This window comes from Aquarana catesbeiana, linkage group LG04 (assembly GCF_042186555.1).
Source record: "Aquarana catesbeiana isolate 2022-GZ linkage group LG04, ASM4218655v1, whole genome shotgun sequence".
NCBI lineage: Eukaryota > Metazoa > Chordata > Amphibia > Anura > Ranidae > Aquarana > Aquarana catesbeiana.
The window spans coordinates 641922403-641994491 of NC_133327.1; the positions used below are offsets into that span (position 1 = coordinate 641922403).

Here is a 72089-nt window from a genome sequence, read left to right on the forward strand (position 1 = left end):
GTAAGTATTTCGGAGAATGTATGATAATAACCGGTAGTTAGGCCGTCAGGTCCAGGGCTTTTACCTTTTTTCATTTGTTTGAGGGCATTGTCCACTTCCGTACGTGTAAGTGGGGCGTTTAGATCATGTGCTATGGATTCCGATATGGGGGTTGGGCTATATCTTTTTAAGAAATCAGATATTAGTTGGGATCGAGTGGTGCCATCCGTGGGTGGAGGGGGGGTGCCTAAGTTGTATAGTTTACTATAATATTGTACAAATTGTTGTGCAATGTCGGGAGTTTTGTTAAGTTTGTGTCCTGATGCGTCGGTGATGTAGTGTATGGTATTATTGGATTTGGAAGCTTGTAGTGCTCTGGCCAACATTTTGCTTGCTTTGTTACCAAATTCATAGTATTTCTTTTTGGAGAGTATGTATTTGCGTTGTATCTGTTTATCTAATAGGTCTAAGAGATCTGTCCTAGCCTGAATTAAATCTTTCAGGGCAGTAAGTGCTTGGGATTGTTTGTGTAATCCTTCAAGATGACGAATTTTTTCGATCAATTCTGAGTATGTCTTTCTTTTTTCTTTATTTCTTTTGGCCGCTGCTGCTAGGAAGGTGCCCCTTATTACGCTTTTATGAGCTTCCCAATTGTTAATTGGGGAGGTGTCATCTGGGTTATTTTCTAGGAAGAAGTGTTTTATAGTGGCTTCTGCGTCGGCTGCTATAGAGGGGTCAGTGAGTAAGGAGGGATCTAACCTCCAAATTCTTGAGCGTGATGTGGTATCAGGAAGTTGTATTGATATGGAGATAGGATTGTGGTCTGAGATAGTCATGGGTTCGATAGAGGCTTTATGTAGTAGAGGTAGATCAGTTTGGGTTAAGAAAAGATAGTCTATTCTAGAAAATCTAAGGTGTGGCGCTGAATAAAAGGTGTAATCTCTAGTGTCGGGATTTAGGGTGCGCCATGTGTCATGAAGTAGTAAATTTTTTAGTAGGGTTTTTATATTCTTCAAGGCTTTGTAAGGGATTGTTGTAGTTCCTGTGGATGTGTCTTGAATGGGGTTTAGGGGAACATTAAAGTCCCCGCCCAGGATAAGAGTTCCTTTTTGGAATGATGTTAGCTTAGTGTGGACTGATCTGAAAAATGTTACTTGATTCTTGTTTGGAGCGTATATGTTCGCCAGTGTCATAGTTTTATTTTGAATCGTGCCTTTTAGGAAGAGGTATCTACCATCTGGATCGATGAGAGAGTCAGAGATGTTGAAGGGACAGTGTTTTGCAATGAGGATCGATACCCCTTTTGTTTTATGTAGGGGGTTGGTAGCATGGATTGCGGTTGGGAAGTGGGCGTTGAAAAGTTTAGGGGTGTTATCAGAGCGAAAATGTGTTTCCTGTAGCATTATGATGCTGGCGTTAAGTCTGTGCATGGTGAGTAGAAGCTTAGACCTCTTTTCTGGGGTGTTGAGACCCTTCACGTTGAGGGATACAATTTTGAGTAAGGGTTTCTGTTTGTTGCTAGCTTTAGGAACCATGGTTAATTTGGAGGTATTTGTGTAGTGGTGTGATTTGGGCTGTGGCAGGTCGTGGGGTAGGGTGTAAAGGGGGTGTCAAGTTGGGTTAGTGGAGTGGGGGGGGGGGTGTCTAGAGGGGAACGGAAGGGTTAGAAGGACCGGCTCTATGTGGTAGTCCGATCACCTACTTCGGTGTTCGGTACCACAGAAAATATATGTGCCGGAAAAATTTAGTGGTGGTAGTTTGGTGTTGGAGTGTATGGATCAGATAAATAAAGGGTAACCACTATGTGGGGGTTGGTACTGTACTTGAGAGAGAATAGAGTATGTGTGGTAAGGGTAAGAGATATGAATGACCAATAAGGTCTGTCTCACCAACAGCCTTCGAAAGGGATGTTGGGGGTATTGATGTGGTAGCATGTTGAAGGGTTTAAGTGTGAGCGGGGTGGATTGGGAGGTTTTCATAAGGTATCAGAGTCAGTATTGAAGTATTGGCAACGGCTTGATTGTCCCGTTTGGCCAGGTTCACAGGATTCGTTTGTTTTGGGGAGGTGTGGTGTATAGATTGACTGATAGTCTGATTATCTGTGAGAGCTATTGAAGAGCATCTCGGGAAGTTTATACCTAAAGAGGACTCCGTACTATATCTGTCTATAAGGATTATATAAGTAGTTACATTCAAGGAAATGGTATAGCAGTAACACCGTAGCTGCTTCTCTTATGTTCTGTGAAAGGTCTTATGATGCAAACTTTCTACAACAACTTGAACAATAAAGAAAGGGGTGTTAACCAGAACAAAATAATAACAGTTGTAACTAAGCGTCATATACACTGTGGGGTACGTTAGCGGTTGTGCTCCAAGGTCTTGTTAGGGAGTATAGATGTATTCCACGTGAGTGTTCCGGGGGACGACTATATTGGCAACTTTCGTTTCCATCGTGCGATTTGGTAATGTAGTCCGTGTACGGTTGGATGTGTTAGGGTCGTCGTGTTTGTCAGCTCTTGTGTTGTGGGTAGATGTGATGTGATCAGGGTATGGATGCATCATAGCCTATGTTTTACTGTGCTCGACCCCTCATTGGGGGAGTAGTGTTGCGGGCATTGTGCGGGTGTAATAGAGCGTGTACTTCGTATGTCTCAATAGCTCATAAAGGTATTCCTGGTGTGGTATGTGGGTGTGCGTTGGAGAGCCCCCGTGATTTGTTCCCCGCGTATCTGGGGAGGCGTAACGAGGTGAACAATGGGGTTATGTATGATAGCAACTATGCCTGTGTCCTCGATTGTTGGAGAAAGTCTATGTGGTGAGTATACGGACAGACCATCACGTGATCACTGCTGTTTATTTCTAGATAACCTATGTGTGGTGATGTGGTGTGAGTCCTGCGGGGGCAGAGTAGTGTGATGCATGTGTTATCACTAAAGTGTGGTGGAAGTACACATGCTGCTAGAAGTTTCGGGTAATTTGGTTCTAATTGTTAACACAATGGTAAAACCAATATCTGTGAGTACTGAATAAGTTGTTGGGTTGTGTTTGGTGTCCGGACTTGGGTGAGTAACAGCGTGCGTTGCATTGTATAACATAGAGTAAACATATAGCATAAATATTACCAATAGCATCGGGGTGTATCAAGGACACATGAGAATGACATCGGCGTTGATCAGGGGAAGTCGTCTTCTTCGGTGCCTCGTTTAGGGAGGTTTAGTGATGAGTTGCGAGAGCCTCTGGTCGGCGGTGTAGGAAAGTCGATCAACCGCGCAGTAGTGGGGTAAACTTTGCAGGGCAGAGTATATCTGGACCGTCTCATGGTGTCGTTCCAGGATCTGTGAAGAGAGAAGGCACGTTGGGAAAGACAGAGCGATCCGGGAGTCAGTTGGTGTGGTCGTGGCTACTGGTGAAGTCCATCAAAAGAGCAGAATGTCCCGTGTTGTCTTCGGAGTGTTGCAGAAGGGGGGTCAGTAGGGAGAGATGAAGTTCGTCTGAAGTGGAGGGCACATGCAGGTGAGATCTGAGTAAGAAAGCCGCTGCGGTGTCCCCGTGATTACTGATAAACGTAGTTGTCAGCGGTCACGTCGTGCTCTGCGGGGAAGGGGAGCTGAGACGGGGCTGGATGGTTGACGCTGAGTTCCAGGAGGAGGGCCGGACCTGTTGAATGACGGTGAGCGTCTCCTGCGGAAGCTGGAGTTTTGCGCGTCCATCGGTTCTTCCATTGGATGGCTGCCAGTGGGGGATTGTATGGCGAATTCAGCATACCAGTTCGGGACTGGTGTATATGGTATGTCCAGCGTGCGGCAGAAGTTGTGTAGGTCCTCCGGAACCCTTAGAAGGGCTGAGTGGCCCTGAGAAGAGGCGGAGAGGCCGAAGGGAAACTTCCAACGGTACCTGATTCCCCTTGTTCTCAAGACATCCAGCAGGGGGCGCAGGTCTTTGCGGTTACGTAGCGTGATAGCTGAGAGGTCCTGATAGATATGGACGGGGCCGCCATTATATTCCAGGGTAGAGTTTTCGCGGGCTTTGTGAAGGATCTCCTCCTTAATGGAGAAGTCGTTCACGAAGCAAATAATGTCCCGAGGGGGGTCAGTATCCCTGCCTTTGGGGCGAAGCGCTCTGTGGATACGATCCATGGTGATCGGTGCTTGTTCCGCTCGGTTTAATAAGTGATTAAAGAGGCCTGTTACTACCTGGGAGATGTCTGCTTGTTCTACGGATTCGGGTATCCCCCTTATCCTCAGGTTGTGTCTGCGACCGCGATTGTCGAGATCTTCAACGTGGCGCTGAAGATCTCTCAACTGCAGGGTGTGGATGTCGGTTTTGTACTGGACCTTCGTCACTGCCGTCTGTTGCCGTGCTGCGTTGTCCTCCACGCGCTGTATGCGGCCTGTGATGGCCTGTAATTCGTGTCGTAGCTCAGTAATAGCAGAGAATAGCGCGTCTTTAATGTCCGTCGCCACCGCTTGAAGGTCTTGCAGGCTAGGTTGGCGTTGAGATGGCAGGATAGGTGACTGTGGGCTGCTGTTGGTGTCGGTGGGGGTAAGGATGATCTCAGCTTGAGATTGTGAGGAGGAAGATGCCGGCCGGGAGGTCGCCATTGTAGGACGCTGTGTCCGGAAGATCTCCGGTATCGTGTGGCTCACACGGTTGGCGAATTCTCTCGGGGAGCGGGATCTGCTGTGTGATGATCCACGGGATGAAGTTCCCATTATCGGGGGGTGGATGGAAGCTGTAAACCCCAGTAGTGGTAGATTTTAGGCTGTGGTGAGAGGGAGCCAAGTGATCAAGCTGCCATCTTCTCTCAAGGCAAGCCACGCCCCCCTTTTTTGAGTTTAGGTTTTTTATTTTAAATCATAGATTTTAGACACAATGTTTTAAATTAACAAGGGACAACAATCTCATTGATTTTGCAAAAACACAACAAAAATAGATTAAAATAATGTTAATAATGTTCAAGTGGTAAGTATTTAAAAAAAAAAAGATACATAACCAAAAACTGTTCTTTGGGTTAACTTTATATAAAAAAAATAACAAATTACTATAAAAACAAAAATTATAAAGGGTTCTTTGTGGTAACTTTACAAACATTAAAAAAAATTAAAAAAATATATATAAAAATGGGTTCCCTGTGGTAACTTTACAAAAAAATTTAGAGATAAACAGAAAAAAAGTTCCACAACAATCATAAAATAAATATCTGGATAAAAATTACAAGAAAAGATGACTCCACCAAAAAAAAAAAAAAGTTTAAAAAGTATTATTAGTATGGAAACATTGTTTTGAAAAAGCATACCATGTCATTCATGAGATCAAAGAGAAAAAGAATCCAGAAATCTGTTTGGGAGAACTCTGTTTGAATATGAACAGCAAAACATCTTCGTTCTTTATAGCATTCGTAAAGAAGACAATAAATGCGCAGCATTCAACGATCACAGATTTTGCAGCGTGAGGAATGTGCTACCTACAATACGAACACTAGTTTTACTAGACCGAGTGCTTCCGTTTAGTTTTTGCTTATGAGCATGCGTCGTTTTTTTGTCCGTCGGACTAGCATACAAACGAGCGGACTTCGGGGTCCGTCGTAGTTACGACGTAAAGATTTGAAGCATGTTTCAAATCTAAAGTCCGTCGGATTTGAGGCTAAAAAAGTCCGTTGAAAGTCCGGAGAAGCCCACACACGATCGGATTACCAGCCAGCTTTAGTTCGTCAGCGTCTGTTGGACTTTTGTAGACGAAAAGTCCGACCGTGTGTACGCGGCATTAGGAGTACTACCGCGTGGTCCTCCGACCGGGAGGCCCACGTTGCTGCAGCGTGTGGGTGAGCCCAGAAGCCTGTCTGGGGCCTACCACAGCGGCGGGGGAATGGTCCTGGGCTGTCTGTCCTACAGGAAGAAGCTAGACAACTGAGAAGATCCCAGGGGAGGACCCGTCATGGAAGGATCATGCAGAGTGCTGGTCTGGAGAGGGGCCTGGTGACTCAGTTGGAGGACATATCCTAGAGTCAACCTACCACATAGTACTGCCGGGTCGGCTTAAAGGTTCTAGTGCTGTGTTTTTTCTATCCATCGTAAACCATTACATCCTGTGGCAGAGGATGGTACGGGTTTCTATTCCATTCAAGTCTGTGGCAGAGACTTTTCTTCGTGCTGCGTACCGGCTGCTAGGTTAGTGAGAGAAACCTATCCGGGCGGGTTAGGAGGTAAAGATTCAACTCTAAAAGGAAAGTACATTAATCTACAAGATTCCAATTCCTAATACTACATCAAGAAAAGGTTTTTGAACTTCCCTGCAACTCTCCTTCTACCTCTTTCCTGCTACTTCCTTCAGTTACTCTTTATTAAAGCATTGGAAAAGATACTCAAGTGTCCGGTGCCTACACTGTCTGGTATTAAACTCAACAGGACCCTAGACCCGGTTCTGGTGAAATTGAGGTAACAAAAGTGACGGTAACAGCCCGCTTTAAACCAGCAGCTCCACCGTGAGTTATTGCTACATATAATATAATGCATAGTTATTATGGTAGCTGCAGAGGCAGCAGCCAGGGGTGTTCACACTCTGCAGCTTTGCGGTCATGGCAGGAATTCTACCCCCTCTCGCTTTTAAGTAAATGGGGCTGCTCTGCAAGTGTCCCTGCTACTGCATGCAATGCACTCGGTTGCAGAATGCTGGTGCAGCAGTCAGGGGTATAAAGCAGGTGGTGAGGAGTTGATACAATGCTCTACACTGCCTGTCAAATGTTCTCTGAAGAGCGATTCAAACAAGGATCACTCTTCAAAGATCAAATTTAGTGCAAATGAGCCCTTATAGTCACAGATGGAGATTAATGGAGTGAATTTGGCTAAATTACCAATTTCGCTATCAGGGAAATTTGTCAGGGAAATTTTACCAAAGTGGGAACTTTTAAAGCGATAATAAACCCAAAACCAAAATTATAATATATTGCAACTTAGCAATCATTAGATTTGGTGGCTGCATTAGTTTTCTTTTTTGGGCTTTTTTCCCCTCTGTTTTCACCTGGTGATCTGGCCAGTAACACGCCTCCTGTATTAGAGTGCCCCCACTCTGGATGAAGGAGTACAGGGGGCACCTTTTGGACAGCAGCATTGTCAGTCTGGGGGGGAGGGGAGTGTTAGATGGACTAGCAGACTTATATACACTAACAAATTGTAGCTTTTTCCCTTTACATAAAAAAAGCTTATTACTGTAAGCATCCCTGTCAGTGTTAAATGGTTTGTCTCATTTCTGTAACTGATACATTTTGCTGGAGAGCATGTGCTTTTTGAAAAACAAAAAAACTTACTGGCTGGATCTCCAGGTGAAAATATAAAAAAAGAAAACAAATGCAGCCATCACATCTAAGAATTGGTAAGCTGCAATATAATAAATGTTGTCACACCGTAGTACCAAGGTGCAAGTGTCACTCAATTCATAATAAATGTTGGCTTCTGCATTAAATACCACTTCACCTTCACTCCCAGAGCTGTGTAGGTGAAATATACTTTAAAAAAGAAAAGTTGTTTTTTTTTTCCCTTGATTTGAAGGGCGTGGGGTTTTGGGGTGTATTTAGGGTAATTTATTGTGTTCTTTATATTTGTGTATTTTCCTTTTTTTGGTGGGTTCAGGTCAACAGATCTTTTGGCCAAACACTGCATTTTTAATTTGTATGCCTACAGCTGCATATAAAATAGAAAACGAAGCATTTGCCAGGAAAAGGTTGATTGGTTGATTTTGACCCATTTTGATTGCAGTTCAAATGCATCTTTTGAGCTCAATCACACTCACTTTGTTCTGTGAAGAGCGATCCGAATTCGGAGGGGCGCTTTTAGAGCGGCCCCATTCACTTAAAAGCAACAGTGGGTATAATTCCTGCCGCGGACACGAAACAGGCTGTGGCATATATACACCCCTGGCTGCTGCCTCTGCAGCAAAAGGGGGAGCGGTTGGGGGTGGTAAAAATGCCACTTAACCATGGGGTTTTACCGCCTCCCCAACCACTAGTGTGAATGAGCCCTAGGACTACTTTCCCACTGAGGCAGTTTTCAGGCATTTTAGCGCTAAAAATGGCACCTGTAAAGCACATGAAAACTGCCTCCCATGCTACCACAGTGTGAATGTCCGAGTGCTTTCACACTGGGGCGTGCGCTTGCAGGACGGGAAAAAAAGTCCTGCAAGCAGCCTCTTTGGGGCAGTGGAACAAATGGGTACCTGAAAAGCGCTTCGGAAGCGCCACAACACGGGTGGTTTTAACCCTTTCTTTGGCCGCTAGCGGGGTTTAAAATTGCCCTGCTAGCGCCCGAAAAGCGCCGCTAAAACAAGCCGCACTTTACCACCAGCATGGTGCGGCTGCAGTGTGAAAGCAGCCTAATAGAGCATGCTGCATCCAAAGAAGCGCAGCGCAAAGCAAATTGGGTCAAGTGCAGCCTCTGAACTGCCATGTGTACTGCTCAATTGAAGTCAATGGGATTTTGTTAACCTGTGTGCGAGGTGCGTTCTAAATGCATATCAAGCAACCCCATCGAGCTATTATGCTTCTTGCACATGGGCATCAGACTCTCAGATTTAGGAGTGTTCAGAAGGAAATACTATAGAATAAAAAATGATTTCGCGCTTAAAATCTATCTCCTCCAAGTAAAGTGCATAAGATGATACCAAATATATAAACGTGCAATATCTAAAGGTGCTCCATAGTGCAACAATACATCAAAGTGCTATGTGCATAAAATTAATAAACATTAATCATAATTGATGACAAGTTCATATTGTGAATCAATATTAAAAGTCTATGTAGTGCTGTTCCACTGGGGTCATATGATAAGGGTGAAAAAGTGAAAGATGATCTTAGATTTTATGATCCGGTGACACCGGGCTCTCTGGACTCTCACCTTAAATAAAATTGATAAGGGCATCAAAACCAGGTTCTCTGTTCTTGGTAATACAATGATGTAAAAATGGGACTTCTCTGGTGTTGTAGCAGTCTCTCTGCTTAGCAATACCTGTGAGATGTAGGGATAGAAGGGGGGTTGCCCACCTGGGCTCCACCAGTCCGGTGGTGTGAACAGGAAGGGGAGAGAGAAAAGATGCCTCCAATGGTGTAGTAGGTTTAAACAAGTGACTATTTATTAAAAGATAAAGTGGTCTCTTACATATAAACAAGTTAAAAATAGCTTTAGAAGTAAAAGAATTGAGGAACGGCGTTTGGGACGCCTCCTTACCGGTTTCCGGTTTCGTCTGTGCTCGGCCACGCCCTACGCGTTACGTCACCGCTCGTGACTTCAACAGTCCCCAGTTGAAGTCACGAGCGGTGACGTAACGCGTAGGGCGTGGCCGAGCACAGACGAAACCGGAAACCAGTAAGGAGGCGTCCCAAACGCCGTTCCTCAATTCTTTTACTTCTAAAGCTATTTTTAACTTGTTTATATGTAAGAGACCACTTTATCTTTTAATAAATAGTCACTTGTTTAAACCTACTACACCATTGGAGACATCTTTTCTCTCTCCCCTTCCTGTTCACACCACCGGACTGGTGGAGCCCAGGTGGGCAACCCCCCTTCTATCCCTACATCTCACAGGTATTGCTAAGCAGAGAGACCGCTACAACACCAGAGAAGTCCCATTTTTACATCATTGTATTACCAAGAACAGAGAACCTGGTTTTGATGCCCTTATCAATTTTATTTAAGGTGAGAGTCCAGAGAGCCCGGTGTCACCGGATCATAAAATCTAAGATCATCTTTCACTTTTTCACCCTTATCATATGACCCCAGTGGAACAGCACTACATAGACTTTTAATATTGATTCACAATATGAACTTGTCATCAATTATGATTAATGTTTATTAATTTTATGCACATAGCACTTTGATGTATTGTTGCACTATGGAGCACCTTTAGATATTGCACGTTTATATATTTGGTATCATCTTATGCACTTTACTTGGAGGAGATAGATTTTAAGTGCGAAATCATTTTTTATTCTATTTCGTTGAGTGAAAGTGAACACTTTAGATTTTGCTGCTATCTATTAAGATATCATCACCCCTCATTTACACCAATTTGCACATATATTAGTTTAGTTCGCCACTGTTACATCTACACCACCTATTTACTCGATTTAGCGCGAGGAACTACACCATACTTTATTTTCAGAAGGAAATACTGCCATCTTCTTCAATGCCTGTTTTTTTAACCCAAGAGGGAGTTTACATTGCAATCCCTAAATAGCTGCATTTATGGTATGGTCTCAATGACTTTAATTGGCACGTTTGGCAGACGTAACGCCTACCAAACATAATGTGTCAAGTTAAACCTAGTGCACCACCTGGCAAATGTGCTAATCTGATCTGTTCTTATGGCAGTAAGGTAAACAAAAGATGTGGGTTTCATAACCGCAGCACAAAATCCTGCTTTTACCTATGTCCCCCGCCCGTGTGAATGAGGCCTTATGCCGCGTACACACGATAGGATTTTCTGACAACAAAATCCATGTTTTTTTCCGACGGATGTTGGCTCAAACTTGTATTGCATACACACGGTCACACAAAGTTGGTTGGAGATTCTGAACATCAAGAACGGGGTGACGTACAACACGTACGACAAGCCGAGAAAATGAAGTTCAATAGCCAGTGCGGCTCTTCTGCTTGATTCCGAGCATGCGTGGAACTTTGTGCGTCGGAATTGTGTACACACAATCAGAATTTCCGAAAACAGATTTTCTTGTCGGAAAATTTGAGAACTAGCTCTCAAATTTTGTGTGACGGAAATTCCGATGGAAAATGCCCGATGGAGCCTACTCACGGTCAGAATTTCCGACAACAAGCTCCCATAGAACATTTTCTGTCGGAAAATCCTATCGTGTGTACGTGGCATTAGTATGTGAAGTGCTATTCAGAATGAAATGATACAACGCACTATCGCATGTGACACACATTGTAGTAAATAATGCTTTTACAGGTAAGGGAATGTTCACAAAGGCAGAAAAAATGCTGTGTTTGGATGACCATAGCGTATAGTTTTGTGTGCATCTAAACTCATCGCTATAGTAATCAATGAGGCCATACACACAGCTGCGTCTACATGCAAAAAAAAGTAGGATGCAGCTGAATCTAGAGCTGCACAGATCTGCAGATTTTATGTGCATACGCGCATATACATGTATGTGCGCACAAGTGTAGTCATTCACTGGAATGAAAGAGCAATTGCGTCTAAGCGCTTTACACGTCTAATGCCCCGTACATAGGATCCGAAAATCGGACAACTTTTTTAGTTTACTAGTTGCAAGTAGAAATTGAATAAGTCCCGAAAATTCTCGTACAACAGAAAAAAAAATCAGAAGTGATGTCATGTGTTGTAGTGTATTTGTATTGTATTTTCGGATGACCACCGTACTGACTAAATGAACATCGTACAATCTGGTATCGTACGAGGAAAATGTTTGTGCTTGTCCAATCGAATAATATTGGATGAACCATTGTGATCGGCTCTCGAAAGCTCTGTACTAATGATCCAGTTATCGTACGATTGTGTCGAAAGCAGTATTTTTCGTCTGATTTTTGGATCGTGTGTACGGGCCATAGATGTGGGTACTTTCGACGGACATTTTATGCGGTATAATCTAGATTGTAAGCTCTAACGAGCAGGGCCCCCTGATTCCTCCTGTATTGAATTGTATTGTAGTTGTACTGTCTGCCCTTATGCTGTAAATCCTGTATACTACTAATAATAATAATCTTCTGCTAGCTCTGCTGAAAAAAAACCTATGTTCCCTGTAGAAATAAAACACATATGCCTGTGAATGAGCCCCCACACTACAGTGTGTTTTACCACGTGTTTACATAATGGCTACTTTAAATGGGTCTTAAATTTTGCCCATCCCTAGTCACGCACAAGGCTGCTCAGGGTGCCCTTGACATAGGAATGAATGGCTCCACCAAAGTGCTGTTGCCATAGAGACAGAAGGCTCTGTCGCGGTGCCATTGCCATAGCCACTGTGGTCTCTGCCAATGGCATTGCAGGCAGAGTCAGTCAGGCTCCAACAGTAACAGAGCACTTTCCTTAAGTAATGGCGGCCATTGCCAGGCCTGCAAGCTGTGCGCATTTGGGATAGCAAACCTCCACACTACAGTGTATTTTAATGTGTTTATGTAACACCTAGTGTGAATTGACTCTCAGTTTTCCTAGTTACACAGGTCTGGTCAGGGTACTCTTATCATAGAAATGAATGGCTCCACCACAGACACAAAATTCTCTGTTATAGCGCCATTGCCACAGCCACTGGCGTCACGGCTAGAGTTAGGCAAAAGGGCAACAGAGTGTTTTTCTCAGGTAATGACGCCCAGTGCTGTGGCTACAAGCTGTGTGCCCACTTAGAGCCTGACTGGCTCTAAACATGACCCCATTGACTGAGTCCACAGTGGACATGGCAATGGTACCACAACAGCATCTTTTGTCTCTATGGCAACAGCACTCTGGTGGAGCTATTCATTGCAATGGCAAGGGCACCCTGACCATACCTATGTGACTAGGGATGGGCAAAACTGAGGGCCTATTCATACTAGCTGTAAATACATTAAAACACACCACAGTGTGGGGGCTCACTTACTGAAGTAAGCCAGTCAGGCTCAGTGGCAACAGAGAGCTTTCCTCAGGTAATGGTGGCCATTGCTGTGCACACATTCAGGTAAGTGAGCCCCCACACTATTATGTGTTTAAATGCATTTACGGCTAGTGTGAGTAGGTCCCCAGTTTCGCCTATCCCTAGTCACACAGGTCTGGTCTCCGTTGCCCTTGTCATTGCAATGAACGGCTCCACCACAGCACTGTTGCCATAGAGACAGAATTCTCTGGCCATGGTGCCATTTCCATAGCCAATGCAGGATTGGCCAATGGTGTTGTGGCTAAAGTCAGGCTCAGCGGCAACATAGCGCTTTCCTCAGGTAATGGCGCCCATTGCTGTGGCTACAAGCTGTGTGTGCATTCAGGTAAGTGAGCCCCCACACTATGATGTGTTTTAATATATTTACAGCTAGTTTGAGTGGCCCCTCAGTTTCACCCAATCCTAGTCCCACAGGTCTGCTCAGGGTGACCTTGCAATTAACGGCTTCACTATAGCGCTGTTGCCATTGAGACAAAAGGCTCGGTCATGCTGTCATGGTGCCATTGCTATAGCCACTGTGGGCTTGACCAATGGTGTTGCAGCTACAGTAAGGCTCAGTGTTAACAGACTGCTTTCCTCGGATAATGGTGCCTATTGCTGTGGCTACTTTTACTTTTTACTGCATTTACAGCTAGTGTGAATGGACCCTCAGTTTTGTCCATCCCCAGTCATACAGGTCTGGTCAGGGTGCTCATAGCAATGAATGGCTCTACCACAGCGCTATTGCCATGGAGAAGGAAGGGTCCGGTCACTGTGCTGTTGCCATAGCCACTGCGGGCTTGGCCATTGGGTTGTGGCTAGTGTCAGTCAGGCTCAGCAGGTAAAAGAGCACTCTCCTCAGGTAACAGCGGCCATTGCTCTGGCTGTAAACTGTACACGCATTCATTTAAGTAACCCCTGGCACTATGATGTGTTTTAATGTATCTATGGCTAGTGTGAATGGTCCCTCTAGCCACCCAAGTCTGGTCAGGGTGCCCTTGCCATAGCAATGAGCGGCTCCACCAGCATACTGCTGCCAAAGAGATAAAAGGTTTCATCATGTTGCCATTGCCATAGCCACTGTGAGCTCAGCCAATGGTATCATGGGTAGAGTCAGTTAGGTTCAGTGGCAACAGAGCACTTTCCCCAGGTAATGGCAGCCATTGCTCTGGCTACAAGCTGTGCACACATTTGGGTAAGTGAGCCCCCACACTATGATGTGCTTTAGTATATATGACTAGTGTGAATGAGCCCTCAGTTTTGTCCATCTTTAGTTACACAGGTCTGGTCAGGGTGCCCTTGTCATAGCAATGAATGGTTCTACCAGCATGCTGTTGCCAAAGAAGCCAAATGCTCTGTCATGGTGCCATTGCTACAGCTACTATGAGCTTGGCCAATGGCGTCATGGGTAGAGCCAGTCAAGCTCAGTGGCAACAGTTCTTTCCTCTTGTAAGTGAGCCCCACACTATGATGTGTTTACAGCTAGTGTGAATGGGCCCTCAGTTTCACCCAACCCTAGTCACACAGGTTTGGTCTGTGTGCCCTTGCCATAGCAATGAACGGCTCCACCACAGTGCTATTGCCACAGAGACAGAAGGCTCTGGTCACGCCGCTGTTGCCATAGCCACCACGGGCTTGGCCAATGGCGTTGTGACTAGAATCAGTCAGGCTTCAGTGGAGACAGAGCACTTTCCTCAGGTAATGGCAACCATTGCTCTGGCTACAAGCTGTGTGCACGTTCGGGCAAGTGAACTCCCACACTATGATGTGTTTTAATGAATATATTAACTAGTGTGAATGGGCCCTTAGGTTTGCCCATCTTTGGTCACACAGTTCTGGTCAGGGTCCCCGTGCCAAAGCAACGAATGGTGTCCACCAGCATGCCGTTTCCATAAAGACAAAAGGCTCTGTCATGGTGCCATTGCCACAGCGACTGCGGGCTTGGCCAATGGCGTCATGGGTAGAGCCAGTCAGATTCAATGGAAACAGAGCACTTTCCTCAGGTAATGGCAGCCATTGCTGTGGCTATAAACTGTTCTTGCATTCAGGTAAGTGACCCCCTACACTATGATGTGTTTTAAAGTATCTACGGCTAGTGTGAATGGCCCCTCTAATCACACAGGTCTGGTCAGGGTGCCCTTGCATTGCAATGAACGGCTCCACCAGCGTACTGTTGCCAAAGAGATAAAAGGTTTTGGCATGATGCCATAGCCACTGTAGGCTCGGACAATGACGTCATGTGTAGAGACAGTCAAGCTCAGTGGCAACAGAGCGTTTTCCCCAGGTATTAACGGTCATTGCTGTGGTTATAAACTGTGTGCACATTCAAGTAAGTGAGCCCCTACACTATGATACGTTTTAATGGATTTATGACTACTGTGAATGAGCCCTCAGTTTCACCCACTCCTTTTTACAAGTATGGACAGGGTGCCCTTGCCATAGCAATATTTGGTCCAGCAGAGTGATGTTGCCATAGAGATAAAAGGCTCTGTCCTGGTGCCATTGCCACTGCGGGTTCAGTCAATGGCGTTCCGACTAAAGTCAGTAATGGCGGTCATTGCGGTGCGCACATTCAGGTAAGTGTGATGGGTTATAATGTATGTACAGCTAGTGTGAAAGGGCCCTCAGTTTTGTCCATCCCTAGTCACACAGTTATGGTCAGTGTGCCCTTGCCATAGCAATGAATGTCTTCACCACAGAGCTGTTGCTACAAAAACAGAAGGCTCTGGTCAAGGCGCTGTTGCCAATAGCCACTGCGGGCTCGGCCAATGGCGTCATGGGTAGAGCCAGTCAGGCTCAGTGGTAACAGAGCGTTTTTCCTCAGGTAATGGTGGTCATTGCTGTGCACACATTCAGGCCCCCACCCTATGAGGTGTTTTAATGTATTTACAGCTAGTTTGAATGGGCTCTTAGTTTCAACCATCCCTAGTCACACAGGTCTGGTCAGGGTACCCTTGCCATAGCACTGAACGGCTCCACCAGAATGCTGTTGCCACAGAGACAGAAGGCTCTGGTCATGGCGCCGTTGCCAATGGCCACCGCAGGCTCGGCCAATGGCATTATGGGTAGAGCCAGTCAGGCTCAGTTGCAACAGATTTTTTTTTTCTCAGGTAATGGCGGTCATGGCTGTCAGGTAAGTGAGCCCCCACACTTTGGAGTGTTTTACAGCTAGTGTGAATGGGCCCTCAGTTTCAACTATCCCTAGTCACACAGGTCTGGTCAGTGTGCCCTTGCCACGGCTTCACCACAGCGCTGTTGCCACAGAGACAGAAGGCTCTGCTCACGGCGCCGTTGCCATAGCCACCGCGGGCTCGGCCAATGGCGTCGCGCCTACAGCCAGTCAGGCTCCAGCGGCAACAGAGCGTTTTTTCCTCGGGTAATGGCGGCCGTTGCCATGGCTACAGGCTGTGCACGCACTCCATCACGTCCCCCTCCCCGGCTCGGCCAATGGCAGGCAGGCGCTAGCGGTTGGGCGGGGCTCCTCAGCTCGCTCCGTGTGGAAAAGACGGTTTCGGGTGCAAAAGTTTGTATTATTTTCCTCCTCCGGACGTCAGAGATGCCCAGTGAGCGAGAAGCCGCTGCCGCCGCCGGTCTCCGGCCTGTGTTCGTCTCCGCAGCCTGCGCCGGGCCGCCACTCCTCTCTCTCCAGCGACCTTTGTCCCCGACATTCCGCCGAGATGTGGAACTCCAACCGAGTGCGGCTGCTATGTATGCTGAGCCTGACCTTCGTGTTTTTCGTGGTGGAGGTGGTGGTCAGCCGGGTGACCGGCTCCCTGGCCATGCTCTCCGACTCCTTCCACATGCTGTCCGATGTCATCGCCCTGGTGGTCGGCCTGATCGCCGTGCGCTTCGCCCAGAAGACCCGCTCCACCGACAAGAACACCTTCGGCTGGATCCGGGCCGGGGTGATGGGCGCCCTGGTCAACGCCATCTTCCTCACCGCCCTCTGCTTCACCATCGTGCTGGAGGCCATCGAGCGCTTCACCGAGCCGCAGGCCATCGAGCAGCCGCTGGTGGTGATCGGGGTCGGGGCCGGCGGGCTGCTCATTAACCTCATCGGCCTGTGTATGTTCCGGGACAGCGCCGGGGCCGGACACGGGCACTCGCACGGAGGAGGAGGCGGCGGACACGGGCACGCGCACGGGGGCAAGAAGACCCGGGGCCGGGGGGAGAGATCGGCCGGAGAGGGGGCCGCCCTGGACCGGGAGGAGACCAACAACCTGGTGGAGAACTGGGCCAACGGGCCAACCGTGGAGGTGGTGCCGGGGAAGCACGGTGAGCATTACCCACCAAGTGTCACTGCAAGGGGCCTGTGTGAGAAGCCTCAGCTGGAAGCTGTGCCAAGTCCTTGCTTCTTCTGGAGCAATGAACTGACTTCACTCCTCCCATAGTGCTAAGAGAATGACAGCTGTCATCTGAAGCTTCTCACCTGGCTGGGACAGGTTGTCTTTTGATCTCCTGTAATGTCATGAAAAGCACAGGGGGGGGGGGGGGGGAGGGGGTCACACTGCCCCCGGTAGGGGGTCCCCAGCGATAGATTACTAAAGAGGGCAGAGAAATCACTACCCGTTTCCATGGCGTCACCCTGGAAATGCTGTGTGGTTTAGGCCATTGTTGCCCTTTTCTAGCGGTCCAGTCACTGGTAAGTTGTTCCCAGCAATAGATTGCTAAAGAGGACAGGGAAAAAAACGACCTGTTTCCATGGCATCACCCTGGAAATGCAGTTGCCAGCCAAGGCTGGTGTTACCCTGTATAGCAGTCCCATCACTGGGAAGTTGTCCTGACCATATCCCTGCCTGTTTTCATGGCGTCACCCTGGAAATGCCATTGCCAGTGTTTCCCTCCATAGCAGTCCTGTTGCTGGCGAGTTGTCCCCCAGCGGTGGGATTGGCAATTGTGACTCAAGCCTCACATTTCACTCTGTGCTGCCCTTTACTGGAAAAGGATCCCCAGATATGTACCATGTGATCAGTGCTTCTGGTATTTCAATGGAAATAGAGGTTTATAGGGCCATTATTGTGGTCACTTAATTCTATTGAGATATTAGAAGGCAGTAGGACTGAGCCAATAGGAGTGCGGTAAAGGTGGTGCCAGGAAAGCGCGGTAAAGTGTGTTCAGCCTCACTTATCTATACTGCTAGAAGAATGACAGCTGTCATCTGACACTTCTCACCTGGGCACCTGGCTGGGACAGGATCTCATGAAAAGCACAGCAGGAGGGAGGTGACCTGTCACACTGTCCCCGGTAGGGGGTCCCCAACTATAGATTGCTGGTGTCACCCTGGAAATGCTGTCTGGTCAGGCCATTGTTGCCCTCCCTAGCGATCCAGTAGCTGGTAAGTTGTCCCCAGCAATAGATCGCTAAAGAGGACATAAAAACCATCACATTTTCCATAGTGTTACACTGGAAATGCAGTTGACAACATTTTCCCTCTAAAGTGCTCCTGTTGCTGGTGAGTTTTCCCCAAGCGGTGGGACTTATATTTCCTTATATTTCCCTCTGTGCTGTCCTTTCCTTTCCTGGAAAATGATCTCCAGATACGGTACCACTGCTGGGGACAACTCGCCAGCAACAGGACTGCTATAGAGGGAAACACTGGCAACAGCGTTCCCAGGGTGACCCCATGGAAACAGGTGGTGGTTTTTCTGTCCTCTTTGGTGATCTATTGCTGGGGACAACTTACAGTGACTGGACCTTTTAGAGAGGGCACAATTTCAGGCTTCCTTTCCAGGGTGACAACATGGAAACAGGTGGTCATTTCTCTGCCCTCTTTAGCGATCTATTGCTGTGATCAGTGCCTCTGGTCCTTGTTGTTTCAATGGAAATTTTCCTCGAAAGAGAGGTTTATGTGGCCATCATTGTGGTCACTTAATTCCATTGAGATATTAGGGAGCAGGGGGACTGAGCCAATGGCAGAGGTTGTGCTGGGCAAGCACGGTGAGGATAGGGGAGAACACAGCACTGTGCCTGTGTGAAATGCCATCGGTGGAAGCTGTTCTTGATCCCTGCTACTTCTAGAGCAGGGGTCTCCAAACTTTCTAAACAAAGGGCTAGTTAATTGTCCTTCAGTCTTAAGGGGGGCTGGACTGTGGCCGATGGCAGTAGAACATTTCTCTTGCATCAGTGGGAATAAACAGTGCCTCATCTTTGGTATTAGGGGGAGGAATGGTTCCCCATTGTTGGTGTCAGTGGTCAGAATAATGTCTCATAGTGGGATGAATAGTGAGTGCCCCAAGGGCCAGATAAAGACAAGCAAAGGGCCGGAGTTTGGAGATGTCTGTTCTAGAGCAATGACCTCTTCCAAGTTCTCTTGCCCATAGTACTATGAGAATGACAGCTGTCATCTGAAGCTTCTCACATGGGAACCTTGCTGTGACAGGTTGTCTTTTGATGTAATGGAATGATCATTCAGGCTGGGTTCACATTGTTATGACAAACACTCCGACATTGAGAGCACATGACGTGTGTAAATCAACAATTCCCTATGAGAACCGTCTTAACTGATCGGACACAAGTCGGTCTGACTTTGAAAAAGGTTCCTGTACTACTTTGGTCCTACTTCAGCCCATTGAATATCATTGAAGTCGGATCCTTGTCCTAACCATCCGACTTGTGACATCCAACATGGTGATTACAGCAGCAGTAAAAGGAATTGATGTCACACTGAGATTGTTTTGATTGGTCAAAGGACAAGTCAGACTATCTCAGTCAGAGCAAAATCTTTATCCTGTTCATTCAAGTCGGATGTCAGTAGGACCAATGTTGCAGGGCAAAGTAGGATGACAGTCGTGTCATACCAGTGTGAACCCGACCTGAGAAGCACAATAGGAGGCAAGTATGAGGCTTCACACTGGGGGGATTTGATCAGCTTCCACTTGTTATTTCCAAAGCTTAAGACCCCTTTCGCACCGAGGCGCTAAAAATAGCACCTGTAAAGAGCCGCTCCTGTCTCTCTCCACTGTGAAAGCCCGAGTGCTTTCACACTGCAGCGGTGCGCTTGCAGGACGTTAAAAAAAAAAACTCTTTGGAGCGGTGTATACACCGCTCCTGCCCATTGAAATCAATGGGGCAGCGCAGCTATACCTCTGGCATAGCGTTGCTGCAGCAGCGCTTTACGGTGGTTTTAACCCTTTCTCGGCCGCTAGCGGGGGGGAAGCGCCCTGCTAGCGACCGAATAGCGCTGCAAAATTGACAGTAAAACGCTGCTAAAAATAGCGTCGCTTTACCGCCAACGCACCCAAAAACTACAGTCTGTTTTCATGGCATTCCTCTGGAAATGTTCCCAGCCAGACAGCTGGAGTTGCCCTCTATAGTGATCCTGCAGCTGGCAAGTTGTCTCAGTGGCAGGATTTGCAAGTGTGATTGATGCTGGATAAGGTTTTTCCAATACTCGGCACAGTCCTACCTGTGATCATTACTTTGGGTCCCTGGCGTTTCAGTGGAAATAGTCCTCGAAATGGAGGTCCCTGGGGGCAACCATTGTAGTGACTTCCATTGAGATCATAGGGAACGGGAGGACTGAGCTGATGGTACCATTTGATATTTCAGACCGCTGTCCTGGGAAATTATTATTATAGAGGATTTATATATGGCTGTACACATATAGACTGGGCTGTAGAAGAAATTCAAAGATTCCTCTACCCGTGCTAAACATCGTGGATGGAGGAATGTAACGCTGTTGGCTATTGTATTCTGACAGCCAGCAACTGTTCAAACATCTGAATAGTGGCTGCAACCAATTGGTCAATGTCATTGTTTGGCTGACTTCTTCGATAATATATATTTTTTATTTTTTTGTTATTGAAATTTGTCAAGTTGGGTGATGTCAGCAGGGCCTCAGGGAATTCAGTTCACAGGAATGAGTTGAAACTTGAGCCGTGCTTGGCCAGCTTACCTCCCTCAGTCCATTAAAGGAGAGCTCCAGGAATTCTCTTGTAACTCGGTCTTACTTATCTCTGGAATCGCATCCCATTAAATGCTTTGAGATTGTTAGGTTTTCCTAAACCTAAATCTGCCTGTGTGGCCTTCAAGTTCTACCAACAGTTGTGTGGTGTGAGGGGATACCTGATTGGATAAAAATTTAATGGATTGTTTAGGTAAGCCTGTCTCTCTAAGATGACACACGTTCTAGTCTGATTGCAGTCTTCCTACCAAAATGATGTAATATGAGGATTTAGGTAAAATATTTATATATTGGTCCATATTTGTAACCAGGCATGCACGAATAGCCCATGGGACTGAACAATTGTAACCTTGCAGTGTATGGCCATCTATGCACTGAGGTTTTATCCCGGTAACCTAAGCCACCAGTGTTCCTTGATTTCCCAGCCAAATTGTTACTAATTTTACATTTTCAGGTACCGTATGTTGCTGCTGAACTGGTCAGGTATAGTGATGTTTCTAGGAGCACGGGATACAGAGGGAATGATTTACTAAAACTAGAGAGTGCAAAATCTGGTGCAGCTCTGCATAGAAGTAATAAAAATAATGCAGCCCTAAGGATAACCAATAAATGAAAAAAGAAAGTGTAAAATAAAAAATTATGAAAAAATTGTGACCCATAATATCATAACTGATACCATAAAAAGCATACCATAAGGTTGTTATGACCACTAAAGGATTGTGTATAATTAAAATACTCAAGTGATAGTGTCAAATGAACCGAAAATAATCATACAAAGAGTACCATCACAAATAGTGCAATTCCAAAAAATATAGAGTTCATAAGCATAAAAAAGGCTGATCCAGAATCCGTGATAAGAAAGTCCAATCTCCCAAGAGGTGAATGCACCCAAGTGAATATGAGGCTCCTTACCGACTCAGAAGACCACAACGGTCTGACCAGGCATATGGGAGATTAGAGGTTTCTTAACAACCTATACCGGCATCTGGGTCTGCGGCTAAAGCTGTATGGCTCCGGGAATAAAAACAAGAAAGGCTCCCATAGTGTAATCGTTCCAACCAATAAAAATTTAATGAATAAAAGATGCACTTACAAACAAATCCAATAAGCGAGTGTAAAGGCAATCACGATGTTACGGCGTCTCCGCAGGCTTCCCGCTGGGCACACACTTCCCATCCAGCTCGGCAGAGAGGAACAGCGTAGTGACTTCAGCGTTGTAGGCCACACCCTACGCGTTTTGTCACGATAGGACGTCGTCTGGGGGTTGCTCTAGTTTTATTTAAATCTCCCAAATTGTATTTAGGCCTGGTTCACACTTGTACAATGCCAGACATTGGCAATCGTTTTGGCTCTCAGGTGCTGCGGCCACCATTTCTTGTGCTGCGCCTTGTGAATGGCCTGGCGGCGGGGAAGGAGGAGGGGTGAACTTCCAGGTGACTTTGCCGCAGTGGGATCAGCTGGAAGTGGGTACCCACTACATCGACAACCCCCCCGCCCCGCAAAAGTTATAGCGTCTACAAACTATGGGAAAGATTTATGGCATTTTTATTATATACTTGTGTTTTTTTTTTTTTTTTTTTTTTTTTTTTTTTTTTATTAGTAATGGCTAGGGTTGCACCGATACCACTTTAACACCAAGTACGAGTACTGATACTTTTTTGCAAGTACTCGCCAATACCTATCGCGTAGGTAGGGGGGGTGGTTTGGGAGGCTTGGGGAGTTGGGTGAGGGCAGGGTGGAAAGTAGAGGGGTAAGTAAGGGCAGGGTAGTGGGGTGGGGGAATTAAGAAAAAGGCTGCGATTGCTGGGGAAGAGGATGGCAGGGTCATTTGGAGACATGGGGGCAGAGGTGACAGCTGGTGGGGGAAGGAGGAGGCAACACAGGGAGGGCGCAGTACAGGGCGTTGGGGTACAGACTGGTCTGTATATACTGTATGGTGCTAGTGTATAAGACTGGTCTGTACCCTGCTGACACTGTACATAATACACTAACCTGTTTGCAGGACTTGCTCTCCTCATTACTCGGTTCTGCTTCCAGGGACAATTCCACAGCTGCCTCACATAGAAACACACGTGCTGATGCTGTCCATCCCCTTGCCCTTAGCAACCCGCCCACTCTCTGTTATTGGATAGCGGCCAGCCATCTAGCCAGCTCTCTCTCTGTGCAGGAACAGGATGGCAGGAGTCAAGACATTACCCACCCTCTTCTTGTTTACAGAGGCAGGAGAGGATCGCGGCAGTGCTGCATAATGAAAAAAGACAGCCGGGAGCCCTGTTCGTCCTGGTGCCGTAAGGAGCGTACTGCTCCGAACCCTTCAGCCGGAGGGGAGAAGGTGGTGTCCCACCCCCAACTGACATCACTTCCGGTATTGGTGCATTTTCCAGAGTACAGATACTCGTGAAAATGCCTAGTATCGGTGCATCCCTAGTAATGGTGGTGGTCTGCGATTTTTAGCATTACTGCGACATTGCGGCGGACAGATTGGACACTTTTGACACATTTTTGGTGGGACCATTGACATTTTATACAGCCATCAGGGCTATTAAATGCACTGATTACTGTGTAAATGTCACTGGCAGGGAAGGGCTTAACACTAGGGGATGATCAAGGGGTTAAATGTGTTCTCTAGTTAGTCTTTCTTACTGTGGGGGGATGGGACTGACTAGGGGAGGAGACATATCGCTGTTCCTACTTAGTAGGAACAAACGATATGTCTCCTCTCTCCTGACAGACCAGGGATTTGTGTGTTAACACACACAAATCCCCGTTCTAGCTCTCGTTCTGTCGATTGCGCCCGCTGGCCACGCGCATCAGTTCCCCCGCCGTGCTGCAGGCGCGCGCACCTCCGGCGGTTCTTGAAGGGGACGATGTAGCCATACGGCGATTCACGGGAATGTGCCACTTTGCCAACTTATATCGGCGTGAGCCGGTCGGCAAGTGGTTAAAGTGATTTCTAAAGGTTGGAATTTTTAAAAGAAAAAAACGCATGAGGCCCCCATAGCAAGCAGCTTGCTTTTGGGAGCACCGACAGTGGACCCAAAAAGAGGATCGAGGCTGCTCTGTGCAAAACCATTGCACAGAACAGCCTCGATCCTCTTCTTTTTGTGTCCCCTGTCAGGGCTCCTGCCCTGTTGAGTGCCCAAAAGCAAGCCTCTTGCTATGGGGGCACTCTAACAGGCTCACTCCTGAGCTGTGCTTCTGTGAATGGAAGTTGTCCATTCACAGACAAAGCATGGCTCAGGCCCGCCCCCTGCTCTCTCCTCATGTGCTTACTGGCTGGGATTAACAGGAGAAGGAGCCAATGACTCCCACTGCTGTGTGAGTCCATGAGGAGAGAGACCCAGGGGAGCTTTTGTTTCTGAGAGTTTCTCTCATGCACATCACTAAATTGAGATGGGGCTCAGGTAGGTACGGAGGGGGGGGGCGGAGGGAAAGCTGCACCCTGAGTCTGGGTTCACATGTGTGATTCAGTAATCTGTGTGATTTCAGTGCAGGTTACCGCATTGCATGTCACTCTCAGGCAGTTCACACTGCCCTCTGGGAACTGCTGCGGGTGTCAATAGAAAGTTAATGAAACCCCCAAGATCGGATTGCAGTCCGAACTGTGAAATGGTACAGGATTTGGATGGCATAGGTGTGAACACCCATGCCATCCAATTCCGATGCGGACCCAAAAAAGGGTCCTACACCATTTTGGTGCGGATGCAATGTTAGCCATACACTTTGTATGGCTGAATTCGCATCGCATTGACATTTATTGTGCTCTGCAATGTAGTGCAAATCACATGCCATGTCTGTGTTCACACCGGTGTGAACCCAGCCTGAAGGTTTTTTACCTTAATGCATAGAATGCGTTAATAAAACAATGTAAAGCATGCAAACAAAAATGAAGTGTTCTTTATCATAGCTGACTCGATGGGATTTAGAAATTGTTGCTTTTCAGGTGATTCCAGCTTCCTGATGGGGACTATATATCTTCAAAGGCAGCACCTCACTGAGTGCCCCATATGACGTGTGCTATTTACAGGGGCCACAGAGTGACTGCTCCTTTTAAGTGTGCTGATGTAGGCATTTTCTCACTATTACTACATGTTCCTCCAGATAAGCAACTAAAAATTTGACACATCAGCTACTGGCACTTTTGACACCCAGTGACCTTTTTTGTGATTACTAAAAACCTATTTGTGACTACGCCCTTCCCTAACAACAGTATAGAAACCATTTTGGGATCAATAACCGATGGCTTAAAGTGGTTGTAAACTTCAGATGTGAAATATGAATGAACAAGGCATATCCTTCTATAGTGTGTACTTGTGTCAATTAGGAGCACTAAGTGTCATTTCTGTCTGCTGCTTTGTTCCTCTGCTATCGGCATGAGTCACTTCTGGCGAGTTTTCCTGACACCAAAAGAAAAAAGGTGACAGGGGAGGGAGCTCCAGCTGATTGACCACCTTGGCTCTGTTCCTGTGTGGGTTGGGGGGGGGGAGGGAGGGGAGTGGAGTGTCCCTTCCCTCCCCTCCAATCAGCTCTCAGAGCTCTCCAGAGTGTAACGCTAGCTCCACTCCCTTCTTCCGTGTTGTGTTTTTTTTTTTTACTCTCAGACAAGCTTATAAATTCAGCAGTTTAAATGGATGTAGAGAAGACTTTGAAACACAGGTTGCAGGAAAAACAATTAACACGATTCCCACATCAACATACAGTGCTGACGGGGGAATCTTTCCTGCCAAGCCATTTGTCTGTTCCGAGGGTGGGGAAAGCCATCCCTGCTGGGAGGAGACAGTGATTATTGTTAGCAGCCGATAGCAATAATCGCAAGAGAATCTGTCAGGCTGGTTGTACCCAAGCTGATTGATCAGGCTCCCCCAGTCTGTAAGACTGGTCCCTGCAGCCTCCTCTTCCCTAGTCTGACAGTCCACAGGTCCTTTAACATCACAAAGTCTAAAGCAGAGACTATATCTGCAGAGTACATGAATATAGCTATGTTGTAGAAAGTAGCCAATTGGTTTAGTCTTTCATGAAACCTGCATAGCAATGCACTTCTAGCACGGTCTTTGCTGTTTGTTGCTGTCCTCTAGGGTATTTAGTTTGTTACTTAAGTATGCGTGTGATCATCTGTCTTTGGTTGCACAACATTTGTTCAAGCGTTAGTCATTTTACAGGTATTATTCTTTAGGAGCCGTGTGCAGAATCGAGTAGTGTGCAGAAAGCAAGGAGTGTGCAAAAAAAAAAAAAAAAAAAAAAAAGCCTATTTGACTTTTACTTGTCATTTTTTTTAAGATGAATTCTTTTCTTGAATAAATATGCAACCTTGAAGTGTGTGTGTGTGTGTGTGGTGTGTGTTTGTTTGTTTTTTTTTTTTTTTTTTCCATTTCATACTTGTGCTCTGTGTAATGGTTTTGCACAGAGCAGCCCAGATCCTCCTCTTCTGGAGTCCCTTCGGCACTCCTGAGTCCTCCCTCACACCGAGTGCCCCCATAGGAAGGCAATCATCAAGGGGGCACTGGTCATGGGGGAAGAGCCAGGTGCGTAAGCGGGGGGGGGGGGGGGGGGGGTCAAGACCTGAGAAGAAGAGGATCAGGGCTTCTAGGTGTAAAACTATTACACAGAGCAGGTAAGTATAACATATTTTTTAAAAACCAAACCTTTAGCCTGGGCTCACCCTAGAGCGTGCTGAATCAACTCATTCCTGTGCACATCACATGTGGTGCAATTTGAGCTATACATTTTGTATGGTTCAAATCGCATCTGCACCAAAATGGTGCAGAACCCTTTTTTCCCATGCACCTGAATCACATTGCATGGGTGTTCACACCCATGCGATTATGGTAATCGCACTGTGTTTTGCGATGTTTAATCTAACATTGACATCCACAGCAAATCACATCGATGCCGTGTGATTACTTATGCAGTGTGTGATGAGAGGAAATGCAGTGCATCTTGTGCGTTTCCCACATTGCACTGTGTGAACCAGGACTGAATATCACTTTATTGCAGGGAATGCCTTAAAGGAGAAGTCCAGCCAAAGCTCGTTTGGCTGTACTTCTCCTATGGATCACAGAGATGCAGTTTGTTTTGCACTCCTGTGACCCATTTTCAGCAGAGAGCAGGCTGAAATCCACACGTCACAGAAGTCAGTCCAGGCACCGCGTCATTATGACAAAGTCTGGATCCGCCAGGTGTCTGGACTGACACCCGGCTCAGCCTCTCAGTGAGCCCTTGAGAGCCAGAACTGCCCCCTCCACAGCCCAGTGCTCCAATGAGCGAGGAGGGAGAAGAGCAGGGAACTGTGACCGACAGTCGCCAGCTCTCTGCTCACAGAGCTCTGAAAACCGAATGATCGGTGGTGGTCGATTGCTCGGTTCTCTGTGTAGAGGCGCCGGGGGACAGATGCTGCATCCACCTAGGTAAGTATGAATCTGGGAAAAAAAATCCTTTCTTTCTTTGAAGGTAAAAAAAGTTTTAGGGTTTAGAACCACTTTAATTTGCATTGGACTCCAACATACATATCCATTCAGTAAAATAAGAATATATAAAGCTGAATTTCAAGCTAGCAAACAAGAAAACTTCCTCAAGAATACCCCCCCCCCTTTTTTTTGGGGGGGAAAAACCATAACCTATTTAACTGCTTCCGGACTGCCCACAGCACATTTAGGCCCCATTCACACTAGCGCGTTTTTTGATGCATTTTGCATTTTGCAGAAATGCACGGGAATTTTTTAACATGGGTTCCTATGGAACATGTTCACATCAATGCTTTTTTGTATCTCTGCGTTTTTGGAAAGGGTCGGGGACTTTTTTCATGCAAAAAGCAGCGTTTTGCATGTAATGGTTTTCAATGGACAAGCATCAAAAACGCAAGTGCACCGTTTTTGATGCGTTTTTGATGCGTTTTTGGTGCGTTTTTGCCGTTTTTTTTATTTTTTTTTTTTTGTAAGACTGTAAAAAAAAATGAAAAAAAAAAAAAAACGCAAAAACGCCGCAAAACGCTACAAAAACGCTGCTCAAAAACGTGGCAAGCATGAAAAAAAACCCTCCAAAAACGCTCAAAAGCAACATGCATAGGTGTGAATCGAGCCTTAGAGCCCTTTCACACTGGGGCGGTGCGGGTGCTGGCAGTAAAACGGCGCTATTTTTAGCGGCGGTACTCGGCCGCTAGCGGGGCAGTTTTACCCCTCTGCTAGCTTCCGAGAGAGGGTTAAAACCGCTGCTGAAACAGCGCTTTGCCGGTGGTATAGCCGCGCTGCCCCATTCATTTCAATGGGCAGGAGCAGTGAAGGAACGGTATACACACTGCTCCAAAGATGCTACTAGCAGGACTTTTTTTTTTTTTTTTTTTTTTTTTTTACCGTTCTGTCAGCGCACCGTTCCAGTGTGAAAGCCTTCGGCCTTTCACATGGAGTGTGAGGAGCGGCTCTTTCAGGGCGCTTTGCAGGAGCTATTTTTAGCGCTGTAGCGCCTGCAAAGCGCCCCGGTGGAAAGGGGTCTTACTGCGGCAGGGTGGCCCGGCTGCGTGAAACGAGGTACCTGGTGGCCCGCTCCCGCTGTGATTGGACACGGTGGGTACGATAGCCGCTGGGACCCACCGATCGTTCCCTGGAGAGGCAGAACAACAGTCAGACCGTCATTCTGTCAGAGGAAGAGAGAGATCTTGTGTTGCTGCTAATCAGGAACACGGATGTCTCTCTTCCTCCAGTTAGTCCATCCCCCACACTAGAGTTGTACCGATACTGAGCAAATGCTCTGATGCCTAACCTGATTCCTGGTCAGTCGGGTGATCGGTGCGCAGGTGGGGGAGAGAAGCACAGACCTCCCTTTTTATAGTGATCACTGACTTTCTCCATTCATAACTGAGCAGCGTAAACTGTGTTTACGCTGCTTCAGTTTATGAATGGAGAGGAGCCTCTGTCTCCTGTCCATTCATCTTTAGTGCAGCTGAGGCTGCTGAGAGACTGAGAACACAGATTCACCCAGTCCCTCTTTCCCTGTCTCAAAGGGGAAATGTCAGGAGTCTGCTTAGACCCCTGATATCTCACCAAAGCCCCAAGGAAATTGCTGAGAGGCATGTTGAGCCCATTGAATATTAATTTTTTTTTGTCCCAAGTGATTTGAATAATGACAAAAAAAAAAAAATTACAAAAAGTTGATACTAAATGATATATTGCTCACACAGGCCATGGGCATATGTGGAATTGCACCCCAAAATACATTCAGCTGCTTCTCCTGAGTACGGGGATACCACATGTGTGGGACTTTTTGGGAGCCTAGCCGCGTACGGGACCCCGAAAAACCAATCACCGCCTTCAGGATTTCTAAGGGTGTAAATTTTTGATTTCACTCTTCACTGCCTATCACAGTTTCGGAGGCCATGGAATGCCCAGATGGCACAAACCCCCCCCCCCCCCCCCCCCCCCCAAATGACCCCATTTTGGAAAGTAGACACCCCAAGCTATTTGCTGAGAGGCATGGTGAGTATTTTGCAGCTCTCATTTGTTTTTGAAAATGAAGACAGGCAAGAAACATTTAAAAAAAAAAAAATGGGGTCTATTAGACCCTGATCTCTCTGCTCTCAGAGCATCTGACCACACCAAGATCGGTGTGATAAAATGCTTTCCCTATTTCCAATGGCGCTGTTTACATCCGGCGAAATCTAAGTCATGAAATGCTCGTAGCTTCCGGTTTCTTAGAGATGTTTGGAGCCACTCTGGTCTCTGATCAGCTCTATGGTCAGCTGCTGAATCACCCTGTTGAGACAGGAGAGCCAGAGGAAAAACACGGAATACGGGGGGGGGGGGGCGCTAATTAGCCGCTAGGATTGCTTTTACATGAAAGACGACCGCTGGCTGAAAAGAATGATACCTAAACCTGTAGGCATCATTCTGGTATAACCACTCAAAGTCGTGAATGGCGTACTGAAGACAAAAAAATGGTTAACAATAAAACACAGTAAACAGTAAAGTATAAAAAAATTGCATACCTGAAAAGCAAACATGATAAAACATAATAACAATAAAACATTGCAGAATAGAATACAGTAAAAAAGAGCAGAACAATAAAACGACAACTTTTTTTTTTTTTTTTTTATAACTGTAACCGGTTCCAGGTTCGGGTCTCTCAAAATGCGATGGCATCTTGGGAGACCCTGTGAAAGTGTGCCTAGTCTGTGAATGCTGTACCCTACGCTAATACTCAACTAGTGAATGGTAGCGTTCAAAACATTCACAATGCAAAGACCAGGATTGTCAGGACAGGGGGGACAATAATAGCGGGTGTCACGCCTATATCCGCGCTTGCTGCAGACACGACATCTTTTTTGGGGGGTTTCGTTGGGTAGGGGTACTCGGAGGACATAAAGAAAATGCCTCTCATGCAGCCGACTGCATTTGGTTGGGGATGTGAATGGGGGAAGTACGGGCGCTGCAGAAGCGGTGGGTTCCCAATTATGATTGGCGAATGCAGCAGGAAGGGCATTATAGGCACGACAGGCCTGTTTGTCTTCTTCTTGGTGGCAGCGGGACACTACTTGTGCTTGCCATCTCACCAGCTTGAACTGCACTTATGGACTCGCCACGTCACCAAGTGTTACTGCAGTGCTGGTTTGACTACGACCGGGTGTACTAGGCCGCTGGTGCATTGCAGTCTTCTCTCCTCGGCGCCGGAACGGAAAATGCCGAGGAGAGATGACATCATTTCCTTTGCTGCTGTTTAGCATACAGCAGCAGAGGAATGATTCTATTGGCCGGCGGCGATCGCGAGGGGGGGGGGCCACGAATGGATGGTCTCCCCCTCACCTCCGATCGCCGCTGGACAAAAGCCGACCGCCTCGGGCACGGGGGGGGGGGGGGGGTCCAATCGGTACATGTACGTGATTCTGCCTGCCCGTGCCACTTTGCTGACGTACATCGGCGTGAGGCGGTCGGCAAGTGGTTAAGAACAGTGTAAAATGTAAAAATAAAAGGTAAATAAATAAGAAAAAAAAAAATTCCAACCGAGCTTGCGCGCAGAAGTGAATGCATAGGTGAGTAAAGCCGGCATATGAAAACGATGTTCAAACCACACATGTGAGGTGTTGGAGCGAGAGAAATAATTCTATTCCTAGAACTCCTCTGTAACTCAAAACTTGTAACCTGTAGAAGGGGGGGGGGGGGGGGGGGTTGGGGAGAGTATGGTATCGGTGCAAACCATACCCCACACAGTTAGTAATCACTCCCTATAAGCACACTTAGCCCTTTGATCACTCCTGGTGTTAACCAATTTCCCCGACAGTGTCATTTTATTCTCTTTTTTTTTTTTTTTTTTTTATATATAACACTCATCACTGTATTAGTGTCACCAGTATCCCAATTTGTCCGCTGTAATGTTGCAGTCCCACTAAAAATCGCTGATCGCCACTATTGCTAGTAAAAATGCCACAAATCTATCCCACAGTTTGTAGATGTGTTAACTTATGTGCAAACCAATCAATATACGCTTATTGTGATTTATTTTACCAAAAATATGTAGAAGAATACACGTTTGCCTAAATTGATGAAGAAATTCAATATTATTTATTTTTTTTTTTTCCCTTCAAAATTGTCAGTCCTTTTTTGTCGATGGCAAAAAAAAATAAAAACAGCAGAGGTGATCAAATGCCACCAAAGAAAGCTCTATTTTGTGGGGGGAAAAAAAGGACATACATTTTATTTGGGTACAGCGTCGCACAACTGCAATTGTCAGTTAAAGCAACGCAGCGCCGTAACATTTGCTAAAACATGTTTGTGCACTGCGGTGCCATTGATTCTTGCTGGTACCCCAAAGCAAACGATGTGCGTTCCAAAAAAAAAAATACCTTTTTGAGGGGCCTCAAATGAACGACCTTCCTTTAATGCTATACACATTAATGGTACTCATTAACACACTACAAAAAGTGTGAACTTGGCCTTTAAAGTGACCTTAAACCCATCAATTTAACTGTTACATTCCTGGAATGCTGGGATTGCTTTTGCACTGGTTGTCAAACCATCAAATAGCTGGTGTCCTAACTGATCACATGTGCAGATCAAACCGAGGCCAAGATGGCAGCTTTCTTGGCTGAAAAGGAGAGGAGTGTTTAGTTCCACTTTAAATTTCTTCTCTTCCTGCTCAAGGTCCCTGTGTAGGACTGGATGACGGTGCTCTGTCTTCCACTTGTGCTCCTGTGTTGTCTTTTGGGGACCTTAGGTGGCCATTTGGATTCTCATTACATAGGAATGGTCCACTGTCACCTTGAGGAAGCCTACTATGGGCAATGACAGTCAGGTGTTCCTACAATGTACATGTAGTTCAGCCTTAAGTTGTTGTCTGTATTGTCTTGCGTTCATGTCTTTTATAAAAATAAAAAATCAATGTCCCATTTGACAGTATTATAAATGAGCACATCTGTGTAATTAGCGAGGCTGTGTTTGCGGTAGCAGCTGTGTCCTGGGTTTGTACATTGATTTTTCAGTATGCTCCTGGGGCTCCTACGTTACGGCAGAGCTCGAAGGACTGCCAAGGAACACAGTCTAGTCTTCACTGCCAAGAATGTTCCAGTCAATTCTTTGGTTACACTTAGTCTTGTATAACAGTTCCTAGTTGGGGGTTTCCCTTCTTGAAACCTTGTGGTAAACCATGGTTATAAATAAATGTGTCCCCACAGTAGAAGTGATTGTGTTTGGGAATTAGTAATTCTACTGAGAAAATGCCTAATATCTAAAACTCTAAAGAAATGGCTTTGACCCAGCCCCCCCCCCCCCCCCAAAAAAGGGGCCCCTTTTTATCTTGGATGCATAGGAAAAAAACAATTTGGTGATCAGATTTGGAATTTTATTGACTTTTGTATAAAGTACATTTCACATTAGGTGCCTGTAGACACCATGGTGGTTTTATTATTTGCGTTGGTGCAGTACAATGCTATTCATTCTGAATGTCACCCTGCCCCCCCCCAACACACCTTGAGGCAGTTCTGTAATCCTGTAAGGTGCCCTCCTCCCATAACATGGACGGGCGAGGGGACATATCACATTACAGATCTACTGTTGGCTGACAATACCTTTTTAGTGGCAGGATTGCTGAAATGCGGTTGCCATTTTCCCAGATCATCCATTGCTTTCTATGGAGCAGCAATTGTTAAAGGATTTGCTCCATGTTAAAGGGATTAAGAAATAATTCCATAAGATTGTTAGATTAGTGATTTTTGCCGGGGGGGAGGGGGGATGGGTGATTATTGGGGGGAGCGACGGATGGGTGATTATTGGGGGGAGCTGACGACTGTCTAGCTGTCAATAGTCAGGGTGGCCATACACATTTGGGCTCCTGGTCATCTTAGGCTTTTTACACATGAGCTTGATCTTGTATTGAGGGTGTATAACTACCAACATTGAAGTGGTTCTAAAGGTCCAAGTTTTTTTACCTTCATGTAGTGTATGCATGAAGGTAAAAAATCTTTTCTGTGCAGCGCGTTAAACCCCCTCCCTCCCCTCCCATTACTTGCTTGAGCCTGATCTTCCTCCAGCGATGTGTATGAGAGCTTTGGCTCTCTACACAGAGCAGGTAAGTATAACATGTTCTTTAAACCGCTTCAGCCCCCAAAGATTTTACCCCCTTCCTGACCAGAGCACTTTTTGCAATTCAGCATTGCGTCGCTTTAAAGTGGTGTTCCGGCCGAAATTATACTTTTAAAATAAAAATTCCCCTATAATACACAAGCTTAATGTATTCTAGTAAAGTTAGTCTGTAAAGTAAGGTCTGTTTTGTTAGTTTATAGCAGTAGTTTGTTATTTTATAAACTTACAGCAGGCCGTGGCCATCTTAAGTGTGGGCATCTGAAGCCAGACTGTATTTCTTCCTGGATCTCAGCCTTGCAGATCTCGCACATGCTCAGTGCAGCACAAGCAGTGTAATAGGTTTCAGATCAAGTTTCCATAGCAACGGCAGTTCAGAGGAAGTTGCTGCCACTTCCCAGAAGGCATTGCAAACAGGAAATGATGTGATGGGCCGCGGCCAGGGAGGAGGAAGTGAAAAATGAATACAGCAGATATACAGTAGGTGCTGAGAAAATTTTTTTTAAAAAATCCAATTTGTTTACAGTGCACAGTTTAGTGAAAGATGCTGTGAAGAGTTGTAAAAGTGGATGGAACTCCACTTTAACTGACAACTGCGTGGCCATGCGACGTTGCACCAAAACAAAATTGACGTCCTCTATTTCCCACAAATAGAGCTCTCTAATTATGGTATTTGATCACCTCTGCGGTTTTTATTTTTTGTGCTATAAACTAAGTGCCGGTTCACACAGGGGCGGCACGACTTGCAGGTCGCCTCAGCGAGGCGACCTGCAAACGACTTCTGAGGCGACTTGCAAAACGACTTCTGTATAGAAGTCTATGCAAGTCGCCCCAAGTCGCCCCCAAAGTAGTACAGGAACCTTTTTCTAAGTCGGAGCGACTTGCGTCGCTCCTATTAGAACGGTTCCGTAGCACAGAACGGGAGGCGACTTGTCAGGCGACTAGGTCGCCTGACAAGTCGCCCCTATGTGAACCGAGCCTTAGGGTGACAATTTTGGGGGAAAAAAAACAATATTTTTTGCTTTAATAAAAAATATCCCCCAAAAATATACAAAATTAAAAAAAAAAAAATTTTCCCTACGTTTAGGCCGATATATGTATTCTACGTATAATTGATAAAAAAAAAAAAAAAAAAAATCACAATAAGCGTATATTGATTGGTTTGCGCAAAATTTATTGTGTCTACAAAATGGGGGTTATATTTTTATGGCATTATTATTATTATTATTATTATTATTATTATTATTATTATTATTATTATATATTTTTTTTTTTTTATTATTATTAGTAATGGCGATCTGCGATTATGATACTTGCCTTAGGGCCCTTTCACACTGGGGCGGTTTGCAGGCGCTATTACGCTAATAATAGCACCACAAACCGACCTGAAAGTGCCGCTGCTTTGTCTCCAATGTGAAAGCCCCGAGGGCATTCACACTGGAGCGGTGCGCTATCAGTACGGGAAAAAAAAGTCCTGCTAGCAGCATCTTCGGAGCGGAGTATACACTGCTCCTTCACCGCTCCTGCCCATTGAAATCAATGGGACAGCACTGCTATACCGCCGGCAAAGCGCCTCTGCAGAGGTTTTTAACCCTTTCTCGCCCACTAGCGGGGGTACAACCGTCCTGCTAGTGGCCGAATACTGATGGTAAAGCGCCGCTTACAATAGCAGCGCTTTACCGCCGACGCCACCCCCGCCCCAGTGTGAAAGGGCCCTTAGAACAAAGCTGTTGCAGAGATGCCCTCATACCACTGAGACAACTGACATTTCCCCCAGATTTCTTCTGGGTTCGCGGGCCCTGGCTCTGTGATTGGCCAGAGCCGCAATGACGTCACTCCCACGCATGTGTGAAGAAGCCACTGTTCATGGCATGGGGCTCGGAAGGAATGGCACCCGTGGCCTTTCCTTCAGAGCACACGCGCCTATGATGTCACTGGCTGCATGTAATGTAAATATCTCCTAAATCAGTGGTTCTCAGCTCCTGGTCATGTTTGCAAGATAACTGAAATACATCACAGGTGATGTTATTTGCTGCTCAGTGATTGCAGTATTCTAGTCTGCATCTCCCCCAAGGTAATAGTGGCCTGTTAGTGGGTCCTGAGGACAGGAGTTGAGAAACACTGGTCTAAATGGTAAAGGTTTAGGAGATATATTCACTACCTATAGGTAAGCCCTATTATATAGAAAAAAAGAGATTGCAACAACTCAAACCCATCAATAAATAATCATGCAGAAAACGCATAACATGTGAGTGAATAAGTCACTATGAATCAATTCTTATCGTGTTGAAAAAGTCCCAACAAACAGGATGAACTTTTAAAAAAAAGAATCCATCCAAGACCACATATAATTAATGTCAAAAGTCCCAAAACTGACACAATGATTTGGAAATAGAATGACAATGAAGGCAACTTCTGATGCAGCACCTGGAAATCTACAATGGTGACTGGTCAATGCTTAATATCCGAACAGGGAAGTAAGCTAAAAAAAAAAAGCCAGATGGCCTTTTACCGGCCACAATGGACCCCAAATTATAGGGATCAGACTCTCCTGATAGCCACAGTGTCAGCTGTGATGTTCCCTCCGCTCCAAAATAGAATAGCTGCTTTCTCTCGTCTGGGACAGCGAGTTGGTTTTAATATCTTTCCAGCCTTCCAGTCTTTTTCTCTCCTAGACAGAAGTTGTCTGAGGTTCCCAGGCCAAGAGCTTATTATAGGCTTACTTATAGGTAAATGTCAGCAGAGGAATTTTACCTCCTCTTTAAAGGGGCTGCTCTGTGCTTTGCATAAAGATGATCAGTATGACATGTATGTGTGGTGTTTGTTTTTTTTTTTTTGTTTTTTTATTAAAAAAACAAACCACTTGCTTGTACTTTGGCAGGTGGAATATAAGTGTAATTTTGGTTTTATATCTAAAGTTTATCTTTGTAGGGCAATTACTTCTGATAAGCCGGTGCCAAGAGTCAAGCTGACATATCTGTTAAGGTTCTAGCTGAAAGTGTAAAGCAGATATTCAATATTATTATTTTTTTTTTTTTTTTTTTCGTTTAGATGATTTATATAGTTTACAAATCATATTTGTATGAATGTGTGTTATGGATTTTAGGTTGTAAGCTCCTTCGAGGTCGGGGACTGATGTAAAACGCTGCGTAAATTGACGGTGCTACATAAGTACCTGAAATAAAAACATTTGGCAGTGAATGTGACTGCCAGAGCTTGTGCCTTTTCCAGGCAGTGATAATGGAGTGTACATGGCTGATTATCCTTCCTCAGGCCATCTGTCATGGGGAGATTTGTGGATGTCATCAGTTTTATTAGAACTTCTGCAGAAAGTTTTTTTTTTTTTTTTTTTAATTGTTTGTATCATTTTTAAATCCTTAGAGTTTGGAAGTTTTATAGGATACTGTAGGAGATTAAAGGCTAGCTCAACTCTGACTAGGCTTTTTTATTTGAGATATTTTTTTGCTTTGTTGGTATATTAAATCACAAACTGCCTTTTATTGGCTCTAGTCCTTTTTCCAGTGCAGGACAAATACCAGTCAACCAAAGCCCTCCCCTGGCTGGATGATGTAGCGAATGCTGGCTGGGACCTCATTCTCTCTGTGCTAGGATCGCAATGCTTTTTCCATTTACAGCACCTGTTAGTCTACCTGCCCGGCTTGCATAACTGCAGCTCATACACCTTCCACTGCCCCATTCTGCTGTCTACAAGGTCAGGTTTTATAGGACCAGGAACTTTGAGGGGTGGAAGTGCATGGATCCGGTTACATCAGAGCTCTCCTTTCTAAGAAAGAAATGGGGGGGGGGAGGCTTTGATTAATCACCACTATGCTTAGCCATAGTGTTATACCACCAGTGATGCCTATATAGAGATGAAGCTTCCTTTTTTTTTTTTTTTTTTTTTTTTTTTTTTTTTTTTTTGAGTGGGTTAGAACCGTGTGTGTGTGTGTGTGTGTGTATTGTACACGTGTATGCTGTGGGTGGATAAGACTTCTAAGTTGAGCTGTATTCCTGGCCTTTAGATATTGGTTATACTTATACAGTCCTCATTTTATCCAACTGCTATATGCATCATAAAGCCAAATGACAGAACAAGACTCAATACTTTTGAGTCCCTGGCTTTCCACAGATGCAGGTCCAGAGTCCTGTTTTCACCTGCTGCATATTTGTTTCAGATCAGTGACTGAAAATGTTAAGCTATTGACAGCCAGGCATGCAGCATTTTCCATAGAACAGCAATGGCAGTATACTTTTTTTCTTAGTACAGGTTTCTGTTTAAAGGGGAGAACGGCCTTGCTCAAAAAAATTAGGTCAACAGAGCTGCACGATGCATAATGAAATCACGATTCAACCCCCCCTCACGATCTTAAAACAGCATTTCCTCGATTTGAGTACAGAGCCGTTCTTTGATCGCAGCTGTCAAAAAAAAAAGCAGGCAGCCTACCAAGTTTATCACAACATCGCTTGGCCTAGGAGGTTCACACTGACTGCGGGTTACCTATGCAAGTTCACCTTGCAGATCTTTCTATAAAGGTGAACTTACACTTTATGCTTGCCAAAGATGGGTAAAATCCCGGCCAGTTCAGCAGAGACCGGACAAGATTCGATCCATTGATGGGCAAGCTAGTTGTACTGGAGTACAACCAGCCTGTCAGGTTACACCCCCGCGCGCTTGCTGTTTGTGGCTATAGCTGCTAGCAGTAATCGTGTTCTTCTGGCAGAACACAATAGCGCTGTAGGAGGGATTCCTCTATCAACACTGGTTGTGTTCCAAATGATTTTCTGCAAAAAATAGAAAATTGCATCATCTCTGTCTTGCTTTTAGTCTTCATGTTGCTTGCTTAGTTGCAGACTTTCATAATAGATGTATTGTATTCATACTGACATCCTTTGATGCCTTGTTTGCACTTTATGTATTTATAGCACTTATGAAGATATTTCGTTCGACCACACCTTTTTATTTAGGGGTTTTATAACAAAAGGGGTGACTACTTATGCACTCTCAACCTCTCATTTTCTGTGTGTGTGTGTGTGTGTGTGTGTTTTTTTTTTTTTTTTTGTATTTAAATTTTCAAAGTTGTAGGCATGTTGTGTTAATGGCCTGGTTCAAAGCCCCAAAAATACATTTTAATTCCAGGTAGTAATGCTGATGCAAAAAAACGGGAACACCACCAAGAGCAGAGCACTGTTAAGTGCACGAATGATCCTGCTAGCAATCTTTTGAGCTTATAACTTCCTGTGGTATCTGCCTGTTTTGCACTGTTGCCAGTTACACGGTTAACAGCTATCTGTATTGACTACAGAACAACCCCCTGGTGTCGGGCTGCTTTCCTACCTGAGCAGACCGATTTATTATTTACCGTATTGATTTTTTTCCCCCAGGAATTTTTATATAAATTTTTTTTATTTTTTTATTTATTTTTTTTTTTTTGCAAGTGCATACAGGCGTTACAGGTGTTTTACATATGTATTCAAGCTTCAGGCCTTTTACTTTTATCCAAAAGAAATCACTAGGGGGAGGAGATCCGTTAAAACCGGCTCAAAAAAAACCCCAAAACTCAAATTTTTTTTTTCAGCCATTTCCATTGAAGTCTGTGTGGCCCAAAATGCTCAATTCTGCCTGGAAAAACAGATCATGTACTTTTTGGAGCCACAGGCATTCAGCTACAAGTGACAGGACACTCGGATGTAAAGGCTATTGAATATAGTGTTTTGTTTTGAGTGTTTTCACTGCAAAACGCTGAGGTGTGAGCGGGGCCTAAAGAAGGGAAGATGAAGAGGTGTTCTGTAGTCCTGTCCTAGGGTAACAGAACTGTTCCATAAATACAGTGCAGTGAATGCTGCCCTAGGACAAGGTCTGTTGCTGTCAGGATCAACAAGTGACAAAGGAGGGTAGAAAAGCCGTAGTAAAGGAAGAAATGTCTAAGGACTTGTGAGATGCTGTTTGTTACATTGTTTTTCATTTCCCCCCCCACCCCCCCCCCCCCCCCCCCCCCCCCCCGCTTTTTTTTTTTTTTTTTTTTTTTTTTTTTTTTTTTTGTGCAATACCAAAGTAAACATTCAGGTAATTGATTTCAAGTTGAGATTTTTGCCAACGCAGGCAACTGATATTTTCTATTTTTTTGTTCATAGATTTATTGGCAGACAAAGTGGAACACAGATCGAATGGAAGCATGCAGACTAACATGGGAGAAATTAATGAAGATGGGTCTGAACTCAACATGCGGGGCGTATTCTTACATGTTCTTGGAGATGCGTTGGGTTCTGTCATTGTGGTGGTCAATGCTATAATATTTTATTTAATTTTTAACCCCTGTCCACCCAATGGACCGTGCTACAACCCTTGTGTGCATGACCACTGCTCCGACCATCCGGACGTGAATCACACCTCAGCAGCACTCAATGAAAGTGCAGAACATCCGCGGGTTGCCATCGCTGGACCTTGTTGGGTCCTTTACCTTGATCCTTCTTTGTGTGTCATCATGGTGTGTATATTGTTGTACACAACCTATCCACTACTCAAAGAGTCTGCTCTTATCCTTCTACAAACAGTCCCTAAACAAATTGACATCTCCTCTCTGAAACAAAAGCTCAAAAGCCTGGAGGGTGTGGAAGCCGTCCATGAGCTGCATGTCTGGCAGTTGGCTGAAAGCCGAATCATTGCCACGGCTCATATAAAATGCCAGGATCCCACTGCTTACATGGATGTGGCCAAGCGGATTAAGGACTTCTTCCACAATGAAGGAATCCATGCCACAACAATCCAGCCTGAGTTTTCCAGTGTTGAGTCTGGCTCTAGAATATCCCTTTGTGAACTCTCTTGCAGAACTCAATGCGCTCCCAAGCAGTGCTGCGGCAGCTCTGAAAAGAACATGGCGGTGCGAAAGTCCAGCAGTGGAGCAGCCATCTTGGGAATGATCAGCGAATCTCCTGAGCACAATACAAAAAGGACTTCGGCTTCTGAGAAGCCTGTTGAGGAACTTAAAATAGATGTAGACACTGCAATCTGAACAGCTCTTGCCAATTTAAAAGCAACGGCTACAGTCAGTGGAAGACACAAAGGGAAGTATGGCGACTCGCTTCCCAAAACTGCAGTTTGGCAATATTGGTTTATTAGCACGACTGTACACATAGACTAGTTTTTCATCTGCTTTCTGTTCAAAATGTTTTGTCATAATGAAAACAATGCAGTGTTTGATTATAGAAATATTATAAGAAATGTCAATGTTACATTTTTTTTTCTTCTCTTTCATCCAGGACATTTGCAATGCTAAAAGTAATCCTCCAGCTAAGGCAATGTCATTTATGTGGTTTTTTTTTTTTGTTTTTTTTTTTTATTTCTTGGGATTTCCACCTTCAGATGACCTTTTGAGCTTACTTGATTTTAGGTGACTTATTTTGCTTTTTATTTTTTGGGGGGAAAAAAAATTACATCTCAATGCATGACTACACAATGCATGCACATCCCTCTATGCTACAATTAAAGAAATCCAGTGGACTCCTATCTGCCTGTGTTGTCAGACAATGCTGCCTCTTCTACACTGAAATTCCAAGCAGCGTTAACCCTGCCTGAGCTCTCCCCTGCTGGACTTTAGAAAACCTTCCCCTCTACTCACCATAACATAAGATGGGAGGAGTTATTATGTAGTCTTCAGTACAACACAGGTAGCATTATCAGCCAACAGGAGGTTAGGTATACACTGTGTCATGGAAGATCAACAGATGTTTTTCTTTACAAAATGCTAAAAGTAAAGAAAGATAAGTGTGCATTTTATTTTTAGGTTTCATTATACTTTTTTTTTTTTTTTTTTTTTTTTTTTTCAAAGCTTAATTGAACAAGTTAAAGTTAAAAGCTGGTTGGCTACCATGCACAGCTGCACCAGGTTTTGCATTTTCCAATTTTAGTAAATCAACCCCACAGTTATGATACATTGTTTATCCTTAGCTGATTATCTCCTTTGCCATGGGATGCCACAGCTGTGCTGTGCTTTCCTTATAGTATTCTGCATTGGGCTCCGATAACACTTGTCCAAAGTTGTGAGATTTCCATTGTGACTTTGATGTAATGTTGGATGGGTGCAACTTGGATGTGACTTTGGCTTTGACTGTTATACAACTATCGCATTGATAACCTTAAAGGATAAGTTCACGTTTTGGGAAAAATAATAAAGTAAGGTTAAAAAAATGTTCCTTTTACTTTTTTGGAGCTTGTAAAGCATTGCACCAGCGATCAGCAGATCACTGATGCCGTGCAGGTCTCCTGTAGATCGGTCAGTGTATCTGTCTGCCCGTACATCCTGTACAGGCAAGCAGATACAATCTGACAGGAAGAATCCATGAGCCACCATGGCGCTCTACAGCACCATGGTAGCTCATTGAGAACTAAAAACTGGCAGCTGCAAAGGATGTTGGGGCTTGTAGTTCATACACACACACACACACACACACACACACACGCTGATTTCAAAGTGGCAGCTAGTACGGGGAACTTCTCCATGTACTGCTGTCATGGGGGGGTTCACTTTTAGGAACATGTCCCTAAAAGATGAACCTATCCTTTAAGATGCAACTTTCATGTGACTTTTGAGCGTTTACATTGCAGTCTGACACTGAGGTTGCATCAAAGTAGTGCAGGAACCTTTTTTAAAGTCTGACTTTAAATCACATAGATTTCTATGGCTTTCATTGAAATACATGGGCTGCGACTCGTCATGTGACTGTGTGTCCAAAGTTGGATTACAAGTCGCACAAGCGTGAATGGAGCCTTATCCAGGGAGCAAATTTGGGTCATCCCAGGCAGCAAACTTTTTGCTTGATTTGGGATGCATGACCCAAAAAAAAGCACAGGTCAAATCTAGAAAGAGGACAATGGGGCTGATCTGAAAGGTGTGTAAAAGAAAACCTTTTTTATTTTTATCCATAACCAATCAAAACCCTTATTTTTGTCCAGGACACTTGAACTGACACTTGGAAAATGATTGGTTGCGCTGTTGCATATCATCTTGGATTTCTGACGTATGTTGCAATAAATGCCATCTGAAGGTGGAACCCCTGTAATAGTTAGCTACTTTATATTTAGGACCCCTTTCACACTGGGGTGCTTTTCAGGCATTTTAGCGCTAAAAATAGCGCCTGTAAAGCACCTCTCAAGCCACCCTAGTGTGAAATCCCGAGTGCTTTCACACTGGGGTGGTGCGCTTGCAGGATGGGGGGGAAAAGTCCTGCAAGCAGCATCTTTTGGGGCAGTGCAGGAGCGGTGTATACACTGCCCCCAAAACACCCTGCCCAATCGCCTGCAAAGCACTTCGACATCGCCGCAACACAGGTGCTTTTAACCCTTTCTTCGGCCGCTAGTGGGGGTTAAAAGCACCGCTATAACAGCGGTAAAGCGCCACTAAAACTTGCGGCATTTTACCGTTAACGCCGGCACTGCCCCAGTGTGAAGGGGATCTCAAACCGGATTCCAGGTAAATAGCAAACTACACAGTGACAATACTTACTTGTGAACTGTTTTACTTGCCAGCTGATTGAGAATTCTGTGAAGCCGGTCTTTTGCTGCACTCTCTTCCCTTCCCTCCTCAGCTGCAGTCAGGAAGGTGATGATTGAGGACTCGAGGTACAGGTGGCCTTGTAGTCTGCCTGCTTATTGCACACTGAATCGCTAATGTGAGTGTGCAAGCTGGAGGAGGAGAGTTTATCTAGGGGGAGACGTGTTGCTTGCACAATTGCGTGTCACAAAAATGACTAGGCAGAATCTTTCAGCTGTCAGCAAAGGTCTCATAATAAAAGTATTTTAACTATATGTTTAGCTGTTTGCCTGCAGTTCAGTTGAGTGACCCTCTTGTCAAGACAGTTATCTGGAGAATGAGAAGCTTTGTTTTAAAATCCCAGATAATTCCCTTAGTCTTGGATGAGGGATGCTCGTTGCATTGGCTCTTCTAACACTTTTGCAATGTCCACAAGCTAATATTTCTCTCGGACACCAAAAGCTCAGTACAACTTGTGGACATGGCAGTATGTGGGAAAACAGAACTTCTCTCCTGCAAAGAAAAACGTCAAATTTAATTACTAAAAAAAGCTCTAAATGGAAATTCCTCCATCTAATTTATGCAATAACAATTCATATTTATAGCACTTTTAATGATGTACTGCAAGTGTGGTGTGTGTTTTTTTTTTTTTTTTTTTTTTTTTTTTTTTTTTTGCACATTGGTACTGGGTTGAATTTTTTTATTTTATTTAAATTTTATTTTTTTTTTTTTTTTTTTCCCCCCACAGTACAATATAGTTGTAAAATCCCGCGTGAGCAATTTGTAAATGTCCTGGTTTAGGCTTGTCAGTACTAAGCACTCACATGCAACTGCAAGGATTTCGAAATGACCAAACTGTAAGCACACGAAAGTAAGAATAGGGGCCTTTCACACTGGGGCGGTTTGCAGGCACTATTTTGCAGGCACTATTGCGCTAATAATAGCGCCTGCAAACCGACCCGAAACGGCCGCTGCTTTAATTCCAGTGTGACAGCCCCGAGGGCTGTCACACTGGAGCGATGCGCTGGCAGGACGGTAAAAAAAGTCCTGCCAGCAGCATTTTCGGAGCGGTGTGTAAACCGCTCCTTTACCACTCCTGCCCATTGAAATCAATGGGACGGCGCGGCTATACCGCCTGCAAAGCACCTCTGCAGAGGCGCTTTGCGGTGGTTTTAACCCTTTCTCGGCCGCTAGCAGGGGGGTAAAACTGCCCCGCTAGCGGCCGCATACCGACGGTAAAGCGCCGCTTACAATACCGCCGACGCCCGCCCCAGTGTGAAAGGGCCCTAAGGGAAATTCTGCCAACAAGTGATTAATAAGATGGGTGTAGTGCGTGAAGGGTCCCCATGATGCTAGTGTGCTTGGAAGTCTTATTCCAAGAACGTTTTAAAAGTCATTGCCTTGTTCCTCTTTCATCATGGGTGTTTGATATCTTTGATGCACCATTACCAGTATAAGCAGTTTCAAGTGTTTGTTTTTTGTTTTTTGTTTTTTTGTTTATTTTTTTTTTTGCAATTCAGCATTTACTGTAAATGCTATACATTTTGCCAGTGCTTTGACATTAAGTGCCATTGGCAAACATTTTAAAGCACGGCTAGTGTGAATGGTGCCCTCTGGGTCTGACATCTAGTGGAGACAGAGGGGAATGCAGTGTGATTTTGGTAGTCCTCTGCAAATATGGGGTGAAGATTGCAAAAGCCTAGCCAAAGGGGTGTGGGGTGTTTTTTTTTTTTTTTTTTTTTTTTTTTTTTTTTTTTCTGTCAAATGTTGTTTATGCTAGCTGTCTAACTGGACATCTAATTTTGTTTTCTAATATACTCGCCCCAGTGTTTTATTTGTTTTGTTTTTTTTATAGGCTTGATTTCATACATCACCAAAGCCGGTTTAAATACCAACATCAGTTTTTCACGAAAAGAGGCCCCAATAGGGTGGGGGGGGGGGGGGGGGGGGGATTTATTAAAAAAAAAAAAAATCTTGATTACTGTAAATGCCATTCCTGTACATACCCCTTCCCTTAAGCCTGGCCAAACACTTCCCTCGGTTACCATTTTTTGTTCTGCTTTGTTGCTAGAATGCCTCAGCTGTTGCACACTCACCCGAAATATCACAGGAGCAAGTCCTTTTTCTTTCAAAACCCAGTGCATGGGCTGTTTCCCTCTTTTGCAGCAACGCTAAGCTTAGCTGCTGCTGGAACGGGTGGAGAATGCAGCATGAACGCACAGGGTTTTGAAGGAAGGAGAGTGCTCAGTTTTGTGATGCTGGGGGCAAGTGCCCAACAGCTGGCATGTCCTAGGCTTTGGGGCGGGGAGCGATCAAATGGCCTATAGGTATGACAGAATACATTAATCAACATTTTTCAAAGCTACAGATTTTTATTTAATTTTTTTTTTCCTTTTTACCTGCTGGGACTCCGACTGCATAGGCCATTTACTTGAAAATGTGAACTTGCCTTTTTAAATTGGACCAGTCACATGGTACGTTTTTTACTTTTTGAATGTAAACCATCTTGACAAAATATGGTTGAGGCATGTTATATGGTGTGACCTGATATGTACTGGTGCAAAGAAATCTGTGTTAGGCAAGCTTTGAGGTCAGAATCGCAGCTCTCCGCATGCACTTTTATGGTATTTTGATACATGTGGTTACACAGCACTCAAAGCACTGCATATTTCCTTTTTCTGATGGTGACACTTGGGCTGCTAGCAGTAGCTGCCAATCCCTCCCCCTTTTCTCCTTTTCCTCCTCCCCCCGCTTTTTTTTTTTTTTTTTTTTTTTTTTTCCTCTTATCCTGAGCTAGAGAGAGCCCGATTTAGTTGCTAGATGCAATGGGCACCACTGACTTCCTCTCTGCTGTGTTCAGGGGTCTTATTCTGCTTTTAAGTCTAAAGTTCATGAATGTAAGCAACTCTTGTCACATCATCAGCACACATTGTGTATTGAATGCACATCTTTTCAGAAGAATTTACATTTGTAATAGTCTTTTTGCAGCCCTTTTGGATATACCGTTTTATAAACTACTTGAATGCAATCTTTCTTGAGTAGTTGCTGCATAAATAAATCAACAGAACGAGTAGCCTAGTTTTTAAGAATATCTCCTGCAGACTTGTGTGAGCTATTTGGGGAATGTTGTCTTGCCTTTTTTTTGCATTTGGCTGTACTTTATATAGCTTATTTATGTAATGTAATATTTTACGAATATGACAGTCCCATTTTTACACCTCTCACATATTCCCCTTTGCCCTACAAACATATTCATGTGTGACATGATTAAAGTTCTGTGTGTAGCCATTTTGGCCTGTAACACTTGTAATTGCAGACATTTTCAGGACCAATTAAACATGGGAAGAGCCTACAAAGTTGTGTGTTTTATTTTTTGTTAAATTGGTGAAATTAAGTGGGAAAATGTACCTGTATGTAGTGAGTTCAAGCAAAGCAAGCCTGGACAAATCTTACCCGAAACTAGGCACTCACTTTAAAAACCTAGGCGCTAGCACCACACAGCCTGTGTATGACTTTAGAGGCAATTTGCATTTGGTGCACGCTAAAAAAGTAGGACAATTTGCTTTTTTTGCACAGGGCATTGAGCTGAATGTCAAGTTGAATGAAGTTCAAAAATTAAAAAACATTGCAATGTGTTTTATAACTTGGCACACGTGCACAAAACACACACACATGTCGGCGTGCTATATGTGTGCCTTAAGGCCCCTTTCACTGAAGCGGTCCAGTAAGGTCTGCCTTTCCATTTTTCAGGCGGACCTGTTTGGAACCTCCATTTTCCCTTCTTCCCCTTTTTTTTTTTTTTTTTTTTTTTTTTTTTAATTATTATAAATGGGCAGTCGCATGTAAACGGAGTTCGTTTTACGCCCGGCTACCTCCAATCCGATCTGGCAAAAACGCTGAAGGGGATCCATTCTTGTTTGGCCGGATTGGATCAGAGGGCAGTTGGGTGTAAACGGCCAGCTGGTCGGTTTACATCCAACTGCCCATAGAGCAGGGGCAGACATTGATCGGTCATCCGCCTGCTTAGTGTAGAGATCCCCCGCTCTTGCAAATCTGCAATTTTGTCAGTGATTAGTCCTTTGCTGAGTCTGAAAAGAAAAAACACATTTAAGCAAATAACAACATACAGAAACAACATCCCAGCAGCTTGCAAAAAGACTGATATGAGTAGTTTAGCTTGACATTTTTCAGTGTGGCAGCACCCCAGATGATTAGAGGGCAATATAAGCTTGCATCTAATAAATTCAGTCTCAGGTTACTTTTTTAAAATGCCATCTTGACATAAAATCCAAAGGTTGCAACTCGCATGAACACAAGTAAAGTGATGTCAGTGTGCAGAAGCTCCACCTTTACATGTTTAGACAAAACAGAAGCCCTCAGGAGCTTTGGGTGCTGTCGTAGAATGAAATCTTTTTAACCATATGAGAGAAATATATCCCTCCCCCTCGGATGTGATCACACTAAATTACTTACTATGTATGGTGGGATATTGCACTAATCGGCCAATAAATCCATGTTTTAAAGTCAGTCACTAGTTCTCTGCTTTGCCCCTCCAGCACTCACTGGAGCGCTGGGCTGTGGAGGGGGCAAGAACTGCTGGCTCAGGCTTTTAGCAATGTGCTGAGAGGATATGAGAGGATGAGCCTGCTGCCGGTCAGGGATCTGGGTGGCCCGACTTCTTTTTAAAATCTTCATTGCAATGTACAAGGTTACTAAATTTCCAATCTTTGTTCCCAGATGGGAATTTTGTATCTGAAAAAAACAGTTTACAAAAGTTTAAAAGTTTCCCATTTCCCCTCCCCTTTTTTTTTTTTTTTTTTAAATATCCCTTTTTCTAAAAAAAGACATTCTTTCAAAACATTTGTTTGTTCCTGATAATTTATGACCTTGCAGTTATGCTTAATATGAACAAACTGTCCTTTTTAGGAATTGCTTAGATACATGTAGGATGATAACTATTCATGGGGAAAAAGTTGATACCTATCTGTAATTAAAAAAAAAAACTGGATGCAATGTTTTCTTTAGAATTGTGAAATCTAAAAAAAATTCTGATAAATTTTTATTCCCTATTATTAGAATTTAATTATTGCATAAACTAATGTAAAGAAGGCTTATCGCCATTCCAAACGAAATGCAAGTGATATACAGTAGCTCACAAAAGTGAGTACACCCCTTGCAACACTGAAGAAATTACTTTACTACAATGTAAAGGAGAGTGTACAGTTTGTATAACAGTGTAAATTTGCTGTCCCCTCAACACACAGCCATTAATGTAAAAGTGAGTATACCCCTAAGGGAAAATGTTCAGTTTGGACCAAAAGTGTCAATATTTTGTGTGGCCACCATTATTTTCCAGCACTGCCTTAACCCTCTTGGGCATGGAGTTCCCCAGAGCTTCACAGGTTGCCACTGGAAGTCTCTTCCTCTTCTCCATGACGACATCACGGAGCTGGTGGATGTTAGAGACCTTGCACTCCTCCACCTTCCATTTTGAGGATGCCCCACAGATGCTCAATAGGGTTTAGTACTGGAGACATGCTTGGCCAGTCTATCACCTTTACCCTCAGCTTCTTTAGCAAGACAGTGGTCGTCTTGGAGGTGTGTTTGTGGTCGTTATGTTGGAATGCTGCCCTGCGGGCCAGTTTTTGAGGGGAGGGGGATAATGCTCTGCATCAATATGTCACAGTACATGTTGGCATTTGTGGTTCCGTCAATGAACTGTAGCGCCCCAGCCCATGACACTTCCACCATCATGCTTGACTGTAGGCAAGACACACTTGTCTTTGTACTCCTCACCTCGTTGCCGCCACACACGCTTGACACCATCTGAGCTAAATAAGTTTATCTTGGTCTCATCAGACCACAGGACATGGTTCCAGTAATCCATGTTCTTAGTCTGCTCATCTTAGGCAAACTGTTTGCGGGCTTTCTTCTGGGACGACAGCCATGCGGACCAATTTGATGCAGTGTGCGGTGTATGGTCTGAGCACTGACGGGCTGACACCCCCCACCCCTTCAACCTCTGCAGTAATGCTGGCAGCACTCATACGTCTATTTCCCAAAGACAGCCTCTGGCTATGACGCTGAGCACTCCACTTCTTCGGTCTACCTTGGTGAGGCCTGTTCTGAGTGGAACCTTTTCCGTTAAACCACTGTATGGTCTTGGCCACCGTGCTGCAGCTGTTTCAGGGTCTTGCCAATTTTCCTATAGCCTAGGCCATCTTTATGTAGCACAACAATTTTTTTTTTTTTTTTTTTTCTTCAGATCCTCAGAGTTCTTTGCCATGAGGTGCCATATTGAACTTCCAGTGGCCATTATGAGAGAGTGAGAGCGATAATGTCAAATTTAACACACCTGCTCCCCATTCACACCTGAGACCTTGTAACACTAACAAGTCACATGGCACTGGGCAGGGAATATGGGTAATTGGGCCAATTTGAACACTTACACTTGTGTATTCACTTTTGTTGGCAGCGGTTTAGACATTAATGGCTGTGTGTTGAGTTATTTTGAGGGGACAGCAAATTTACACTGTTATACAAGCTGTACACTCACTACTTTACATTGTAGCAAAGTGTCATGTCTTCAGTGTTGTCACATGAAAAGATATCATAAAATATTTACAAAAATGTGAAGGGTGTGCTCACGTTTGTGAGATACTGTATACAGGGAAAGCAGGGAATGGCTTCTCGTATACCTCTGACTCGGGAACCCCTGGTTGTGGTGACAGGGGCTCGAGAGTACAAAGGGGCACAAGTGCCTGACTGGAAGGCTGGAGTAGAAGGCTGGATCCTGTAATCAGCAGGGAGGTGCACTGTAGTCTCATAGCAGGATGCAGACAGGGAGGTGCACTGTAGTCCCGTAGCAGGATGCAGACAGCAGGGAGGTGCAGTGTAGTCCCATAGCAGAATGCAGACAGCAGGGAGGTGCAGACAAGCCGGGTCAAAACACAGGTGGGCAGATCAGGTACAGAAGGGCAATCCAAAATTGTAGTCAAAGTCCAAGCCGGAATCGAGGCAGGCAGCAAACAGGGAAGTCAGGAACAGGCCAAGTTAAATACTAGATTCAAGTAACAGGGCAGCAGGGGTCTTCAGGAAATGCTGTCGACCGGACAGCAAGGAAGCAAGGCATCAGTCTCCTTTAAATAGCACATCTTGGTGCCAAGTGCTGTCACAAGGAGTGCCCGCGCGCTGCTATTGCGCGTGCGCCGGACGGCTATTGTGCACAGGTGTTCTTCTAGTTCTAATATTGCTAGGACGCTTGCTGGAAGGGATTTCCTGACAGCTGTATAACATGCTTTAAAGATACAGGATCATTTTTTTTTTTTTTTTTTTTTTAGGGTAACAAAAGCTTTAATCATCAACCATGTGAGTTGCTAAATGTTGTACCTTCATTAAATGCAACCATATTGCTACACTTAGAGGCACCTCTCTTCTCTTTTATATCCAGTTGTGACATGACGCTACTCGTATATCAAGACATCACTTGTTTATTTTTTATAAAAAAAAAATTTGCTTGTCTTGCAAAACACTCTTGGTCTAAGTTACTCTCAATCCAAGCTTTTACTGTGTACAGTTGTGGGAAAAAGTATTTGCCCCTTCTGATTTTTTTTTTTTAGCATATTTGTCACACTGAAATGACTCAGATCATCAAACAAATTTTATTGACTAACCCAAGTAAATACAAAATGCAGTTTTTAAATGATGGTTTAATTTATTAAGGCAAAAAAGCTGTCCAAACCTGCCTGGCATTATGTGAAAAAGTAATTGCCCCCTAAACCTAATAACTGGTTGTGCCACCCTTGGCGGCAACAACTGCAATCAAGCATTTGCGATAACTAGCAATGAGTCTTTCACATTGCCCTGGAGCAATTTTGGCCCACTCTTTGCAGAATTGTTTTAATTCAGCCACGTTGGAGAGTTTTCCAGCATGAATGGCCTGTGTAAGGTCATGATACAGCATCTCAATTAGATTTAAGTCCGGGCTTTGACTAGGCCACTCCAAAACCTAAATTTTGCTTTGTTTGAGCCATTTGGAGGTGGACTTGCTGTTGTGTTTTGGATCATTGTCCTGCTGCATAACCCAAGTGCGCTTGAGGTCATGAATTTATGGCCGGACATTCGCCTTTAGGATTTTCTGGTAGAGCTCAGAATTCAATGTTCCATCAAATATGGTAAGTCGTCCAGGTCCTGAAGCTCCAAAGCAGCCCCAGACCATCACACTACCACCACCATGTCTGACTGTTGGTATGATCTTGTTATGAAATGCTGTATTAGTTTTATGCCAGATGTAATGGGACGCACACCTTCCAAAACGTTACATTTTTGTCTCATCAGTCCACAGAATATTTGCCTAAAAGTCTTGGGGATAATTAAGATGTTTTTTGCTAAATGTGAGATGAGCCTTTGTGTTCTTTTTGGTCAGCAGTGGCTTTGGCCTTGGAACTCTCACATGGATGCCATTTTTTTCCCCAGTCTCTTTCTTATTGTTGAATCATGAACACTGATCTTGCCTGAGGCAAGTGAGGCCTGCAGTTCTTTAGATGTTGTTCTGGGTTCTTTTATGACCTCCTGGATGAGTTGTCGTCATACTCTATCTCCATTTGTGGATAATGGCTCTCCCTGTGGTTCACTGGAGTTCCAAAGCCTTAGAAATGGCCTTGAAACCCTTCCTAGACCAATACATGTACATTACTTTGTTTCTAATCTGTTCTTGAATTTTTCTAGATTGTGGCATGATGTGTGGCTTTTTGTGATCTGTTAGCGCAGTGATGGCGAACCTTGGCACCCCAGATGTTTTGGAACTACATTTCCCATGATGCTCCACTACACTGCAGAGTGCATGAGCATCATGGGAAATGTAGTTCCAAAACATCTGGGGTGCCAAGGTTCGCCATCACTGTGTTAGCTTGTTTCAATTTGTCAGACAGCTTCTATTTATGTGATTTCTTGATTCAACAGGTCCGGCAATAATCAGGCCTGGGTGTGGAAAGTTAATTAACAGTTCATTCATGATTCAGCATTGGAGGAGTCAGTTACTGTTACATTGGGCCAGGCAGATTTGAACACCTTTTTTCCCTTAATAAATGAAATAATAATTTAAAAACTGCATCTTGGGTTATCTTTGTGTAATATTAAATTTTGTTTGATGATCTGATTCATTTAAGTGTGAGAAATATGCAAAAAAATAAAAAATCAGAAAGTGGGAAAATACATTTTCACAGCACTGTATATAAAAGTTCTTGAGCATCATTTTATGTCCCTTTTAAAGCTGTGTAAATGTATTTGTGGACATAACAAGGTTTTCTAACTTTGATCGCCCTGCCAAGCAGATTCTGAGTACAACGTCCACAGTACAGAGCTCAGTGGGAAATGCTAAGATTGTCTCATATCAGGAATTTAACATGTTCAACATTTATGAGAACGTATTAAATCTAAAAGCATGCATGATATTTCTCAGAAGGCAACATGACCTATTTCTTGGAAGCTCCTCCATATAAATTAGGGTGACAAGGTACAGTCCTAATGTTGTCCTGTGAAAGGAAATAGAGAAAAGTGCAAAATCCATTTCTAGTACTTAGCATTCAGAAAAGTGTATTAAAGCCAAAACATTTTTTTGTTTTGGTTTGGAGTGGCGAGGGGCTACAATCTCTGTCATATTTTAATGTAGTTTTAAAGGTAATTTTTTTTTTTTTTACCTTTTAATGTATTCTCAGCATTAAGGTAAAAAACCTTTTGTTAGTATCTCAACCACAATTCACTGTAAATACTTAAGACCCGTACTCACGATCATAAAATCGTACCCAAAATACCGCTTTCTAAGCGATTGTACAATAATCTGATCGTTAGTACACAGCTTTCATCTGAAATTTTCCAAAAGGACAAACTCGAAAATGTTTCCCGTACAATACCAGATCGTACTATTTTCATTTAATTAGTACAGTTTTCGTTTGACAATACTGTACATTACATCACACATTTTTGTTCTGTTGTACGAGAATTTTTGTACTTTAGTGACCTCCTAATTTTGGATCTGGAGACTAGCATGCAATAATAAAAACGGACGATCTTAAATCCGATAATGTCAACATGTGTACTAGGCCTTACCTGAGCCCAATCCCAATTCAAGCTTCCTATAGTGGGCACTTAGCAGGTGACCACCGGTGAGGGACCCAATAAGAGAAGGATCAGGGCTGCTTTGTGCAAAACAACATGAGGGCAGACAGTACAGTTACAATACAATTCAATCCAGTACTATTACACAACCCTAAACGAATCAGCTTTAAAAAATAGTAAAGACGAAAACTGCTTACTATGATCTTTCCAATACCTTGCTTATCAGTACTGCAGCTGACACTTTGTGTGTTCCCACATATATCAATAACTATTATAATAAATGAACAGTGCTGTGCAGTACCACACTTTAGTAAATACACTGTGCAATATTCCAACTCAATGACTTGTTTATAACCTTTAAGGTTGAAAAAAAGAAATGCAAAGCATACATACACATACTGCAGCTGCTGTATTTTAATCTTAAGACACTTACCTGTCCTAGAGTCCAGCGATGTCGGCACCGCAGCTGATGTTTCCATCAGCTGTCGGGTGCTGCCGCCGCCATTGCGGGTAAGGGAACCCGGCAGTGTAGCCTTATGGCTTCACACCGGGAACTGTACTGCCCATGCACGAGGCCCTGCTCCTCTCTTCTATTGGCCCGGCAGTGACGCCACGGCGCGGTCTCCCGGAAGTGGGAACAGGATACCTGTCAAAGACCCGGATCCTGTCCCCCCTCCCCCTCGAAAGGTGCCAATTGTTGCACCTGAGGGAGAGAGTAGATAAATGAGCAGAAGTTCCACTTTTCGGTGGAAATCCGCTTAAGGTTGTGACTGCTAAAATTAACAATATAAAACATGAAAACTTAGATGAATATATCAGTCCACCACCTGTATGTATCAGTGTTCTTATCTCACTATATCCACAGTCCTCAAATTCTGTGAATCATACATCAAACTTATGATCTTCTATTCCTACAACCGTGCACCAATATCTCTACAGTATATGACCTAAGTATATTTAGGTCCAATGTGCCTTTCCCTTTAAACCAGGGATAGTGGGAAACCTCTGGGAGGAGCGACGTGCTGACGTCACCACGATCCTCGCTGATCCCGGAAGATACGGGCAGCAGTGTGCAGCCGGCCGGCAATTGTTTATGCGATTTTGATTTCTACTATAATGTGAGTGTGATTCTTTTACTTTTTTTAAATAAAGTGTTTAAACTTGTTACGCTATGGGAGTCTTTGTCACTTATTTTTCATGACAATCGAGTGACCATTCGCCACACAGAGGACTTCCATCCTAGAAGTTTTATGAGTGTCACCTTCCGGGTCCATACCCGAGGCTGGGGTTATACAGCCATATGCCTGCTTGATCTCCTGAAAAGAGATCTTAGGAGTCGGTAAGGGGACATCTTTCTACATAGGTGGAGGAGTTCTTTCTATCATCACTGAACCCTGAGTGTTTTAATCATTTGCTATACACCATTCGGATGTTCACCACTCTCTTCCTGGCATAAATCTTGCCTCTATATGAACTATACACTTTTGTGCACTTTGCAGTTTGGACTTTACGTTGTTTATCAATTTTTGGTTATTATTGTGTGGGTCATGTTATCACTGCTATAATTCACGCATAGAAATGGATATTTGTCAAAATGCATTTACTATTTCATTTGTTTTATGTCATTTATTGCAGCGCAGCCTTTAAATTTTGAACTGCCCAGGGGTGCCTGCTCAATAAGACGGCCCTGGAGACTAGTCAGGATTGAGGAGAAGAATGCAGGAATGTACAGAGACATCCTTGATGAAAACCTGTTCCAGAGCACTCTGAACCTCAGACAGGGCAAAGGTTCATATTCCAATAGGACAATGACCCTAAGCACACAGCCAAAATAACAAAGGAGTGGCTACGGGACAACTCTGTGAATGTCCTTGAGTGGTCCAGCCAGAGCTCAGACTTGAATCCGATTGAACATCTGTGGAGAGATCTGAAAATGGCTGTGCACCGACGCTCCCCATCCAACCTGATGGAGCCTGAGAGGTCCTACAGAGAAGAATGGGAGAAACTTCCCAAAAAATAGGTGTGCCAAGCTTGTAGCATCATACTAAAAAGACTTGAGGCTGTAATTGGTGCCAAAGGTGCTTCAACAAATTATTAAGAAAAAGCTGTGAATACTTATGTACATGTGATTTTGTTTGGTTTTTATTTTTAATATATTTGAAAATATTTGAAACAAACTTTTTTCACGTTGTCCTTATGGGGCATTGTTTGTAGAATTTTGAGGAAAATATTGAATATAATCCATTTTGGAATAAGACTGTAACAACAAAATGTGGAAAAAGTAAAGCACTGTGAATACTTTCCAGAGGCACTGTATATATATATATATATATATATATATATATATATATATATATATATATAATTGGCTGAGGCCAATTTTCAGCTCTCAGTGCTGTCACACTTTGAATGACAATTGTACGGTCATGCAACACTGTACCCAAATTAATCATTTTTTTCGCCACAAATAGAGCTTTCTTTTGGTGGTATTTAATCACCACTGGGTTTTTTTATTTTTTGCTAAACAAATGTAAAAAAGACTGACATTTTTGAAAAAAAAAAAGGCCATCTTCAGGCAAAAGCATTCTGCCTAGAAATGTTTGATATTTGCATAACTCCAAAGACCAGCACAACTACTTGCATCAGGGCTGAGGATTCTTAAGGGGGAACTAAGCAGTGACCAGGCAGGTTCTTTATTTCAGAAGAGACAGCCTCTTCTGCAAAAAAATACACCTATCTGCCTGTTCGCAGTCTTCACCGGCATGTAAACTGAGCCACGCATGTTTAGCTTGGCTTACATCACCAGCATGGTCCCTATGTGCCAGGATGACTGACTCCTGCCATGCACAGGAGTGACATCATCTCGTGCCAACCAATGAAGACAGCCAAAGACCGCTACCCTGAAGAAGATGCCAATGCCAGCAAGGGATCGAGACCATTGGAGGAAAGGTATGTTTAGCTCCACTTTAAGAGGAAGGGTGTTGTGGTGTGTTGTCAGCCCCTATCACCAGCCAACCAGAAGTGTGTAATGAAAATGGTAAATTTTTTATTTAACAATTTAATTGGCATGTTGATGGGAAGTGGGGAGGGGAACCAGGTTAAAAATAACCAGTTTGAATTGCAGCGGTAAACCTCACAATTATATTTAAAAAAAAAGTTATTAAAAAAAAATCACTTTCTATGAAGCATTCTATTACAGACAGAGCATATAAGGTGTATAAGGCAGGCCATAGGTTATGCAATTTTCTTTCCTTCTACCATGAGTAAAAGGAAAGAAAATTGCTCAATTTCGCCATCAGCACAGCTTCCCTCCCACAGCGCTATTGTGTTCTGTCAGTGGGGAGCCTTCCCCGCTGGCACAACACAGTGTTAGCTCTAGGGTCATCGGTTCAAACCTGTGCCTGCGTAGGTTTCCTCCGGGTACTCTGATTTCCTTCCACACTCCAAAGACATGCTGGTAGGTGAATTGGCTCCTGTCTAAATTTGCCCTAGTATGTAAATGTATGAATGTGAGTTAGGGACTTTAGATTGTAAGCTCCTTGAGGGCAGGGACTGATATAAATGTATATTGAATGATAATAAATGAATAGATTTATAATGAATATTTAGTGTTTCCGGCATTAGTTAGTGGCACTAATCATTCGGGAAAAACCCAACAGGCTGGTTGTACACAAGTCGATCAATAGATCAACTTGTGTACAACTAGGGTGCCCATACATGGATTAAAATTTGTCTGGTCCCGGCTGAACTGGCAGAATTTGCAGTCCATCTATGGCCAGCTTAAGTTTGTTATACCTCCTTTTAGGGTTTACTCTCGATGTGCAGATTTTCATCTGCCTGATTTTGTCTTCATCACAATGAAAAAACCTTTAAGCATAAGTTCCCTTAACACTAATTCTATGTGAGTGCTTTTACCAGCCTATAGGCCTCCATAACGCTTATTTGCCACTTTCCCGGGGCAGAGGTCACCCAGTTTCATTAGGCAAGCATTACTGCTGTATGCAGCATTCAGAACTAAGTGCTTTGTGCAAGCCAGCCACCCTTTCAGAGAATATTCTCTTGAAACTTTCAACAATGTCTCATTATAATCTGCATCCCATCAGAGGTAAGTCATGGGAGAGTCACGAGCAGGCTCGCATAGCTGCTATCCATCAGATGACCTGTATATACTCTAAGGTCTGACCTAACCTAGTGTATAGGAGTCTGTAGAAGAAAAGCTCACTTGAAGAAATCTGTTGAAGAAAAGTAACTGTAAAAAAAAAAAAAAAAGTCTATATACATATTCAATAATAATGTCAAAAGTTTTTTAATTAAAGCGTTGTTCCAGCAACAAATTATTATTTTTTTTTTTAAATCAGCAGCTACAAACACTGTAGCTGCTGACTTTTAATAAGGACACTTACCTGTCCAGGAAGCCCGCGATGTTGGCCCCCCAAGGCCCAACCGTCCATCGTATCGGGTGCAGGCGCCGCCATTCCAACTAAGGGAAACCGGCAGTGGAGCCTTGCGGCTTCACTGCCGGTTTCCGACTGTGCATGCGCGAGTCGCGCGGTGCTTTGTGAATGGCCATCTTGTCTTCTGGGACACACACAGGTCCCAGAAGACAACGGGGGGGCTTGCCGCAGAAGAGGATGTGACGTCCTCGGCTGGATCAGAAGTACTCTTAGTACTTCCAAAAAAGGTACTAGAGAAAGAAAATTTTTTTTTTAAATATCCAAAAACGGGTGGTGGAGAGGTGATGTTTTGTTTAAGACCACCTCTCAAAATTGGGTGGAACTCCGCTTTAAGTTATTTACATATGTGACCTCTCTCTAGTAAATTTACATAATCCCTTGGCACCGCATAGCCCCCTAAAATAACAGAATATTAAGAAACCTTATAGAAAATAATGTGACATTGTAGCATATGATGAGGTTGCTTTACTGAAGACAAATAGACTGTTTACTGTGCAATGGAATTTTCCCCAGAGCTTAGTGAATGAGGTGAAACTCTGCAGACTTCCATCATCTAATCGTGTGCAAGCACAAATGTTTTTTTTTATTTTTTTATAATAAACTTTATTAGAGTTTTGTTCATTTTCCCAGCATAAGAGCAGGAACAGACATACAGAGAATGTTTAGACATAAAAGTCAGTAGTAACTAATAGTCACGCGCAGGCGACAACAGCAACAGTAAATAACAAATATATAAATAACAAATATATAAAAAGTCTGACCAAACTGGGGCCCAGTGTGTAGGGTCCCCACCTTGGGTGAAACTGAAGCTTGGATCAAACTGAGTAATCATCTCCTTCTCCTCCCGCCACGCCCTGGAGTGGGCAGCAAAAGAAAGAGACGGGGAGGCAGTTGGGAGGGGGGGGGGGGTGAAAGAGGAGAAGTCAGGTCTGGTAAGGAGAGTTATCTCCAACAGGCAGGTCCAGTTCACTTAATAGGAAAGTGTTGGGAGAGTGATGTAGATAAGCCCCAAAATGGAGACAGATTGATGGATTAAGTAGAGTCTGACTAGGGTGGCATATAGAATAACAGACTGACAATAAAGTGAACAAGATATTGTAGAGCAACCAGGGGAGGATGGGGGTGGAAAGAAAGGGCCTCAGGCATATTAATTTACTCAAGTAGTAACTCCGGGGTGTCTGCTTAGGACGCAGAGAGTCACATGCGGAGTAGATGAGAGAAATACACCCATAGTTCAGAGTGTAGGTCATTATAGGGCGAGCTTGGGAGCATCTGGAAAGACTGTATCATTGTGGGAGGGAACTGAAGCCAGTGGGAAGAGTTAGGTATCCAGGTTTGTCCTTGCTTGGTAAAATCCTCGTGATAAATGGTAACCATTTGAGCAGTAGGCGAGATAATGTGTGGGTGGTTGATTGATCGGCATCAAGTTTTTCCTTGTGTAGGAGGGTCAGGAGATCTTGTATGACACCTGAAGTAGTGGGTGGAAAGGTGGAGGACCATTTTTTGAGAATGGAGAGTCTGGCTGACATAAAGCAGGATGACAGCCAGGCCTTGTTTCGTTGGACGATGACTTGTTGTGCTGCCGAGTCCTTTGGAGAGACAGATGGTAGGTCGCCAAACAACAAAGGGTAGACATCTTTTGTGGGAGAGCGTCCTGTCACCGTTGAGGCAAATTGTTCTACTTGGTCCCAGAAGGATGTGATGTGAGAACATTGCCAGAGCCTGTGGAGTAGCGATGGCTTGGCTTGTCCGCACAGTGGGCTTGTCCGCACAGTGGGCATGGGCATAGGTTGTTGCGGAGAGGGAAGGTGTGGGATGTAGGCTCGATGCATTATTTTAAACTGTTGTTCACGCCAGAACTTTTTGGTAATCAAAGTACCTGTGGAGTTGTACCCAGCCAAATTACGGTGTATGGCTACTGGAGAGTTTAGGTCTTTATTCCAGGATGTCACTGAGGTGGAGGAGAGAGGCTTGGTGAGGCTAGTGTTTAAAGGCTTGCAAATGTCCGAAATTTTGTATTGCTGCTTTTCCAGTAGGGTGTCCAAGATTGTAGTGTGAAATCTTTGGAGTCTGTTTGGACATAAGCTCGCGATGTGCTGAACTGCTTGGTGAACATACAAGAAATGATGTTGCGGTAGCTTAAAATGAGACAGTATTTGAGAAGTGGGTAGTGCCGAACCTGTAGTCAGATCAAAGAGCTGAGCAAAATGTGACAGACCTTGGGAAGCCCACATCATGTAGCCTGCGTGGAGTTTGGTGTTCTGGAAAGAGGGGTTTTCATGGATTGGGAGATAGCGAGATACCCATAGTCACAGTTTAAACTTTCGTCTGGTCTCACGCCAGGCAACCTACGTATCACATATTAGCAAGTTCTGTTGTAAGTGAGCAGGGATAGATCGTAGTTTGCAGTGTAATAGGGCTGGTAGACTGTATGGGCTTGCCAAATGGGTTTCTAACTCGTGATTGGTATATTTAGAGCTTTGCGTAATCCAGTCCATACAAACTCGTAACAGACAAGATAGATTGTAAACCCTTAGGTTTGGGAGTTTTGCTCCCCCCTCACTTCTCGGGAGTAATAGTTTGTGCATAGCAATGCGGGGACGTCGTCTTTGCCATAGAAATTCTGATAGAGTTTTGTACGTCGCTGTGACGCAACAATCTTGGGATGGTTTGTAGGGGGTACAGGAGTTTGTCAAAGCTGACCATTTTAAATAGGTGACACCTCCCGAGAAGCGAGGTGGGGTGATCCATCCATGTCTCCAGTTCATCTGCAATTTTTGAGCTTACTGGAGTGAAATTAAGATTGTATAGGGAGGAGGGTGTTTTAACAATGTTAAAACCTAGGTGAGTGATGTGGGACTTTGCGACAGAGAAGATGGAGGAGCTGGTCCATGAGGGGGGCCTAGTGTGCAGTAAGGGGAGAATTTCACTTTTTGGAAAAATTTATACGCAAGCCCGAGTGACTCTGAAAACATGTAAAAAGTTCTTGGATAGTTATCATATCTGAAGCCGGGTTGGACTTGAAAAGAGTAAAAGAGAGAATGTCATCCGCGAAGAGTGCTAGTCGTAGATTTTGTTGGCCAATGTATACTCCTTGCAGGGAGGGATGGGCAAGAATGTGGCGGGAGAGAGGTTCCAAGGCCAGATTGAAGAGAAGTGGGGAGAGGGGGCAGCCTTGTCTGGTGCCTTTGTGTAGTTTTATCAGGTTGAAAATGAGTCCAGCTGCTACAATGTTTGCTGTGGGGTCTGCATACATTGTTGAAATTAGGTGTAGGAATGGGCCCGAAAAACCAAAACTTTTTAGGACCATTGACAACCAGGTAAAACTGACGTTGTCAAAGGCCTTTTCCGCATCCAGTGAGATTATGGCGATGTCGCTGTCAGGGTTGGCCTTTGCATATTCAAGGACCGCAAGCACTTTTCATATGTTGGATGCCGCAGAGCGGCCCTGGGTAAAGCCGGCCTGCGCAGGATGTATCAGGGTGGGCATAATTTTGGCCAGTCTATTGGCCATGATTTTTTAAAGAATTTTGGAGTCCAGTTTTAAAAGAGATATTGGTCTGTAGGAGCCAGGTTCAGTGGGATCCTTGCCCTTCTTGGCTATTCATTCTATGTGGGCTTGGTATCCGGACGGTAAGGAGGCGCCTCCTTTTAGGATCTCCTGGTAGACAGTTGTTGGTAGGGGGGCCACGGTGTGTGCCATTAGTTTGTAAAATTCGGGAGTGTATCCGTCCAGGCCTGGGGCCTTACCGTTAGCTAGCGTGGAGATTGTCTTAAGGATCTCCTGCTCCGTTATCGGAGAATTAAGGTTAGAGAGGAGTGTAGGGTCAATTTGAGGTAGTGGGATTTGAGCTAAAAAGTTTCTGGCCGCAGGGATGCATTGGGTGAGTCAAGGTTCTGCTGGGTGGCAGAAGGCACAAAGGTATCAGAGCGGCTGGATCAGGTGGTGAGCTAGCTCTGAGATCCTGGTAACCTAGGGAGCTAGCGGTGCTTAGCCGTGCCAGAGGTGTCTGAGTAACGGAACCTTTCGCGAGGATCTTTGCGAGGGCTGCGTTTCTCCCTGGGACCCTCTGGGTAACGGTTGGTGGATGTGCAGATGTGTTTTAAGATAGGTGCCAGCTTCATCGAGGTGGGAAAAGGATTTGGTTTCTCCAGACTGATCAGTGAGTCGGAGGATAGCTGGGTACGCCAAGGTGAATTTCACACCCTTGAGGTGCAAAGCTGAGCATATGGGCTGGAAAGATTTTTTCCTGCATGACACCTCCTGAGAATAGTCCGCAAAAATCAGTAACTTGTGCCTGTCCAGCTGGAAGGAGTTGGCATTGCGAAAGGATTTTAGTATGGCCACTCTGCATAGTTTAGAGTTTTATAGGGGAGCGTCTGTCATTTGAAGGGGCTCCTACACGATGTGCCCTCTCTACGACGCAAGGTGCAGTGATCCCAAGAGCTGCAGGGATGCGCACTGTGAATAGCACTGATAGGGATTCAGAGTTGTATGATTCTGGGAGGCCGATAACTCTTACATTTTTTGGGCGGGATCGATTTTCCAGATCGTCCAGTTTTTCTAGGATGTATTGTTGGGTTTGGGAGGTTTGGTGGACTGCAGCCTGTGAATTCTGAGCATCTTCTTCTAGCTCAGATATGTGGTGCTCAGCCTCATTGAGCCTGCCTGCCTGTTCCCTGATTTCCTTTCTAAGCTGATCGATGCCAGCGGTCACTGCTCTGTCCACAGCTGCTGTAATTGTGGGGGAGAGCAGGGCGGCCACTGCCTGTGCAATTCTTCCATATTGGTCTTCCAGTAAAGCAGGGGATGTGACAGTGAGAGCTGGCTAGGACAGGAGAAGTCTGTCCCGTCAGCCATTTTGGGTTGCTGAGAGCCTGTGAGGAGGAGAGCCTCTGGTGCTGTGGCTTGCTGAGGTCCGGAGCCGCCCAGTATAAGGTATCGCTCCATACAGCATTGCTAGGGGAGCGTGCTGGAGGCGAGAGAGGATCTGAAGAATGTGCCTGGATGATGGGAGCCGGGAGCCGTATTTGTATGTCGTCCCCGCCGGAGCCGCTGTCTCTCGCTCCTTCTACTTCTGCGCCAGAACCGGAAGTCCATTTTTTAATTTTTATTTTTTATTTTCCTTGGGTGTGATTGGGTATTCTTTGGCAAGTAATATTTTACCACATTCACTGATCCCTATGGAAAGTTTCTAGGGTTGCGCCGTTACCAGTATCGATGGCAATGTTAAGCATTTGCACGAGTATCGGTACTCGTGCAAATGCTCTGATACCTGAAAGCGATACTTTCAGGCTTAGTTCTTTCAGCTGTCAGCGGGATTCCCCTTCTGACAGCTGAAATGTAAAGAAAAAAAAAAGCTGGCAATTATTGGTTGTTAAGGAGCAGGTTCTTAACAACTGATAACTCATTCAGCTGTGGGGTTCCTCTGTTGACAGCTGAAGTGTAAACGATGTCCCAGCAATTGGAGCTGTCAGAAAAAAAAAAAAGCAGCCGGGTAATGTATATCAACAACATTGCTCAGCCGCTGAAACAGAAAGATAAAAAAATAATAATAATAATTTGTTTGCTTACTCTCCTTCTCCATTTGTTTGCTTTGTTTGTTAATATTTTTAAAACTTTAACATATATTTAAACGTTTTACATTGAAAAAAAATTGCAAAATGTAAAAAAAAAATGTATTTAATTTGTAAATAACTTTTCAATGCTTTGTACCATTGTTGACAGCTGAAGTGTGAACAAAACAGTTTGTGGTAGGTATCGGTAATTGATATTTGCGAGTACTTAAAAAAAAGTATCGGTATTCGTACTCGTTTTTTAAAAAAATGGTATCGGTGCATCCCTAAAAATTTCCATGCAAAGTGCAACTTTCCCTGCAAGGTGAACAGCCTAATTGCCTATTATTCAAAACAAATATCCATGAAATGTCAGAATATGGACTAAATTCCATAGCCATTGTGGTTATTAAAGAGGAGGTCCAGTTAAAAAAAAAAAAAAAAAAATTAAAAGTCAGCAGCTACAAACACTGTAGTAGCTGCTGACTTTTAATAAGCACACTTACCTGTCCAGGGTGCCCGCGATGTCTGCCGCTCGAGGCCGATTCGTCCATCGGATCGGGTCTCAGCGTCGCCATTCGAAGAGAAACAGGTAGTGGAGCCTTGCGGCTTCACTGCTCGTTTCCTACTGCGCATGCACGAGTCGCGTGGCGCTTTGTGAATGGCCGGTTGTGTTCTGGGACACACACAGTTCCCAGAACACACTGCGCCATCTTCCCCAGAAGACAACACTAGGAGAAGACTGAAGATTACCGCGGTATAGGAAGTGGCAGATTAGGACAATCTGCCTAGCAACAGCCATTTCTGGTAAGTAAATTTTTTTTTTTTTTCTATTTTAATTTTTCACATTTTTAGGAGCATTTTAATGCAATTTTTTTTTTTTTTTTTTTTTTTAGGGTGGACCTCCACTTTAAAGTATCTAATCCCAATTTTTTGTCTGTTGTGTCTTCAAAAGAGGAAGCGAACGAAAATCTCCTCAGTTAGACACAAATGGCAACCCTCCTTTCCTCCAAAACATGGCATGGGCTTAATAAAATTAAAAAGTTTTGGCTTTTCATATACAAAGAAGAGGATGTTTTCTAGCCAATTTTATTTCAGTCTTCATTTTTATGATTTTGTAACTGATTTTTTTTACTATTTATAGAAAATCTTTATTTTGTAATTTAACATTAAATAGAGGAAGAACCCATGATATGGGATTCCCAGAAACCCATGAGTTTTCTAAATAAAGAGTACTGCAGAAATAGTTTGTTTTCAGATTAGGGTTTACTTCTAGTTTAACAACAACAATTTTTTGCAAATGCCATTGTATTCAGTTGATTTCTTTTTTTTTTGTGGTCTTTATTTTCTGATGCTGACCATAACAGTTTTGTGTAAATAACTAAATGTCTGCATATGGAGTATTGCTGGTCTGCCTGCTTTTTATAAATCTGAAAAATATAAGTGTGGTCAGAGGTGTGACAGTGGCTTGTGTGCTATCAAAAGTTGGTGCTAAAAAATAACCCTCTTTCAGATCCATGGCAAGTGTTGGGATGTTTGAACCCAATGTGGGTTTGGCAGTATACAGTGGGGAAAATAATTATTTGATCCCCTGCAGATCTTGAAATGAAGGGTCTATCATTTTTATCATAGGTGTATTTTAAATGATAGAGACAGAATAGCAACCATAAATCCTGAAGAAAACACACAATACAAATGTTATAAATTGAGTTTCAGTTCAGTGAGTAAAATAAGTATTTGATCCCCTACCAACCAACAATAATTCTGGCTCCCACAGACTGGCTACAGTATGTTCTCATGTGGTACACAGATCTTGTCAATTTCAAGAAGGTACTCCTAACGACAACTCATTATGTGTATAAAAGACACCTGTCCACAGAATCTCCTTATTCCATTCAAACCTCACCATCATGGGCAAGACCAAAGAGCTGTCAAAGGACGTCAGGGACAAGATTGTAGACCTGCACAAGGCTGGAATGGGCTACAAGACCATCAGCAAAAAGCTGACAGCAAGAAACTGTTGAAACAATTATTCGCAAATGGAAGAAATACAATATAACCATCAATCACCCTCGGTCTGGAGCTCCATGCAAGATTTCACCTCATGGGGTAAGGATGATCATGAGAAAAGTGAGGGATCAACCCAGAACTACACAAGGGGAGCTTGTGAATGATCTCAAGGCAATTGGGACCACAGTCACCATCAGAAACCATGAAATCAGACCGAGACACTTGTTTAAATATTAAAAATAAATAGAACAAACGTAGTCAAAACATAACCAGAGTCAGGAACCGGAACAGATAGTCAGACAAGCCAAATGTCAGGGAGCCGGAGATGAGCATAGTAAAACAGCAAGCAAGATCTGGAGCCAGAAGGGATGTCAGCCAAGCAAGTCTTTTAACAGGAATGCAGGAGAGTGTCTCTGATGTTGACTAAGGCGAAGGCAGAGATCCTCTGGGCTGGACGGCTTAATTAGGCAGGACTGATGAGCAGGAAATCATCAACACTTGAGTACCTGTGGCAATTAGCAGACAGCTGAGCGGCCAGCTCAGAGAAGGAAGGGCTGAGCCCAGCCCTGACAGTCACCAAACAAACTATTGGTAACACAAAACGCTGCCGTGGTTTGAAACCTTTCAGCGCCCCTAGGGTCTACTCTCCCTCCTCAAGAAGGCACATGTCCAGGCCCGTCTGAAGTTTGCCAATGAACATCTAAATGATTTGGAGAAGGATTAGAAGAAAGTGCTGTGGTCAGATGAGACCAAAATTGAACTCTTTGACATTAACTCGACTCGCTGTGTTTGGAGGAAGAACAATGCTGACCATGACCCTAAGAACACCATCCCTACAGTCAAGCACTGAGGTGGAAACATAGACGGGGCCATGTATTATAAAATATTGGATGAGAACCTTCTTCTTTCAGGCAGAACACTGAAGATGGGTCGTGGATGGGTCTTCCAGCATGACAATGACCCAAAACATAACGCCAAGGCAACAAAGGAGTGGCTCAAGAAGGAGCACATTAAGGTCATGGAGTGGCCTAGCCAGTCTCCAGACCTTAATCCTATAGAACATTTATGGGGGGAGTTGAAACTTTGAGTTGTCAAGCGACAGCCAAGAAATCTTAAGGATTTAGAGAAGATAATCTCTATTATGACCAAAATCGATCCTGAGATGTGTGCAAACCTGGTACCCAACTACAAAAGATGTCTTACCTCTGTGCTTTCCAACAAGGGTTTCTCAACCAAGTACTGAGTCAAATTTATAACATTTTGTATCATGTGTTTTTTCTGGATTTTTGGTTGATATTCTGTCTCTATCGTTTAAAATACACCTGTGATAAAAAGTTATAGACCCTTAATTTTTTTGTAAGTGGTCAAACTTACAAAATCTGCAGGGGATCAAATAATTATTTTCCCCACTGTATATGTAGTGTCCCTGCATTGGGTTAGCTACATTTAGAGTTATAGCTCAGCTGTAGCCACCTGAACTCCAATCTATCTTTTAGGTCTTAGCGGGCTCTCCTTATTAAACCTGGTAGTTGATTACTCCTGCCTGCTTTTGGAAGATTGTTTCGGAAGAAACAAAAGTGTGGCGCTATATATCACATCCACAGCCGTGTGTATTACAATAAAGACATATAAAAATGGTGAATACTACAAAAAAATGTATGACCATGAAATGGATAGTGTCAAATAATTAATCAGTGTTGATCACATATAAAGTAAATACACAATAATACTTAATCATCAGATCATCAGAACTTTAGAAGTCCATAAAAAATGTGTAGAAAAATAGTGAAGAAAACATCAACAGAGTTCAAAGGGGGTGATGCATGGCCAGATTGTATTCACAGAATTTTAGTCGCACCAAATCTGGCGAGTGGGCAGAAGGGAGACCACAAGTGTGCATAGATTGTACATCAGTGCTGGGGCCAACACCAGGAGTAGAGGAGGCTTACCGGAAAGAATTGACCTGAAATGGCGTACGCCAGACAAGTCAAAAAAGCATAATAACCACTGGTTCTGGGAAATGCGTCTTGTCAGATGTCATCAACAGATGGTGGAAAGAAAAGGGGGGGTCCGCACGGCTTCCTCTCCCATAGGTAATCCCACATAAGCCAAACGTGTAGTTTCATATGCCATGCAAGGAGCAAACAAAACTCGCATAGCGTAAAAACGTTTTAAAACACTAGTTTATTAAAATAATAAAAAACAGACTCACATTTTGGAGGAACGAAACAGAGCTCAAATATCAAATAGCGGCGATCGAGAGGGGTCCACCCGACATGTTTGAGCTAAGGAGCCGTCATCTGGGGTATGGACCACCCTCACCTCACCGCTCTATAAACAGAAGATGACCCCCACTGGGAGTGTCTACAAACCGGAAGTGCAACAAGTAAGAATCACCTCCGGTTTTCAGGGTCATAGGATGACTAATTGAATAGTTATATTAAGAACAAATTAATGAAGCAGAGAACCATGTATCTCATGTTTCTAAATTAGAAGATTAAAAATGAAAAATAAGTACAAAAAAACGGTAAGCTGTGCCCTGAATCATTCCATCTACCAGGAACTGGTCAGAGCGCTAGCCAAGCCTCCCTTTCAGCCAGCCTGCTCCTCAAGCCTCACTTTCATATGTGATGCACTTCCCATCACACAGAGAGGAAGTAATACCACTGCACTCCATAAGGAGGAAACCAAGCCTCAATCTGAGGCGAAGTGTCAGCAGAGAGAAATAAATCAGTGCACTGAAAAAAGGCATTAGTGTTAAAATAAAAACAGATTGAAAAAGAAAAAAAAGTGGGATAAAAATAATTACACAAGGCTAATGCTTGCAATAACATTACCTTATAAAGGTGATGCAAGGACATTCTAATAAGGTTAATTAGTGATCAATATTAGAATCATGGACCATAATATTAAAGGGACACTGCCAATGGGGGACATTAACAGGGTACATATCAAAAATTACATTCTGAATTAAACCGTAATTATCCCAGACTCCATGACATAAATTAAGACAACCAATAATATAATCATCTTGTATAGTAAAAAAACAATATTCTTTGTCATTTAGACAATAAGAGAGATCATATTTATATTCAAGCTTGGTTAATAAAAGAGTTGATGTCCCACTCCACGTTGATACCCTGTGGAAAATGGGACCCCAACTCATATACCCAGTAGGTCTCTAAACGCGAGACACCTCTAAGAATCGACCCGCCCCGACAGGGGGGCACGTACCTATCTATAATGAGGAATTGAGTACCCACAGGGTTCCGATCGTGAACCTCCCTGTAGTGTCTAGGGACAGTGTATTTAGTACTGCCCGCTTTAATGAGATTGATGTGTTCCGAAACCGGTGTAGTAAAAGATCTGATGGTCCGGCCGACATATTGCTTGCCACAAGGGCAAGTTAAAAGATAAACTATTCCTGTAGTGGCACACGTGCAGAAATGTTTAATTTTGTAAGTATGGCCGGTCACGGTGGAAGAAAAACTATGACTAGCCCTTCTGCCACAGGTATTGAATTTACAGACCAAGCACTTTTTACAAGGATAAAATCCAATCAACTTGTGGAAAAAAGGTTGGTCTCTCTGGTGGGTTGATGACATTAGGTGCTAACCTATTCCGGAGAGATGGAACACCCTTAAACACCACCTTTGGAGTCTTAGGCAACAGAGGTCCCAAGATTTTATCTGTTTTTAAAACATCCCAGTGATTTTCGAAGATTTTCTTAACATGCTTGTGCTGCACGGAGAAAGATGTCAAGAAGGACCATTTGAATTCATCATTTGTTTGTCTAGGTCTATCCTCTAATAATGACTGATGGTCTGTTGCACAAGCACTTTCGATCTCATTATCTAAATCCACAGAGTTATAACCCTTCTCCAGGAACCTATCTTTCAAGGTCATGGCCTGTAGTCTAAAAGTGTCTGAATCAGTACAGTTCCTTCGTAATCGTAGGAACTGACTTTTGGGAACAGATCTGATCCAGGAACTGTGGTGGCAACTATCAGTCGATATGTATGCGTTCCTGTTGGTGGATTTAAAGTAAGTACTAAATATAAATGAGGACCCACTTCTTTCAATGACAAGGTCTAAAAAGTGGATTGAGGTGGTACTAGTTTCAAAGGATAATGCAATACCCCTATCATTGTTATTCAAAGTTGTGAAAAAATCAACCAGACCATCATGACTCCCTGTCCACAGGAGGAGGATGTCGTCTATGTACCGGGCCCACAACAGAAGGTGTGGGTTCTCCATGGCATAGACGACATCCTCCTCCCACTTGGCCATGAACAGGTTGGCCAGGCTGGGAGCAAATTTTGCTCCCATAGCCACCCCTTTATGTTGGCGATAGAATTTACCACCAAACCAGAAATAATTGTGTTGTGTTGCAAACTCAATTAAATCAATAATGAATTCTATCTGGGGTGAAGCAAGGGAGGCATCCCTGTTTAGAAAACAATGTACCGCATCCACACCTTCACGGTGTGGAATGCAGGTATAAAGGGACGCAACGTCCGCAGTGGCCATGATAAGGTCACCAGAATGGGAAACATTCGATAACAGTTTAATCACATCCTTAGTATCTTTTAAGTAGGACGGCATCTTAAGTACAGATGGCTGTAGGAAAAAGTCGATATATTTCCCAATCTTTGAGGTGACCGAGTTGATACCACTAATTATAGGTGGACCCGGGGGGTGGAGAGGGTGGGTTTCGGTAATAGTGTGGGAGGATCAACCACTTGGGTTATGAATGTTTATTGGACCCTTGCCAACCCCTGGGAGGCTTATCCAGAAGCCGGGGAGAAAAAAAATAAATGAGAGGAGCTGGTCAGGGGCTCTCTCTCCCCTGGTGCTTCCCCCTGGGAGGAGGCATGTATGTTCCATAGAAACTACTACTAGGCCTCAGTAGGTGCCATGTGCTGGGGGCTTGAGGGAAATTTCCTGTAGAAGCTGGGCTGGAAAGGGAAACCGCCACTGAAAAGTGCTGCAGGGGAGATGGGCAAAAACTGCCCCTGAACATTGTAAGTAGGACCTTTTGCCTATAGCTCAAAATGTTTAAGTACTCATCAAGGATCAGATGCCATGATGTGCTGTTGAAGATCTGTGGCTGCTCTCATAGGGTCACAGATTTACTTGACTGTCCCCTCTCCATCAGTATATTTTTTGAGGCTGCTACTGAAGGGCCTACTACTACCACTGGAATTTTTCAAGAATTTGTCCTCCACATTTTTCGGGTGCCTTGGGTATACTGCACCCTCAACCGGCCCCCCTGCATTTTTTGGCTAAAACCTGCAATAAACCTTAAAAACTAGACTGGAGCCTGAGTTTGCTGGTGTGCTATTGGAACTGTAAATAGGGCAGGCAGCCTCTGAACAGGTAAGGGGGACTCAAGTCATTTCCAGCAGCTCCTTTGGGGTTCATGACTACATATGGTATATAGCACTGGTGTAGCGTCCTTCCAGTTAGGCTTTAAGGTAAAATTAGTTATTGGCTCCACTATAGTGGGTGGAGTGGTTGTTCCCATTTAGGAATTAGGCTGTTAGGCAAATTTATTTTTTTGCTCAACTATAGTGAGTAAAGTGGTTGATGGTTGTTTGGTCTGATCAAGGTTCCTGAGCTGAGAGTTTGATTGCTTCCTCCTGCCTCTGAAAGAAGCTTCCAGGTGTAGAGAACGAGATTTAAATGATCAGCTTGTAGGTGGGATGCAGCAATTGTGTGGGGGCAATAATTCACACAGTTAGGTGCAAGGTAAAACTTGTATTGAAGTGGAGCAGACATGCATTGTTAGAGCTCCACACCGCTGAGGAGAGAAGAGAAGGACAAAGCGGAGCCTGCAGGCTCAAAAGGTATCCATTTGAACCTTTTTGCCCCTGGGAACAAACTGTGAAAGTTTGGGCAGGAAATATGGTACTGGGAGGAAACCGTGGCAGAAATAAAAATCACCTCACAAAGAGCTCACAGGCACTCACTGCAGCTGAAGCAGCTCCAGTCACCTCACAAGATACAGCATCAGGGCGTTCTCACAGACAGAAAATGTCACAGCAAGACTCTCCATTTGAGTCAGATACAGAACAAATCCTCTCACAAACTTCTCCACAAGCCTCCTCAGTATCCCCAGTAATATTATTACAATTTGAAAAGATGCTTCATAAGGCTTTAAAACAAACCTCAGACCAAATAACAAAAAGCCTAACCAAAGAAATAAGAGAGCTGGGAAACCGCACCGCAGCCCTAGAAATAAAAATGGATGAAATTGAAATTACAACCCAAGTAAATATAACAGAATTGGAACAATTAAAAAAAGAGAATTTAATACTTCAAACTAAGCTCGAAGATTACGAAAATAGAGCCAGACGTTCAAACTTGCGCATAAGGGGAATACCTGAAACTGTGACAGACCTGCAATCTACTATTACTGCTCTATTACAAGAACTAAAGCCAGATATCCCTATTGAACGTTTAGAACTGGACAGAGTACACAGAGCCCTCACAGCCAAAAAGAAAGATGGACCCCCACGTGATATAATCACAAAATTTCATTATTACAGAACGAAAGAACAAATACTAATTGCTGCAAGAGAAAAAAAGGAACTTAATTTTCAAGGACACAATTATCAAATTTTTGCTGACCTATCCCAACTTACTATTACTAAAAGACGATCCATGAAGCCCCAACTAATGGAACTGCAACGCCACAACATTATGTATCAATGGGGCTTCCCCTTTTCAGTCAGATTTAAACACCAAGGTACAATTTACAGAAGCAGATCAGCAGATGAACTACAACAAACCCTTTTAAAATTAAATCTGACAGAACCCACAAGCAGCAACTCTCCCACACGCAGAAGAATGGCATCATCTTCACCTTCAGGCAGCACCCAGAAAATTTCAGAACAAAATGGGAATCATCATTCTCACAAAAGAGGCCGTTATGCCACATCATCCATGGACCAAGAAGATTCAATGGACTGACATCCTAATTCCTGATATCTCTTCATTTATTATACTAAGAGATGGTTCTCTATAAAAAAACTATATTTATAACTGAATGTAACTGCATTCTGATAGTCACACACTGTGTGGGATCATGTTACATTCCAGTTATATTTCTTATTACTTCTGATTCATATAGCCTTAGAATATATAAGTGAAATAAGGAAATTCTTGTTCAGTTATATATTATCAGGTAATAACAATAGATTTATTACTTTTTAGGACAAATATGTTCAATAATCCAGAAGTAATGGAAGCTTTTTCTTTCTTTTCTTAAAACAAATATATTATTACCTAACTAGTTCCTAGAATTATGTTTTTGTTTATTCTAATCTGAAGCAATACAACCTCAATTTT

The 72089-nt window shown here is 44.0% G+C and overlaps 1 protein-coding gene across 1 annotated transcript; it reads left to right on the forward strand.

Moving 5' to 3' along the window:
• Window positions 1-16101: 16101 nt before the first annotated feature.
• On the forward strand, window positions 16102-40292 carry SLC30A1 (solute carrier family 30 member 1). The gene is made up of 2 exons (XM_073628415.1): window positions 16102-16888; window positions 39206-40292. Exons 1-2 carry the CDS (start codon window positions 16291-16293, stop codon window positions 40081-40083), a joined length of 1476 nt encoding a protein of 491 aa, XP_073484516.1. The 5' UTR covers window positions 16102-16290; the 3' UTR covers window positions 40084-40292.
• The last annotated feature ends 31797 nt before the right edge of the window (window positions 40293-72089 follow it).

Excerpts from the sequence above, each read along its gene's own strand:
- SLC30A1 (XM_073628415.1), top strand. The coding sequence starts at position 16,291 with ATGTGGAACTCCAACCGAGTGCGGCTGCTATGTATGCTGAGCCTGACC. Across the intron at positions 16,889-39,205 it reads GGTGGTGCCGGGGAAGCACG|ATTTATTGGCAGACAAAGTG; the intron begins GTGAGCATTACC and ends TTTTGTTCATAG.